The sequence below is a fragment of the Columba livia genome, chromosome 3, assembly GCF_036013475.1.
Source record: "Columba livia isolate bColLiv1 breed racing homer chromosome 3, bColLiv1.pat.W.v2, whole genome shotgun sequence".
Taxonomy (NCBI): Eukaryota; Metazoa; Chordata; class Aves; order Columbiformes; family Columbidae; genus Columba; species Columba livia.
In genome coordinates, this window is record NC_088604.1 from 13,442,737 (window position 1) to 13,514,825 (window position 72,089).

General features: G+C 38.4%; 1 long non-coding RNA gene across 1 annotated transcript; it reads left to right on the forward strand.

Annotated features, from left to right (window-relative positions):
- The first annotated feature begins 6,764 nt into the window (after nucleotides 1-6,764).
- LOC110361919 (uncharacterized) lies at nucleotides 6,765-45,895 on the forward strand. Its single transcript, XR_010471106.1, has 3 exons — nucleotides 6,765-6,896; nucleotides 27,734-27,919; nucleotides 39,263-45,895. It is a non-coding gene; the product is annotated as an uncharacterized LOC110361919 (long non-coding RNA).
- The last annotated feature ends 26,194 nt before the right edge of the window (nucleotides 45,896-72,089 follow it).

The following is a 72,089-nucleotide window of genomic DNA, read 5'->3' on the forward strand; positions in this document are numbered from 1 at the left end:
CTCCTAGGCAGGTATGATACATACACCAACACTTGTTTCCTGGTAAGTTTTTTCAACATTATATTAAATAGGATGTGTAAACAACATTTGTGCAACATGTAGTCTCAGTAACAGCTGACATGAAACATTCCCAGTTTCAAGGCAAAGCATATATTTTCTACCATGCCTTAATATTTCAGCTGTAGTAGTCATACAGAACAGACATAAACCAACATAAAATATTTACTAGCATTATTATTTTTTAATATTTTGTGTAAATCCTAGTTCTACTTGAAACAGCTTCATCAGGATCCGAAAAGCAAACTCACAGCACCCACTATGAAGTGCCTCTCTGTATATCTCCAAGAATAAAATATATTTTTATTTTCATTGCACCACTTCCATAAAGAATTGTCAGTTGACAATGCTTCATTGTAGGGGTGCTGCTCTGACTTGTGTTTCTTTGGTAATTACCACCTGCATACTGATCACTTTACAGAAAAGTCCCTCCAAAGTAGCCAGTTAGACACTGCAGAAATGCCCTTATCCCTATGTATGTAATTTTACTTCCAGGACAGTCTTCGATGTAAAACATTGCCTTTTTTCCAATAACAGAAAAAAAAAAAATAGTTATTTAGAAGGAAGTAGATGAAGTTTGCATAAACTAGCCTGTTCAAAAATAAAATGTGAAACCCAGTTATGAACAAATGGTGAGACCATTGGCAGCACAAGTAAATACAAATGAATACGTTTTTAATTAGCTAACACTTTGTCCTGTAGTAAAGACCAATACATCCTAAGAAAGGAGGAAAAAAAAATAACAAAACACAAAAACCAGCAAATTTGACAAGCTTTCTTCCTTCTTATCTGTGATGTTTAAAGAATCACACTCACCCTTGGAGTGGCAAACCAGTACGAATGACCTCCACAGAAATGTAATTGTTATTTAAATTCTTACATTTACAAGACAATAAAATGCCGAATCAGCAGTGGCCGTTTCCTTTTTTGATCATTACCTGTCAGCTTTTTGTTGCTTTATCACGTGGTCTCCAGTTTCATTAAAAACAAAACAAAACAAAACAAAGAAAACCAACAACAAAAAACCCAAAACAATACACACACAACAACAAGCCTACACATCAACAGCTAAAGGGAAGTCATTCATCCCATAATTGCCCTGGCCTCAAACAAGCCATGAAGTAGTCCACACAATAAAGGCAATCTGTCCTCTTTAAAGGGAAGTTCAAACAGCTGCCTTGAGTTTTCTATTGCATATTCAAAGTGATAATGTATGAAATTATTAACTTCTGCACTGGGGTTTATGGCATTAAGAACCCCCCATCAAGCAAACAAACTAACGATATGGCTTGTTTTAAGGATTGCTTTGTTAGAGACTTCTGGGTCAATTGGGCTTTCAAAAAGAGCCTGGATACTTGAAACATTTCGGAAGCTAACTTAATTGAAGACGGATGGTGTCTGACACCAGAAATGCCCATTTTCTTTTCTTTGCATGTCATTCCCTGTGTTGATTTGTAAGGATACCTAAGGGTTGTATGCCAAGCTACCCGGGGGAGAGACTTTTTGGTTGTTTGACAGCTAGTGTAGCTCAGCTATAAGCTAGTGAGCAGCACAATTCATTGGGGGTTTGATCCAAAGCTTGTTAGAGTTAATGGGGACATTTTCTTTGATTGTATTGCTTTGGATCAGAACCACTGCAAGGACCACTGCAACCATATCTTGAACTTGCCCAAAGGAGCACGTATTAGGCTTACTAAGACTGCTCAGTTTCTGTTTTATTTAATAAACCAGTTTCTGCAATTCTTGTTTCCTTTTTAAAATAAATATCACTGTTTACCATGTTTTTCCTCCTCCTCTTGCCCCCTGAGAGCCCCCATACAAATGTTATCTTATCGCTCAAAGGTGTTGACCTCTTCTTTGCTCCTCCTCCACCCTCACAGTTCTTCCCCCAAAGGATTTGAAATCATTAAAGGGAAAATAAAAGGTTTTCCTCTCCCAAATCATGGTTCACTGGATTTTGCTGCCATCATTTTCTCCCTGTGTGACACAGAACAGAGCTTTCTACTGTGATTTCTGACTTCCTAGCATCTGTGCAAATTTTCATGTAGGAAATGTGGTTTATTCCATTCTTAATAAACAAAGTTTTATAATTTATCATTGTCATTTTTCACCTTTGGAAAAACATTATTTATGCAAAGGCACCAAGCTGATAAAATATCAAATGTTTGTCAGCTGAGTTGCCCTAGTAAGGGCCTTGCTGTCCCAGGAACCAAAATGTGAGTGAACTGCCCAGCTCCAGCCCCACAATGGGACATAAATGCCCAGCACAATCTACAGCCCGAAACTGTGTGGTTGTGGGGGACACTTAAATAACCTACAGGGAGACTGCAGCAACTCAGACCGGGGTTCACTAAGAACTGTGCAGAGAGGTGTCTAAGCTAGCCAGTACGAAATCATGAGGATAAAAGCTGTATGTCTTAAATCCCACTGCTGTGCCCCAAATTTCCACTTTTAGTTTAATCTCACCTGTGTCTGAAAGTCTCACATGTTCTATCTTCTACCTGAGAGGAATCCTCACTTCTAACTTTGATATGGAATAATTTGAGACCTTTAATTCCATATAGTGACTGAAACCCTACACTTCGCTGACCCATGAACAATATCCAGTGGCAATTAAATTATTCTTGCCTGTAGTTCTCTGAATACTTCACAATGCATCACTTTGCATTAGGGTAGGTTTCACTCACATATCTGCAAAAATTCTTAAAGTATTGCTTGAAGGAAAATAGACTATCTATTTTATTCAAGTATTATTATCAATGACATTCTGAGAATACTCAAATTATTTGCCACATTCGGGTAGCCTGTGTGTTTAAACAAACACACAGTAAGACTGTAACCTCTGGGGCAGAATGTCTCCTTGATACTAATGCTCACTTATTCTAGCGTAGCAGCTGGAGAAGTCTCTAGGCACTAGCCTAATATAAGCATTACTTAAAGTATATTTGATAGAGAAATAATCCACTTAAATTGGTTAATAAGGATTTTATTGATGAATAAACTTTTACATTCCCCTTTGCTGGTCCTTACTTCTCCTCGGTGAACAGCTGAAAACAATGCATTATTCTAGTTGAAATAATATACAATGTGAAATCTACTCCTGGGAGATTTAAATTATAGAAATTTAAAAGCAACTCAATAATTTTAAACCATATTGCTTCAAACAGTCACACTTGCAGCAATATAATGCTCAATGTATAAGAAGCAGCTACAGAAGTAATACCGTCATATAGGTACTGTTGTGTCCTTGTTCCAAGGATTGTACCACTTTAGCCTGACAAGTGAAAACTCGCGCCACTCTGGACATAGAGCCATCTGAGCGAGCACTGTCACAGAATGAGCCTGATTGTCTGTGTGAAATAGGCAGGGGCATTTGCAGATGTAAATTGAACCGTACTGAAGGTAGTAGTAGAGTTGTAACGTTCTATAAATTACTTTCATTGGACTGGCTAACCACCACTCACAAAGCTTTCAACTTGATTCAACAGGGCTCTAAGCAACCAGGGAAGAAAATGTCTTTTAAAGAAATTTAATGCAGCAGAACTGATTAAATGGGGAACAGCCTACAAACAGGCAGCTAAGAGAATGTTCTCAGCAAGCCAAACAGCCCTGTTATGTTGGTTTTATTAATTAACATCTGGCTTCCTGCTTCTAAATTGGGTCCCCTTCTTTACTGCTTTAATGCCATGTTTTCAACACTTTTACTCTGAAATGTACTCTGAGAATGTGAGATTAAATCCTTTGGCTGTTCAGCTTCTGAAACACAAGTCAATCCACTTTAAATAGTGTAGAGCAACACAGCTCTAGTGGTCTCAGCAAACCTCATTTTCTTGCAGGGACGTGGGGAAGAATGGCAAAAGGGAAGAGATTAAGTCCTGCACCAAGGAGAGAAAAAATAATTAGTGGAGTATGCAGGGTGTATAGGAGACAGCTTTTAACTGAAGAGACATTTTCTATCCTTAGGAGAGCTCAAGCAGGCACACGAGGGCAACATTATCTCTGTGGGTTGGGCTGGTCCTAAGCTGGAAAAATGACATGTGTTTTATGGCTGTGTTTTTGAATAAAAGATTTTACAAATGTTGCAAAGCAATGCTGGCCACTGCAAGCTGCTCCATCAAGTTCTAAGTGTTATAGTTCAGCCTGCAAAAGTCCGGGCTTTGGTCTACTGAAAATAAAGTGTACGTCTTTAAAGTGCTAGACTATGTAATACAGACCCTTTTTAGCTGGTGGTTTTCAGAACACATAGCAGAAACCATACATGTAATTAATCTGAACAGGTTAGAAGGTTTTGTATTTTACCAGCTTCACAATTGCTGGTGTCTTTTACTCTCTGTTCCCTACGCACTGCTATCTTATAGTACTCAGCTCATGACCATTTTATTTGCTAGTTACATTACCAGTCTTACAAGACAGGGCTTATTTTTAAATTTTAAATCACAGAATCACAGAATGTTAGGGATTGGAAGGGACCACAAAAGATCATCTAGTCCAATCCCCCCACCGGAGCAGGAACACCTAGATGAGGTTACACAGGAAGGCTTCCAGGCGGATTTTGAACGTCTCCAGAGTAGGAGACTCCACAACCCAACTGGGCAGCCTGTTCCAGTGTTCTGTTACACTTACTGAGAAGAAGTTTCTTCTCAAATTTAAGTGGAACCTCTTGTGTTCCGGTTTGCACCCATTACCCCTTGTTCTGCCATTGGTTGTCACCGAGAAGAGGCTGGCTCCATCCTCGTGACACTCACCCTTTATATATTTGCAAACATGAATGAGGTCACCCCTCAGTCTCCTCTTCTCCAGGCTAAAGAGACCCAGCTCCCTCAGCCTTTCCTCATAAGGGAGGTGCTCCACTTGCTTTATCGTCTTCGTTGCCCTGCACTGGAATTTCTCCAGCAGTTCCCTGTCCTTCTTGAACTGAGGGGCCCAGAACTGGACACAATATTCCAGGTGTGGTCTCACCAGGGCAGAGTAGAGGGGGAGGAAAACCTCTCTCTACTTACTAACCACACCCCTTCTAATACAACGCCGGATGCCATTGGCCTTCCTGGCCACAAGGGCACAGTGCTGGCTCATGATCATCCTGCTGTCCACCAGGACCCCCAGGTCCCTTTCCCCTACACTTCTCTCTAATAAGTCATTCCCCAATTTATACTGGAACCTGGGGTTGTTCCTACCCAGATGCCAAACTCTACACTTTCCCTTGTTATACTTCATTAAATTTTTCCCCACCCAACTCTCCAGCCTGTCCAGGTCTCGCTGGATGGCAGCACAGCCTTCTGGCAAGTCAGCCACTCCTCCCAGCTTGGTGTCATCGGCAAACTTGCTAATAGTACACTCTATTCCCTTGTCCAAATCACTGTTGAATATATTGAATAATAGAGGCCCCAGTACTGACCCCTGAGGCACTCCACTAGATACAGGCCTTCAAATAGACTCTTCCCCACTGACCACGACTCTCTGGCTTCTTTCCTTCAGCCAGTTCCCAGTCCAGCTCACTACTTGGTTGTCCAGACCACACTCCCTCAGTTTAGCTGTAAGGGTGCTGTGGGAGACTGTCAAATACCTTACTGAAGTCAAAGTAATGAGCAGCACAATGATCATCTTATATTTCCTTGTTTGCTTCTCTGTCATTTATTTTGTCAGGGATGTTTCTGTTAGTTGGGTACTGAAGAAGAATTTCTTTGGAAGTGACTCATATTGTGTTTATTGTTCTTCCTGATACGTGGCTTCTTTGGGAATTTCTGTTAACTCTTAGGCTGTCTTTAATTTCACAAATTGCTTTGATGTTTTGCTCTTCTTATTGTTTGTGGTCTCTTACCACTTACAATACATCTTCTGTCACCCAACAGACTGTAAAATTAATGGTCAGCTTGACAATAAATGGCAACCTTATATTAAAACAGCTTTCCTTAATATGCGCAACTGCGTCAAGTGATAGAACATGATTGTCAATAGGTTCACATAGCTTGTCCCCAAGTGACGTGTTTGTTTGCTTGCTGCTGAGCCACCAGTTCATTTGCTGTAAGATTAGTGGAGATTTACAGAAAGAAAAATATAACCTGTTGGTGCTTCATAAGATTTTTAGTTCAGTGTTACTAAATCAACTGTTTTTACAGTGTTAATGTACAAGTTGAAACAGCTTATTGAGTGCTGGGGGACTATTTTTATTCAGTGTGTAACAGTATACTGTGGTGATTTCTTCACATACAAGAGTTTAAAACTGTGCATTGGTAAGACCTTAGCTGATCCCACTTTTTAAAGAAGTGTATGTATACATCACGGTTTTAGTCTGCTTACTGCATTGCCTAAAGAAGCAAGTGATGTCATCTTATGAAGTGTCCCTGGGTCATGTTTTGAAGGCTGAACTTCACCGTGATCAGAGCTATAACAGTGACAATCTCCTGCTCTAACAGATAAGAAATCTATTGCTAGCAACTTTACGTGGATGCAGAAATCAAGGGCCAGAATAGGCGCACACTGCAACTGGCAGATGTTTTTCTGGTGATTTTTGTGAGCATCAGATCTAATTAGGAAGAAAATAGCTAAATATTCTCACCAATGCAGCTCTAGCATTTTCAGTTAGCAGAAGCCAAAGGGGAAGGTTTAATCTTATCTATCTTTGACCATCTCAGTCTAAGTTAGTTTTGTTTGTTCCACCTACAGTCAGCAAGAAGTGAGTCATGTAGAGGCAGCCCACTTCCTGTATGGTTTGACAAGAGGAGGAACCTAGAGCACTTGCTGATACTGTCTGCAAAACATTTGGACTGCTGAAGTTGAGAGGAATTTCATACAATATTATTGATTTTCCAGGAGAATGAATGAGACAATGAAGTCCAGTTGTGAGTCTTGCTTCTCTGTTGTGTGTCTTGCTTTTCTGTTTTGTTCTTTCCTGCTGACTTCTTTCATGGGATTAAAGTCTACAGATTTTCAGATGGCCCTACTCTTTGGTAATGGACCTCTATGTGGAAGGTCTATATCAGACAGTATCTCATGTAGCCACTGAAATTACTCTTCTCCTAATTGATTCATGCTGAAACAAAACCTGTGCTTCCTGAAGTCTTCTGTGTGTGACAATTAATAACATTTTATAGCCATACAGAGGTTTAATTTGCACAGCAAGCATGCTGGGGGAGCGATATACATTAGTCTATAAAGACAATGAACCTTCCTCAGTTGTCTAAAAAAGAGTTTCACATTTATCAAACAAGTATTCGCACTACATCTGCTGCATAATGTGAGCTACAAGCTTTCGTTTAATTTTCAGTAAATAAAACATTTTAGACTATATAATTGAAACTAATGGTAAAACCCATGTTGACCTCTGTGGTGGTCAGGCAAAGTTTTAAAAGTACCTTGCAAGTTTTAAGGTGAAAGGAAGTTATTCTATGGTTTTGGTCAATACCCTCTTTCAAAAGCTCTTCATGGATGTTATTGCTGCTGAATCTGGATGTGTATTCAGATTCCACTGAGTTTCTAAGAGGTTCTGATACATTTTATCTTTAAATACATATCTATTATCAAAAATGAACTATTACCAAATTCTGTTCTAGTCAATGGAACTATCAAAAAAGTGTGCTTATTTACTAGTTGATGAAAGCCATTTTGATTCTTCAAAAGATACTACAATGATACTCAATATTTTTCAGCAAGTTAAAAATGATACTCTACTACTTTAATCAGAGAGATTTAAAGCATTCAGCATTGCTGCCTGCAGCAAGATGATCATACAGCACAGGTATCTTGAAGGGTCAGTTGTAGATAAGGCAAATAATGTTGGGTTTTTTTCTATTTGTTCATGTAAGCTAAGTAAGCTAACATGGTGTGAATTATTATTTGGTCCTTTGTGTATACAGAACCTCCTTAACGTGGTGTTAGCTGGAGGTTTTGTAACTAAGGTTTTGATCACGTTAGATGTAAAAGGGTATTATAAATGAGTGAACTGAGTTTAGTTCATTCCATGTGCTCAGAGGAAAAGCTCAGAGACTCAACACTTTGTAGAATTAGATCCAGAACTGGGAAAATAAATGTTCTTGCAGATTTAATTGCTTGCTTAGATTTATCCAACTTTTTCACAGCTGTGGATGGGATGCCAGTTTTGGGGCTCTTCTGAAGACTTCCATGCCCTCTGAAGTCACACAATAGCAAGCCCTTAAATACCCAGATATGAGCAGCTGCACAAAGAGGAATCCAACAGCTGTTCAGCTTCTCTGTCCTGCCAACTGCAAGCCAACACCAAAGGTGCTGGACTGGAGGGTCTCATCCCTGGGAGCATAGTTGCTCCGTGATTATCAGCCCGCGTATGGATAAACTGGGTACAGTCATTCAGGGGACCAAGCACTGAACGTGACCACGAGGGCATCTGCACTTGTTGGATACCAGTGATTAAGCCACTTTGATTTTTTTCTCTCACTCTTTATCTGTCATGCAGCTAAGATCACAAGGTTTTCAGGGTAATGTTTTCCTCTTATTCTGTACCCATTGTAGTGGAATATCCTCATCTCTGCAGCACAGTTCAACCTGAAATTAGTACATCTCTTTGAGAAGGTGAAAGGTCTAACTTCTTCCTCTTACAGAAATTCCTCCTGGGGTCATTCAGTGTGTTCTTAAGGACTGATGCACATCAATTCATAAATTTTTGATGTACCACTCAGCTCTCTTCCTTTTCCTGGTGGAAAATGCCCCATGTTCATCAAAACAGCACTGTACATTTTTAGAATATAAGAGTAGTGTTGTCTGGGGTTTTGTTCGTTTGATTAGTTTGTTTGGTTGGTTTTGGTTTTGGTTTGGCCTGTTTTTTACTAAAAGCCGTGTTCCATCTGGGGGGCAGGGCAACAGAGGATTTGCTTCTTTTTCACTATTTATATGTCCATGTTTTGAGATTATAAAAATATTACCTAGTTTAATCATTTAAAGTTTGTTCCTTTGTTACTACACACAGAAAACATACACAGATTGTTGGTTTCCTCAGTGACAGTTTCAGGCTTTCAACAAACACCATCAGACATCAATGAGCGTAGGTCCCCTTCTGAAAAGGATTCCCAAACATAAGCAGCAAATGGCTAAAGATATTAGCAGAACCAGGAACTCTAGAAATATAAATAGTGAAAAAGAAGCAAAAAGATGTCCTTCACTGTCCCTGTGATGGGACCCATGACCCACAGTTGGAAAATATTATCTCTATGCAATAAATAAATAAATAAATATCCTAGCATTCCTTCTCACATTTTTCTAAGTTTATAGTTTCTTAACATGTTAGCATTATCTTTTCATTTAAAGGAAGAAAATGGAACACTTTAATATGATAAAGTGGAATATTCACCAAAGAAACCCTGAAAACAAATGGTCAAGGAAAAAAAAATCCACCTTTTTCTTTCTAAGGAAATGGCAAAATTGTTTGTGCAGAGTGGGGTTTCTTTTGAGAGCTGGAAAAGAGAAGAGCGTTGTGGTTTTTTGACCCAGCTTGACCTGATCCTCAAGAAAACAAACAAAAACCTTACAAATATCCCTTTCCCACTACTCTTTGATAACTCTTATCTAAGGGACAGGGTGAATGGTAACAGAGTTGTTGTTCAAAGTCTCATTGTTACCCATTGTGTTCAAACCTGAAAGAGAGAAACTGCGGTAAGCAAAAACTGTACTGTTAAGCAATGCATCTTTCTTTTATCCCATAATGAAAACATTGAAATTTTTTGAACTGAAGATCATCTACATAAGTGATTTGTTGTGTATTTAAATATGGAAACATTACAAGTCTTTGGTGTAACTGGTAATTGCATGTCAGCACAGCCCAGGCCATCTACCGCACACCCACAGAGAGCCCACTTCAGTTGTGGCATAAAACAAAAGTAAATTAAAACCTGGTTCTTGAAAAATAAAGAGAACATGAAGTTATCAAGCAATCAGTAGGCTTTCTGGTAGTTCATTAAATCATCATAACTCCCTTTAACTATCAACCAATTCACAACTTTGATCCTGTAGATCACTGCCAGCAACAACCTAAAGTCTTGCATCTCTTCTACACGGCTAGCTGTTGGAACAGGACTGAAAAGCGTGACCTAGATTTGATAACCTGAGATCTCTTTCAAAATGTAGTGGTTCAGGACTCATATGCAGTATTATAAATCACATATCAAACCAGTTAATGAGCTGAGTACCCTTTTAACTGCCAGATAAGACAAATATTTCTTTCTAGCACCCCCACTCTTGGCACTAACTTAGATCACTGACACCACAGAAAGCTCATCGCTGCTTCAAACAGTAAAGAATCTGCCCCTGAATTATTAAAATATTTCATCTCTCACCTTGTTAATATAATAAATATGGTTCAAAGAAAGTTATTCTTTCTATAAGAAAAGCATGTTTATCTTTTAAAGCAGTATATTCCATCAAAACTGCAAAGATCAAAATGTAGCAGTGAGTTAGAGGAAGAATGAAAAGGACACTTATGGCTGTGCCCTGCAGAAAAACAGGAGCCTTTTGTGCTTAGAAAGAGGAATTTAAAAATTCATTACACTGGAAGTGATACAGTGGGTTAATTCACTGCCCTTTGGAGACCTGAAATGTATTTGTGCAGAGAATGTGTTTTTCCAAATCCCCAAACCACCACCACACGACTTGGCACAGAGAGGAACAGCTGCAGTGCTGCAGGTCGGGGGACGTGCATTGGCAGAGGCTGAGCTGGGGAAGCCTGTTCAGCACCTGCCCGCGTCGTGCCTGGCTCTAGCTGGTGCTATCAGTTTCTGACTTTGTTAAAATCTTTCAAAACCAGCACATTCACAAATCTGTCCACAAGACAACTATTGCCAAGGAGCCAGAAGATTGCATTTGCGTTCTTCCCTAGAATTTCTTTCCTACAATTTCTTCCCTCGGTTTTATAAGAGCAAAGGAGGGAACAGAAATATGTATGTTGTTGTGTGATTTAAGCAGTAGAAAATGCTTTAAAACATTAAATTGTAATAAGTATTAAAGAACTGAATTAACATGCACTACGTTAATAAACTAGACCATGCAAATAGTCTCAACAAAGACAAAATCCATTTAATTCTGCTTCTTTTAAGGAATTTATCTTATTTACACGAGATCTGAATGATCAGCCCACCTTAGTTAGTGTGGTTAAAACAGATAAGACTCCAAGACTGTACTTTGGAAGAAGTGAAGTGATTGACTCTTACCATCCAAAACTCTTTGACCTGCATAGCGTTTGTGTCTTTACAAGAGAACTGAGCTGCCCACCTCCACTTCTGTGTAACAAAGAGACTGGGCATGCGATAAACTTTAAAGATTCCAGTGGATTTGTTTCTTAACTTTCTATAAGATCATCTAATTGCATGTTTTTTTTAAACAGGAGCCAAAGTCAGTGCAAGATTTCTTCTCTAGACATAGCAAAGTGATCCATGCCCTCCATTAAACTCACCTCCTCACTGGTCTGTCTTCTGTAACTAGTCTGGCTCTACTAGCTCACTAGGCGTGTGGGAGATGTATGAACTTCATGGTATAAGAAGTGCAAAATTGATAGAAAAATGTAGCTCAGTATTTTTATTATCATTATCCTGTTGAACAAAGGTATGCGACTTGCCACCAGAAAGGTAACATTATCAACCAGTGAACACAATATTCTTATTCACAAGTTCCTTTAATCCAAGACTTTATTTTTATATGAAGCATTTATTTAACAAACAAAAGACATAGGATTGGCAACAAGATCTCGGAGGAGATGATAAAATACTTAGCTGCTACTAGTTCTGTGTACAATTTCACAGTCGTAGTCCTTAGCCATGGGTTATAAGGGCAGTGTTCAGGAAGTAGCTGATTTAAATCTTCAAGTCAAGATGATGCTGAATATAAGGGTTTTGGTTTCTGTGTAAGTATGTTAGAAAGTCAGCTATTGCACAGAAGAAGGTAGGGAAACTACTAACCTTGTGTTTTCCAGCAAAAGTTCTTCCACAATGGCAATAGGTATTTAGTTACATTTATATTTAGGTGTGGTGTCTTCTGTGCAATAAGTGTGTTCTGAGCATACGTGGTGGACCGGACCTATCTGGAAATTTGGACAAAGCTTAGGTTGACTCTTAAACACTGAAAAGCTAACACGGGCAACTAATGGGGCAAAAAGAGTAATGTGGTGCTCAAAAATATTGAGGCTGAGTAAATAACAGACACCCAGAAGTCCAGGTAATGCTCCATCTTATATATAGAAACCTACATTCTGCATTAGTCTTGACTTGTGTGGGAAGCAATGTAGCAGACAGTGGGACTCTCCTCCGGGGCAATTCAGCTGACCAGAAAACTCAGTTGACATCATTTATCTGTGGCTCAAGTCCCTTTTTGCAATGTAAGCATAATTTCATTTCACCAGAATATTTTGAAAGATTGTATACAGAATCTGGTAAGAATAAAATGTATATTTTTTTCACTTTTTAAGGTACCTGTTGGCTAATCCTCAGCTCAGAGCAGGTATTGGTCTATATACTGTAGAAAGTGAGAAAATTGCAGGAGAATATGGAAAGATATTGAAGGGCTAACTGAAGGTCAGTTAAACCAGTAGTTTTCCACATATAAAGCATCATTAGTTGAGCACTAGAACCAGTGTAGTATTTCATAGTCTGCGACAAGACTGTGGGGTATATCTACTAAATTAATTAATTTCAATGCAGCTAAAAGAGACTTCATAGGTTAATAAATAAATAAATAAATCATTATATTGAACAGGACAATGTTTTCATAGATTTAACATGCGTAATGGAAATTTTATATGAACTTTACATACAAGAAACTTACCTATATGAAACTTACATAATGCAACAACAAGCAGTAAAAGTGGTCAAATGACTGTGTTCATGCCATAATATTTTTACAAGCCATAACTCACAACTGTTGTAGTTGTACATGCCCCTTTCCGCAGCTGCACTAAAAAGAGTAATCATTAGGTATTTTGTATGTTGATTTGGTTCATTGTTTCTGGGTAAAACCAGAACTTAAAAGTGGCAAAAGTTAATTTCAAACTTGTGCCACTCATTTTTCTTTGAAATGCTACATATATTTAATGGGCAGAAAGTTATTGTCATTTGGCGGGTGTAGTCAGTACTTCTGTACACTTTAAAAGATAAATATTGCTTTCTTTTCCCTCTTCGGAGCATATTCTAATAAACTTACTCATACCCACCAGTATATTGCCATATAACTAATTCCAACGAACTCTATATAGTTTTTTTTAAAGTGTTATTCACTTAAAATGGATAAACATTTTATCCTTTGTTTATATCTTACAAATCATTAAAATTTCAGCCTGCAATACTTATATAATTTAGCACCACTATAAATTTAGTGACATAACCACCAAGTTTCACTGAAATAAATGAAAGAGGGTTTTATCAGCATCAAAGGGAATGAAGCTGGATCCTATGCCAACTCAGTCATAGTCTGGAATCTTACAAAAAAACCTCAGCTTTCTTCCTAACCCTGCTCCAAATTATGTCAAAGTAAAAAACCCTGTAATTTCAGAAGAAACACATAGAACTAATGTACATACAGTTAGTACTTCAAATTTAACACCTGAACTACATCTCACCAGAAATACTCACGGGAAATATATATTGAGATCAGAGCTGCTTCTGTCAATGATATTTCAGATGCTCTTTAATACAAATGCTAATAAAAAAGAGGAGGAAGAACAGTAGAATAGCGTTGCTGTTATTGTTAGAAAAAATGCATAAAATAAGAGAAGTTGTAGTCTACTCTTATTTAAATCAATTGCATAATTTCTGTTTACTTCAGTAACTCTAGGATTTTTTCCTAAATATATTTCAAGTTACTTGAGAGCCTCAGAACAGCTTAAAAATAATAAAATCACATTTAGATATTGATAGATCAAGAACTGCTGCACAAATATCATATGCAACATAAGTGTAGCAAAAATGTACACTTGCTTGAAAGCACATTTTCCTGAAAACATGTTGGAAATGTGTTTCTGACAGCTAATCAAAGCTATTTTATTCTATCAGTCATGTTTGTGTGAGATATAATGAAATCTGAAATGAATTGCGTTATGAAGTCTGTGCTTTAACAGTCAAATTCATGTTTCCTGATATATCCAGAAGTTAAAATCTTGATATCATTGACTCCAATGGAAATATTTTTAAAGATATGAGATTTTGCCAGGCTACAGACATTATTCAAGTTTTCTTATTTCTAAAGCCATAGAGTTACACACAGAATATTCTGAGAAAATTCTAGATGTCCTTAGGTGAACGGATTTTGACCATATAACCATTTAGTCTGAGCTGAATCTCTTATAAAACCAAAATATTATCCCAATTCCCAACCAGAGCAATTTCTTCCCTGCACAAAGCAGATTATTTCTGAGAAGGCAGTTTGTTGTTGCACAAATGCCCCAATGCTCTTACTTTCAAGTGTATGCCTGAGTTTTCTGTCCCAGGACAGTTCCATTCATGTAGTGATAGCCCCAAGCCCATATCCCATGTAGAATAAAAGAAAGAAACCATCCTCCTGTGAAACCGTAGGCACAATCTGTTTGCCAGAACATGGAATTAAGTTTATCAATATCTGAGTCTGTTCCCTGATAGCAACAATTGTTGCACTATAGCAGTGTGGTTTATATCTGTAATTAATTCTCTGCAGTTCACCTGTATTTTTTCATAGCATCTCCACTTTCCAAGACACACTGTGTTTCATTGTCTTTTGGTAGAGCTGCATGGTCTAACCTTTCAGGTGTTGGCATTTGTTTCCTTTCACAAATAGTTATAAAATAAGGTCTGTATAAATATCTGGGGAGAGTGTATCCTGCAAATACAATGTGGTTGCTTGAGTGAGAAGCAGAAAAGCAAGGAAAAGTATTCCAGTAAAGAAGTTAATAGAAATCAAGAGCAGGTGGATTTATGCATAAGACTGTAGGACCAACAAAAAAATGTAAAGATTGTTTTGAAATGCAATAAACTGGCCAAGTACATTAACTTCAGTTTGAAAACTGTGAAATCAATTGCACTTAACAAAATGGACAGTTAGCAACCTATTACTGTATAAACAAGCCATAAACTTCCAAAATATTGAAGTATATGTATGAAGTATGAGAAGGTAAAGAAGAAGTAATTCAAACATTGCATTAAATTATTTTATAATGTGAAATAATATTAACGCAGGTATCAAAAGAACTGCTTCATCAACATAATGGGATTACATTGCCATTTATGTTTTGTGAAGGGATTATATACCAAAGCACATTTACCTTACCTTGCCAATGACTGTATTCGCACACACCTGCGGTGCTGTAAGAGATCATCCTAAATTCTGACCCATGCACTGGACTTGATCCTGATGGGTGCAGATTATCACTGACTCAGTGAAACAAAGCATAAACTGTTCTCATGAGTCTTCGTAGGTGGTGTGCAATTATTTGAGAATGCATAGAATAATTCATAAAGTTATAAAAAATGGAAGCAAAGAATACCTTTATCAATTGCATAAGAACAACACAACATTAAATACAGTTAATCTATTTTGTGCTTCAGCTAGAATATGGTAGTTTTGATACAGCAAGTTAAAGAAGAAGATCAATAAGCCATTTTTTCCTTCACAAAAAGTATGTTGAATTCAACAGAATTTTTATTTGTATAGCGGAAATCAGATATGTTAAAATTCTAGTTTAACCACTAGATTTAATTTCTGTATATTTATTTCTATATAAATCATATAACTCAAAGTTTCAAGTGTCAAATATTATGTATCATGTGCTATACTATGAGGCATTTTGACAACAGTAAAGACTTGGATCATTTAACTGTTTCTTAAAACTGAATGCTAGCCAGTGACACCAGAGATGGCTTCCCTTTTTATGAATTGACATACAGACTTCGTCTGAGAACAGAGGTTCTCTGTGGCTGGAAGGAAAAAAGGGAAACAGTAGCGGTACAGAGTCTTCTCTTGATCACTGTCTAAATCAATGGAAACTCTTGCATGACTGCTAATTCTTCTCACATCAACTGACAGTGCATGTTTGCTAAATCCATACATGTGATAAGATTCTTTCAGAGCATATGAAAGGATACCCCTATTAGCCTTTTCTTTCTGACAGTTCCCTGACAGATGTACCATTTGGATTAAAATATTTGTTTTAATTGCAGGAATAAAGAAAAGGTAGCATCACCGGAGCTAGTTGTGTCATAGGACCACCATAAAATGTCTGCTAGTTGTTAATGTTATTTACAAACTGCTAAAGTGATGTTAGTAAGTGGAAGCACTTGATGCTAAGGGATTTAAACATACAGTAAAGAAACTTTATGGACAGATCATTAATCTCTGGCTGCAAAGAGTTAGACTTGATTTTATGCCAGACGTTTGACTCTAAAGAGTTTGCCAAATGGCAAAAGTTAAATTATAGAAGAAATACATATTAAAATAAGACCATTTAAATTTTACATATACTGTGAGAATAGGCAAACACCATCACATTTTTCACATAATCTCAAAATGCAATTTCTAATCCAATAAAAACATCCAATAAAAATTGGCATAAATTTGTAGTAAAATTAATTAATGAGTTGTGTACCACATTATGTTTTCATTTCCAACTTGTTAAAACAGCAAGTTTCACCACTCATTCTTATGTTACGTTTCTCTCACTTTACTCAGAATTTATGTATGGTCACATAAACATGTTTCCACCAAGAAAGTACCAGCATGTAGTTGAAAAATATACATGTTCTGCTAATAGCAACACCTTAAAATCAGAAAATATTTAATCGAAGAGCTTCAAGGAGGAGGAAGAGTAATGTTATTGCACTCTGTATATGGAGTGAGAGAGGCAGACCATCTACGGTAGTTGTTTAAATGGCATCAATACTCCTATGACATTAAAAGTTTGAAAGAAGACCGAACAACTCCTAGTCTCTGTCTGGCCCCAGCTCCCTGCACGGTTAAAATGAGGAAAAATGGTTGCGTTTCTCAAGAGCCGCTGTGTGCAGTGTTGACCCATGGACTCTGGCGTCCCTTGGATGAGAGCTATGATGTGCAGAGGGTCCATGAGCAGCCCGGGCTCCTGCCAGCACAGAAACAGGGCGCATCGAGAGCTCCAGGCCAGGGTCGAAAGCTGCCTCATTGGGCAATATGACTAAATTGTCTGTATCTAAACCCATGAGTTAGAAAAGCTGGGAGCCATCTCTGATCCTGTGAGGATCGGATGCACAGCTGCATGCATACAACTAAAGAGCTTCATCACCTTCAGCTGAGGCAGCATCCAAGATATTTTTGAGACTGCTCTTTGGGCTTTTCTATGCCCCAAACCATTCCTGGCAATTATTTGAGAGAGTACTATTGGGCACGGGCCAACATCATGAGAAAAGCCATGCCACAGATTAGCAGTGCCTGAACTCGTGCTTTCACACTGGTTAATGAAGTGTAGCAGATGTAACCTGTAAGTCCTCAGCTCGCTGAGGATGGGAAGGGATTACAATCAGGGATCCAGCAAGAGCTATTCCTATTCACCTGTCCAAGGATGCCAAACAACCAATGGTATTAGCACATTGAACCTCGTCCGAGGATATATGCATACAGCAGTGTTTCAAAAAATAGAGAATGGTAAAGAAAGTTAATCGAAGAACATGAAGAGCACACTGGTCTTAAAGCAGATGCAAGGATTACAGCAGAAAGAGGAAATCTCTAGTTTCTAGTTCTCCTTCTTGCAAATTGCTTTGGCCAGTGTTAAAAATGTTACAGAGAACAATTCTTTAACACCAGTAAATTGAGATTAGTAGGTGGCGAGTATGGAAATCAGAATTATTTGCATTTACAACACAGTGAATTCAAAAGAAGAAATTCACCTCAATGTAATTAGATTGTTTACAGGTGGTTGCTTTCATTTTATTTCAAATAATGTATAATATCTACTTATAGGAAATGCTGTGTTAAAACAGCTACATATTTCTGATGAGGAACAAGAAAAAAGGTAAATTTCCACAAAATTTACATTATGAAAAGGTCTTACAATGAGTGCTCTTTACCTCAGAAACTCAATAGGGAACCTACATTAAAAATAATTTTACTTTATAATTTTTTTTTAATGTCAGTTTCTCAAAGCACTTTATAAAATTCTTATAGGAAACATATTTACTTGGCTTTTTCTGATAAGAAAAACACACCTTAGCTGTGTTCTTAGATTTGTGATATCTATGTTAAACTGTATAATTTTTTTATCCAAACCTATTTTCTACTTATAGCAAGAAGTCCCTGTTCTATATGCTGTCCCAACACAGTAAAGGACACAGCAGCTTCCCTGGGAAGCTTCTCCTTTGAGAGAGGCTTGATCCTGGGACACAGAATAGATCCGACAGAAGTTGTAACTGAAATCCATTGGATCCGTTCTTGCTTCAAGAAAAATTCCTTCTAGACTCCAATGACTTAGCTATGCTGGATATTGTAACTGCTTTGGGCTTTTCTTGGATTTTGACCATGTTAATCAAGGTATTATACTATGGGAAATTTATTTGTATTAAAGCTAACCTATTTAGGTACCTGGGGATATAATCAGCTGGCAACACATGGCCACACAGTGCCATTGAAACACTCAGGGCATCTGAGAGTCCCATAGACCTGGCAGATGCCACGCAGGGACCATTGCTGCATTCCTGTGGCAGCACTGGCAATGCAGGGGAGATCCCATAGGCTGTACTGGGAGCTACTCATCAGCCGTGTGTGAGCCCTTGGGTGACAGGTGTCAGTCTCAAACTGAGTTCCAGACTGGCTGCTTTGCTGTTTTTTTAAAAAAAAATCTGGCCAACACTGTGCCAGTTTGAGACCCTGTATCAAAACTCAAGATGGGGTGGGCAACTTGGTTCCAGACTGGATGCAGAATGTACAGGAGACCTGTAAAAGCAGCAATGTGGTACTGGGAGTTCCTTGTTCATTTCACGCCTTTTGCCTTTAAGGATCCTAAAGGTTTTAGAAATTATGAGCACGATTTTAAATGTACAGACTCTACACTGGTGCACAGAAATTTTGAGTTGAATGCCTCCTCCAGAAGCCATAAAGCAATGCCTCTTAGTAGAAGGTCTGCTGTCAGGATAACTCTTTATTGGGTGGAAGTCATCTACAGTAAGGACGTCAGTATAAAGAAATGGACTGGCATCTCTTCATAAACAGTTGGGTTATAAAATATAATTTTCAGTAAAGCTTTCTATGAGGAAACAGTGGAAGAAGGTGTGCTTGTGCCCCAGAGAGACTTGGGAAGCAATGTTAGGATAAAACAAATGTCGAATTCAAAAATAGCAAATGGCACCTGCCAAAGTCACAACCAGAGGATAGAAATCAGGATTTTTAAACTATTGGGTTTGAAGCTTAGAATTATATAATCATTTTGGTTGGAATAGACCCTCAAGATCACCAAGTCCAACCATAACCCAACTCTGGTACTAAACTATGTCCCTAAGAGCCTCATCTATATGTCTTTTAAACACCTCCAGGGATGGTGACTCTACCACTTCCCTAGGCAGCCTGTTCCAATGCTTCAGAACCCTTTCTGTGAAGAAATGTTTCCTAACACCCAATCTGAACTTTGTCTGGAGCAACTTGAGACCATTTCCTCTCGTCTTTTCACTTGCTTCTTGGGAGAAGAGACCAACACCCTCCATGATACAATCTCCTTTCAGGTAGATTCCCTGGGATCACATTATCAAGTTTTCCCTGACACTACAAAAGTGAAAAACATACTTTTTTAACAGACAGAGAGAGAAAGCAAGCTGATTCTTCCATGGAAATTATTGTCTCTTAGGGCTAGAGCCCTGAGAATTGAACGTAGTACAGCACTATAAAATGGAAATGAGGGAGGGAATGAAGGCAGGATGGGAGTGTAAAACTGGAAAAACAACTGAAAGCTTTAGGGAGAAGGATAAGAGACAAAAATAAAACTAAGTAGGATTAGGTATAAAATAGAAGGGAAAGCCCTCAGGATTAATCCAGAACCACAAGGTAGCCTCGCTATATTATTAAATACTGTGTTTTGTATAAGCATCGCTTTAACCATCTCTTTAACAGGATACTGCAGCTGCATGCCAGGGCACAGTGGCACTTAAGCAGCTGAGGAAAGGAAGCATATAGTACTTTCTACAGGATGAATTTTATGAGTTTGTGATGTAATGAGCTGAGTCAGGATCTGGCTAGGATACTGCAGTTAAGCCTTTTAATCTTGCAAAAAAATACTATTAGCTATTTAACAACCCCAGTATTAATTTTACATCTCACCTGGTAAAAATCCTTTGCCCTCTGCCACCTACTTGCTCTCTAGCACCAACTTAGGCCTAGGTTCAGCAACATCTCCAAAAGGAAGAAAAAAAAAAGCCACCAATATCATTTGCTCCAGTTGCTTTTTTGTTGGTATTCTTCCAAGTAGAACTGATCTCCGGGAGTGCTGCCAACTCTGCAAGGTGTAAGTATGACAGGGTTGCATGCAAGGTGATGCATCTACCAGAGAAATCTGCATAAGAGTGAATATAACAAAGCCTTCTCTCAGATCTTCAAACTTGTACAAGTCAAAGTGGTCCAGGTGCTTAAATTGTTAACTCTAATCTGATTTAAGATGAAAGTTCACATTATTTCCCTCAGGAATACACACTAAATAGCAGTATTTGCCCTCAGTTATATTTCTCACAATATAACCAGTTTGTCTTAACTGTATTTATGTGGAAACTGGGAGGAGATATTGAAAAAAATAGACATTTTATTTTAATAACTACTGGTGACTACTGTGACTGTAAATACAGTAGTGACTACTGATATACGGTCGAAGCATCCTAATTTCAGCTTCTAAGTTTAGTTAAAATTTCTCTTTAAGAACTTATCTAGAGAAAAATATTACCATAATTCAACTCAATTTGTTTGATTAAATGATCCAGACTTCACATGTAGACTTTTATCAGTTTAAAACACATAGAGCAGCACTGGCTTGCATCCATTCTGATGTCATTCCTTTCATCCCAGCCATGAAATTTTGGTAGGACTCAGAGATGGTGTTGCACCAGTACTGCTAAATATTTTCTCAAGTGTTCCACTTGGCACAAACACATGATGTTACACCCCACAGAGCTATTCCACTGCATTCCTGACATATTTTTGGTCAAAGGCATGGATGAAGAGCGAGTTGAGAGTCTGTGGGTGAGAATTAAGGGGCAGGCTGACAGGGGTGATACTGTTGTGGGTGTCTATTACAGGCCACCAGATCAGGATGAGGAAGTTGATGAGGCCTTCTACAGACAGCTGAGAGCAGCCTCACAGTCACAGGCCCTGGTTGTAGTGGGGGATTTTAACTTCCCTGATGTTTGCTGGAAGGACTACTCGGCCAGGCAGCCACAGTCCAGGAGGTTCCTCCAGTGCATTGATGATAACTTTCTGTTGCAAATAGTGGAGGAGCCGACTAGGACAGGCGCACTACTGGACCTCATCCTCATTAACAAGGAGGATCTGGTTGAAGCAGTAAAGTTTGAGGGCTGCCTTGGTTACAGCAATCATGAAAACATCAGAGCATCCCGACACATAGGAAGTCAAGGAAGGGAACCAGGAGGCCTGCATGGTTAAACAGGGAACTGCTGGGTAAGCTCAAGTGGAAGAGGAAAGTTTATAGATCATGGAAGGAGAGGCTGGCCACTTGGGAAGAATGTAAGGCTGTTGTCAGAGGATGTAGGGAGTCAACTAGGAAAGCTAAGGCCTCCTTAGAATTAAACCTGGCGAGAGGGGTCAAGGACAACAGAAAGAGCTTTTTCAAACACATGGCAGATAAAACTAACACCAGAGGCAATGTAGGCCCACTGATGAATGGGGTGGGAGTTACTGAATGCCTTCTTTGTCTCTATCTACTCTGCCGGAGGCTGTCCTGAGGAGCCCCGTACCACTGAGACCCCAGAGGAGGGCACGACAATGGAGGAGTCTGCCTTAGTTGATGAGGACTGGGTTAGGGAGCAATTAAGCAATGTGGACATCCATAAATCCATGGGTCCAGATGGGATGCACCTGCAGGTGCTAAGGGAGCTGGCTGAGGTCATTGCTAGACCAACGTCTTTGACAAGTCGTGGGAAACAGGAGAGGTGCCTGAGGACCAGAGGAAAGCAAATCTCACTTGAGTCTTCAAAAAGGGCAAGAAGGAGGAGCCGGGTAACTATAGACCGGTCAGCCTCGCCTCCATCTCTGGAAAGGTGATAGAACAACTTATCCTTGGTATCATCTCGAGGCACATCAAGGATAAGAGGGTCATTAGAGGCAGTCAACATGGCTTCACCAAGGGGAAGTTACACTTGACCAACCTCATAGCCTTTAATGGAGACATAACGAGGTGCATAGATGATGGCAGAGCGATGGATGTGGTCTACCTTGACTTCAGTAAAGCATTTGACACAGTCTCCCACAGCATCCTTACAGCTAAACTGAAGGAGTGTGGGCTGGATGATCGGGTAGTGAGGTGGACTGGGAACTGACTGAAGGAAAGAAGCCAGAGAGTTGTGGTCAATGGGGCAGAGTCTAGTTGAAGGCCTGTATCTAGTGGAGTGCCTCAAGGGTCGGTACTGGGACCAGTATTATTCAATATATTCATCAATGGCTTGGATGAGGGAATAGAATGTACGTTAGAGCAAGTTTGCCGATGACACCAAGCTGGGAGGAGTGGCTGACTTGCCAGAAGGCTGTGCTGCCATCCAGCGAGACCTGGACAGGCTGGAGAGTTGGATGGGGAAAAATTTAATGAAGTATAACACGGGCAAGTGTAGAGTCTTGCATCTGGGTAGGAACAACCCCAGGTTCCAGTATAAATTGGGGAATGACCTATCAGAGAGCAATGTAGGGGAAAGAGACCTGGGACTCCTGGTGGACAGCAGGATGACCATGAGCCAGCACTGTGCCCTTGTGGCCAAGAAGGCCAATGGCATCCTGGGGTGTATTAGAAGAGGTGTGGTAAGTAGGTCAAGAGAGGTTCTCCTCCCCCTCTACTCTGCCCTGGTGAGACCACACCTGGAATATTGTGTTCAGTTCTGGGCCCCTCAGTTCAAGAAGGACAGAGAACTGCTGGAGAGAGTCCAGCACAAGTCAACAAAGATGATTAAGGGAGTGGAGCATTTCCCTTATGAGGAAAGGCTGAGGGAGCTGGGTCTCTTTAGCTTGGATAAGAGGAGACTGAGGGGTGACCTCATTCATGTTTATAAATATATAAAGGGTGAGTGTCACGAGGATGGAGCCAGGCTCTTCTCAGTGACAACCTGTGGTAGGGCAAGGGGTAATGGGTGCAAACCGGAACACAAGAGGTTCCACTTGAATTTGAGAAGAAACTTCTTCTCAGTGAGGGTGACAGACACTGGAACAGGCTGCCCAGGGGGCTTGTGGAGTCTCCTTCTCTGGAGACATTCAAAACCTACCTGGACACATTCCTGTGTAGCCTCATCTAGGTGTTCCTGCTCTGGTGGGGGGATTGGACTAGATGATCTTTTGAGGTCACTTCCAATCCCTGACATTCTGTGATTCTGTGATTATGTAAATGATTTAGTTTATTTTAGGGATCAGAAGTGAAACCAGGGTTCAATTTTTAACAACTTGCAATTTCCAATAGGAAAAATCTCCATTCCCTGGCCAGACCTTGCTGGACCACTTACACAAATAATAAATTTTGTGCAATATTAACCCATTGCAACCACTATAGATAAAGTATTTCTATGCAATGAAGTAAATTTCTGTGAATAAATCTGAAATGCTTTTCTTTTCAGAGGATTGTAAAACTACAGGTACTTAAATTAAATCACTTTCATACCAAGCCCAGGTATGGTGTTCTTGAGCAAAACATAAAGGCCCAAAGGGCAACCAGTTTTGATATGAAAACACATAAGTTTATCACCCAAATATACAAATTTAGTTATTCCATGTTCAGTTCCCATCCCTAATTTCTTATGCCTTTAGTACCACTGTTTTCTCTGAAGAAATAGTTTATGCATTGTCCTCTTACTGGTATACAAAAAAGGTTGAGCTCCACAAGACTTGTTAACGGTATTACTCAAACCTTTCAAATGGGGAGGGATGGCTCTCCCTATATCTGTCACCAACACAGAGCTCACTGTGCACGTCGCTAAAACCTGCACTGGTGTTAAGGATCCCAGCCATGCTGTGACTTCATGGTGCTTTCATGACTACACTATTATCAATGGTAAATGCTAGCTAAAAGCCCGGCTATCTATACAGGATTCAATCCTGTATAGATTACCAAGAAAGCACATATTAATCTTCTCTCTCTCTGAAAATTATTTTTTTCTGTCCATAATTTGAAATTTTCTGTCTTTTTTTTTTTATAATTAAAAAAAAAAATTAGCTGTACACCAAAATTATATTTTATTCATTTGTAAAACATTTATTTGTATCTCCCTGATCTACTGTTTACCCTGGAGCAACCTTCTTAATTAGTATGTTTTCTACCTAGACTTTAGTAAAGCCCTCCTAATACTTGAATTAAATATTTTAGTTAAATGTTGAGATGATTCTCAACTACTACTGAAACCTTTTTTCCTTATTATTATTTAACATCCAGAAGATGAGAAGACATAGACAGATGAGGAAGGGTCAACATGGACATAGCCTGAATCCATCTTCAGCTTTTGTAGCCTGCCTGGTTGAATGATAACAATTTGGACATTGTGAGAATTTAAACCTGCCTCAAAGATTTTAAGGCACGAGATCACTCATGGATAAAAGTACTTTTTAAACCAAACTTGTTTTTCTTAACAAATGTTTTTTTGAGACGATTAGTGGCCCTTCCCTTTACAATTCCCTTAGAAAATGAGCAAATACTGATTCACTTCCAAGATGCTAATGAAAAAATAAGGGCTCAGAGGAAAACAAAGCAGACAGGGAAAATACTGTTGATATAAATGAATGAATACATTCCATTGACAATTCACTTTGTCAGTGAGACTCTAAATAACAAAGCTCAGATTTGTAGGGAAAGTAAGTTTCCTGATGAATTCTTGCCTGTGGTAGAGAATCTAGATTAACATCTCAAAATATTTTTCAGAAGCCAAAATTACTAAAATGTTTTGGTTTATAAATGGTGTAGGGACTTTATTAAATGTTCCTTTATTGATAATGTTGAAATGAACTATTTTGAAGTTGCTAAAGTATTGAAGTATAGTACTGTATTTTAGAAGTGTATTTTGAAATTATTGAAGTACTGAAGTATAATATTGTATTTCAGAAGTACAAACCAAAATGTGATAAAATATAAAATATTACATATGATTTAAAGTGACTAAATAACCTTCCTTAAATCAAAATGAAATTGTAACATAATTATTAGCTTTAATTAAAAAGAAAATGCCCACAAAATCCTGTATGCTGATCTGTAAGTTAATATGACAGCAGTTTGAAGTTGTTCCATTAGAAGTAGGTACTGACACATTCCCTAGAAACATTCTAATTTTGACAGAATAGCATCTCACCTCGAAGAGTTTTGACTAACTCTCTAAAATATTTTTCATCTCTTATGCTAAGAAAATGGCCTGATGCTGGGTTATGCATCACCATAACTCATAAATTTATAGGAAATCTCATTTTACACACATTGCAGACAGCTTTGGACTCTGTTGTGCCTTTGAAAGTGACTCACTGTGACACACACAGACACATCTGGTATTTATAGTCTCTTTTGTCCCAGCTTTGGATGCATTTGCTCTCATGTCAAGTCACAAAGATCCTAAGGCAATATAGAATTTCCTGAAAATGGTTTAATTGCTCATTGACATTTTCTTGAGTGAAATCTAATTTAAAATGAAGACATTGCAGGTCTTGCCAACTTGTGAAACATGCAACACTACATTTATTAGTGAGTAAGAGAGTATCTGTCATGGCATTTAATCCACTCAACGTGAAACGAAAGGGTGATGTTCTTCATTTCCAGCTTTAACCATATAAAAGTTAGATGTCTCAGTCTAAGCTATTGACCTTAAGCTGCCTCTGTGGTCAGTAGAGAGAAATAGCTATTTCACATGCCAATTCATTTGACCTTTCTAGGTACATATTTTAAGATGAGATGAACAGTCCTCTAGGGGTTTAAAATGAGATAAACTGCCATCTAGAAATTTGATATCTATATCCAGTCTAATCACCTGAGGCTTCCTCTGCAGTCAATGGAGAGAAATAGGTTTCCTCGCATGACCTTCATTGTCCCCAAGGAATCCAACCTCCCGCTGTATGCCTCAGCCAGGCTGCAGTGCTGGGAAGTCCGGTAGCAGGCTAAAATCACTCAATCCCGGCATGTGGCATCACTCCGAAACCCATCTGTCAAAGAGTGGAGCCCCACATCAGTCATTTCAAACATGCTTGCTCTTCAGGCCTGACATCTTACTTTCTAATTTCACCAGGGCATCACAGTACCTGCCCATGTTATTCCAAATGCTCACACACATGCTGCAGCAATGATACAACAAAGCATCATTTGAAAAAAAAAACCTCAGTAAATAAGGAGCCAGGAAACATCCCATCTGTATTTTGTACTGGATTAAAACTTAATGTTACAGTGGTGTAATTCTGAATTAATCACATCAACTTCAGTGCAGTTATTGTGGCCTGAAGCCAGTAGGAGAGCACAAAAGCAGTGTTTGTGAGTCTTTCTTCAGCTTATGGCAGCTGTTTAGCTCATCTTTGATCATACTTATTTTTTTGCAGTTAAGCTTTTTGGTCACACTATCTTTGCAGAGATAGCTGTTCCAAACAATACCCATGTTCACATGCCAGCAAAGGTATTTGTGCATGTGGATTAGCTGGTTTTTGCTTGTCATGCGCTTATTCGCTTTTGTGGGGTTTTTTGTTTTGTTTACAAAAAAGATATTCAGCTACTCAAGGAACATAAGCCACGGCATATGACAGAGCTGGACAGCTGTACATGAGAGTTAACATTGGTGCAAAGTTCCCAGTTGTAGCGGATAGGAAGAGCTATGACATCTTAGGTCAAGAGAAGAGGCTGGTAGTTAATTTAATACAACAATGAACAGCAGATGCTCTTAGGAAATCGTATCAGGACAGGGATTGCCTGTGGCAATGCATCCCCAGAATACACTTCCAGTTTTCAGTACTTTGTGGCTCAAAGACTTCCTGAGCTGGTGTGAGTGTCTTTGCGTTTAACGCCAAAAGGATTTTCTTCTGTGTAAATTTATCACTTTTTAAATCCATATAAACTTTCAGCATTGCAAACATCCAACAGCACAAAGTTGCACAGCTTAATTACACACTGCTTTAAGAATCTCCTCCCTGCTTTCAGTCACCAGTTGTTAGTTTTATTTGATACTGCCTGGGTTTTATGGTCAAAGAGATACAGAATGATTGTTCCTTATTAACCTTCTCCAGCTCCTACATGATTTTGTAGACCTGCACCATATGCCTTCTCATTCATCTGTTCACAAGGCTGAGTGCTGGTCGACCGAGTCATTTCTCATTTCAAAAGGTTCCATATAATTGATCATTTTTGTTGTTCTTTTTATACCTTTCTCTGTTCTACTAAAATGTTTGTAAGCAAAAAGGAGCTAAGAGAAACAGAGGTTTATCAAGGTGAAGGATGAACACAAAAGTACGTATTTTTAAGAAAAAGTGCATATTTTGGGGATATACATTGAGAGTAAATAGAAGCCTAACTATGATTTTTTTCTTCTCTTTCTAGGTGAAGTTGGTGGCAGCAGTTTTAAAAGAAAAACTCAAAAAACTCCATCATTTTCCTCAAATATCTGCACCTATTTGGATAAAATCTAGACAAATGACATCGCAATAATATACACAAGAGATTCAAATGTGCTACCTAAGGCTACCTTGGGTCATTTCTGATGCCTTTTTATAGAAGCTGCAGAAGGTAAGAAAGACAAAATGCTATGCAAATATTTGAAAAGGATAGAAAGAAGACTATTGTAATGATAAGCTGTGAGGTTGACATTGAACTCATGGAATGCAAGCATTGAGTCCCAGCTGATACAAGACTCAGCAAAGAGCTAGAGGAAGAAAATACAATTGATACCAACCTAGCAAACTATTCAGAAAACAAATTCTCTCAAGCTAGCAATATATTTTTATGGGATTATGGGTCAATTGATGAAGAAAATTGTATTAACCCTGTCTTCCCCCTTAGATTTTCAACTTTAAACGACATTAAATTAGATGGCGTTAAATTAATGTGACACATTAAAATTTATCAAGGCATAACACCTATAGATTTAAAATTGAAAACAAGCATCCCTCAAAATATTGTTATAAAATAGACTATTTCTACAGAATTGCTCTTGACTTGTTTTACTTAACATTTTATTAATATTACAAATCTGGAACAAACGACAACACAGTCACAGTTAGAGTTTGTAAGTGATCATTGCAATAGTAATAAATCACAAGGAGTTCAGGTCGGTAGTACACAGCTTGGAAGCCTGCATGCAAATTCTATTTTGATGTAGTCAAGTGTGAATAGTCAAGTTGACCCAAGTTCCCTTGTGTCATTGTTTCCAGGAGGGCTAATACAATCCTTCCATGTAGAAAGCATCTTGAATAGGTGCTCAAAGTTCATGTTATCTCAGCATTTGACCTTTATGCAACTGCTCCTGTAATATTTTGTTTAGTTCTTGTGTGTCACTGTTTGAAAGGTTTTTGAAGGATTGAAAAGATTCAGAGGTGAACCACTAAAAACCTTCCCTTGTACCAAAAGATTCCAGAAATTCGGTCTGTCATAGGGGAGGCTAGGGGACAGAAAAGTTTACAAACACGCAAAATAAAACTTTGATGATGATATCTTTGGTCTAAGACATAACAAAATATAGTGGCTGAAAGTGAAGCTAAGAAATCTAAGGCTAGAAATCAAGAGCAAATTTTTAACAGCGAGGGTAATTGGCCAATGGAACAACCAACAAATGCTTTCAATCAAGACCAAATGTTTTTCAAAACATTTCATACCCAAGTTTAAACTGAAAATATATAGGTCAGGCTACATGATTACAACCATCCCTTGTGACTTCATAATCTATGGCTCTAAGGATCTAAGCACACCCTGAAGACCCAGTCTGAAAACAAACAAACAAGAAATAAACAATTTATGAATCCTTTCTAAAGTACGCTGTTTTCACAGAAATTAGAATTACTTCAGAAATTATTCAGAAACAGAAAAAGGAATAATAATTCTTTAATAATTCATTTCACGGTATTAAATCATTTTGGTCTGCTCTGAATTTGTCACTGAAAGCTGAATAATGCCCACTGAATGCCCACTAAGGGTTGAGTAAAATAAGAAAACAAGAAAATGTCCCAGTGACTTTTTGAAGTTATTTACATTATTTTTGTTTGAGTGTCACGTGCTTTTCCTAATCATTGTCAAAGCAAAACTAATATCATCTTGAAAAGTTTTGTATTTGAAACTATCTGTTGATGGCTTACTAGAAGGATAGTGTAGATGAGTTAGGGTTTTTCTAACATCGATTTTTTTTTTTCTCTATTTTTCTATTCAGACCATTTTGCACTAACACTATGTCTTGGTTGAAATAAGACCCATCCTTTTTATGGACACAAAGGAACAAATGATGTTTTTTCAAACTTTTGATAAACGCCAATCCTTACATAATGGTGGGCATTTCCTCTTTAGAGATCACCACTGAATCAGGACATTCAAACAAACTCACCGCTAAGCTGTTCCCTGGGGCTATGCTCAGTTTGTCCAAAGCTCTGCCTATTACATGTGCTTTGGTCAGCAGATATGCAATCTTGGACAATAGCTTCTTTCTGCAAACAATAGCCAGTATTAAGAATGTCATCAGATATAATAGCTATGAGTGGGACAGTTCTGCTTTCTTATGAAAGCTTTCATAATGGAGCAAAGTGTGCGTGTGTGTGTCTGTCTGTGTGTCTGTGTGTCTGTGTGTCTGTGTGTCTGTGTGTCTGTGTGTCTGTGTGTCTGTGTGTCTGTGTGTCTGTCTGTGTGTCTGTGTGTGTTTTAAGAAAGATCCACCAACACGCTGCAGAAGCAGCCTGCTAGTCTCAGAAGAGCTGGTTCATGAAAGGTGCCATTTATAGTGCTTTCACAGTACCATAGAATGGAAACATTAGGTAATAGTAAAATCCCAGAGCTAGACTTACTAAATTCTGAAAACTTACTCACATTACCATGCTTTATAGGGCTTTAGGGACTTCATAACAACAATCTGTGCAACTGCAGACTTTGTTTAATGAAAAAATAAATAGAAATAGTTACCCCAAAATTAGCCTAAAGACTGGTATTCCCTTGTTAGTGCCCTTTAATAATTTTAACTATGCCTCCATTTGCACTCTGTCTAGAAAATAAAAGGCTTATTCATGCACAAAAACACAGTTCTGCCTTCTCAGTGAGAAATTTTGTAACATTTCTATAGTAGAATCAACTGTAGCAGCTCAAGGTCTTTTTCTGAAAGAGGAAAAACGGTTAGCTGGATATTGCATTACTTTCAGGAGATTTCTTCACTGTTGTGTAATTTGTCTGACAGTTGCCACAGGGCTTACATGCCACTTTAGTTACCCTACTGGTTTTTAAGGGATGGATATGCATGTGGAAATTGGGGGAGCGTTCATTTTTCCCCCTAATTTCATCAAATTACATGCACTGTGATTTTAGATAAATCACACTATTACACTGTTTCCCCTTCCACATTTACAGAGACTTGTGGGTTCACTTTGGTTTGCCTTGAAGCAGTCACTATTTGCATCAACATCCCAACCGACTGGGTTAGTCTGATGTGTCCTCTAAACGGTGTCCTCTCAACAGCTTTCCTCAACGCTCTGCCATGAATTTGTTTGGGTTTTTCTTATCGGGAGGTATCAGAGCCAAAGCTCCAGAATTTCCCACTTTCCTCACAAGGCTTCCTGTGTATTTTAAATGAAACAGTTATAACAAAGAAAGCAATGTGAATTTATGCAGCTCTAGTGTGGGAGAAACTAAGAAGTTGGTTGAAAAGACAGACAGAAATATATCAGCTTTGAAATCTCAAGCGACCCTCAGGCAGGTACAGCACATACGCCTTCTGGCTTTACTGCAGACAGTATTCAAAAGATCAACCTTTTTCTGACCCCAGATATGAGCATCTGGCAAAGACCAGCATCCTTCACAATTTTGGCAGTTTGCAAAGACACAGACTGGCCTGGATTAGAAATCGGAAACACTCATCACAGCTGAAAGTGTATTTTTTTGCCATTGGGATAGTGGAAATCTGAGAGAGACAGGCACGCAGTTGGGGGAGGAGGAGGCAAAGTAAGACTGCTTTTTCTCTACTCTTGAAACCTATGATGCAAATATTTATGCATGAGGCTGAGAGGAATTCTTGGGTCATCCTTCTGCCCTGTCTAAAAACATACCCACATCTAAAAGAAGAGCTCACAACAGTCCTTAAGTTTGCAAACGTGCTGATGTCAGAATTTTGCTCTACTTACGTGCCTTCGTGAAGAGCAGCCAACTACCTGCTTACCATAAATCTCTCTGCTCCTCTCGCTTCCTTCATCCTCTCCACTGAAACCCGTACAATTTTCAGTACAGAACACCAATGCACAAGTAGGTTATTCTATGTATGAAAGCAGTGCTTGTGAAAGATATTGAATGCACAGACCCAGAGACCCACATCCTCTGCAGCAGAGAAAAAGGAAACGAAAAAGATACATCACAGATAGCAGCGCTGTCAGCTCCGTGCTCTGACTTACTGGCTGCACGGAGCTTGAAGAAACACCCATGGGGGTGAAAGGATCATTCAACCTTTATAGCCAAGTTGTTGTCCTGACTGCTAAAATTGCCATATAGGCTGTTAATTCAAGCCAGCTATGGTTATGGCTGTTGCAAAGCTGACAGATGTGAACTGTTCACCCCAAACTTACTCTGAAGGTTATGCCACTTGTAAAAGCTATCAGATGTAACGATCTGCTAAACTGTGGTAGAGGTATACCTGACTAGAGGTGAAATCAGACAGAATAGAGCTGGAAGAAACAACAACAACAAGCAAAACCAAAAAACAAAAACAAAACAAAAACAAACAAACCAAACCAAACCAAAACAAAACAGAGATTGCTTGATCCAATTCCCTACACCAGAAGATCATGTCTACTTCATTTTTGAGAGCTTTTTGTCTGATCTACTTTTATAGGCCTCATCTAACGGGGACTCCTGACTCCCTACATGCCACTCATTCCAGGGCTTTGGAAGAACTTCCAAGAGAAGAGTTTTGTAATAGCTAACCTAAACTATTCCTGTAATTCCTATCTGCCATGTTCCTCTCCTCTTTGTGGAGTCCTGCCATACACCAAGTAAAGGTGCCTCTCCAGTATTTTCTTATAGTTCCTTCTATCTTTCTCCAAGCATGGCACTTGCTGGATCATTCTCTAATAGTTTTATTGTTCTCTCTGGACTCTATCCAGCTACATTATACCTTTCCTGTGACACGTGGTCTAAACCAGGTTGGACATTATTATGGTTGAAATTTTGCAAACCTGAAAAATGCAGGTGGGTAATTGCAATGCCTTAAAGGTGATGTTCCTGCCTATACATCCCAGATTATGTTTATGGGAATGAAAAAATGAGATATATGTCACCCATGTGTATCACATGAGTCAAATGACTCTTTGCTGTCATCCCATTTCTTCTTCTCCTTTGTCTGACTCCTCCTCACCCACAAAAAGAGGATACTCTGGCCACACTCCAAAATCTTTGCAGGAGTACTGAGAAGCTTGAGATGTCATTCAATTATGATATTAAGGACAGATAGAATATTTTTTTTTAAATAAAAGGCAAGAAGAAACCTTCATAAGACTGCTACTTCTCACCAGTACCGCTGGGCGCGAGGTGGGTAAGTCTCCCTTTAGCAATGTATTTACCAGCACAGGAGTAATCCTGAGTGCTTTCTTTCACCATCTAATTCTTGCCTTGGTCCTATGATAGAAAATCTACATGACATCCAGAAAAGGATTGTGTTATTTAAAACAGTATGTAACAGTAAAAATATCCAGGTTTTAGGCCTGATTGTTTTTCTTAAAACTGATCTCTGAATATAGACAACACTCAAACTGCATTAAAACTGTTATTTTCATGACAGCAAATTTCTCTGAGCTTCTGTATTTATCTGGAACTTTCGTGTATCACAATGCCCCAAACGCACAGCTGTCAAACAGATTATTTCTGTGATTGATATAAGATGTATGGATATGACATTGAGAAAAAGCTGCATTGTGGGACAAGTGTCCCTGAGCTTTTGGTGCTATAATTCCCAGAGAACTGGTGTACACATTTGAATTGCTTTATCTTGGCATAATGCAGAATTTAAGTAGAAGCCATATTATCTTACTAGAAAGCCACAAAAATCTCTCAATGTAACATTTACAAATCATATAATTTAGATTTTTTTTTTATTACCTGTGTAAATAAACATACACACAAACACAAATGCTTATGGAGAGAGGCATAAAATTACATCTTAGCCATAATATAGCAGTTAATGATATCCCATGCTTTCTACTAAGAGTAAAGCATTTCTATAAAAATTAAAATGCATGGACAAATATGCACATTGGGAACTTCCCTGTTTAAATATTTGTGTTTAGTGAGAAAATGTTGAAGAATTCTAAAACAGGAAAATTTTACGAGGTTTCACAACAAAATCTATCACACATATCAAAAACCTTCCCATGTAAAAAGTAGACTATAATAACCTAGATTCTCCTTTAGAATAAGTACACTTATAACATTGTCAAATTATATTAGCTTTATATCATATTCGTGTCAGATTCCTGATGAAATAAAGGCCCCTATTTTGCCCTGAGTGCTGTGCAGCATACTTCCTCACAATTTGTTCCACTGTGATGAATAGTTATTTTGCTAGAAAGTGGTTTATGGTAACATAATCTGGATCTATGTTGTCTATGGATCATGATGTTATCATTAAACTTATACGATATTAAGTATATATAATTAAGTGCATAAAATTTTAGATTGGGAAGATACTTGCCACTTTTCACAACATTCATCTATAATTTCACTTTTTTATGGCATTAGAGCTTAAAATAGTACAAAGATACATGGCATTTATGGCTTAGAAAGACCTTTGGCCTTTGGCCTTTGCCCTTAAGAGATCTTTATGTGGAGGCCCATGGTGGATTGATTTTTGACAGTACAGTGACAGAGCCATACAAAAAAGGTATTCACACTGACCAAGTCAGTGGATATTTCGGGTCAAAATGTCAGCAGTTGTCTTTTTCAGCTGACATCCTGGTCTGAGAAAGTGGGATTTAAAGTTTTCTTGACTCTCATATTTTGATCTCTTGCCATATACGGCTGTGTCATTAGCTCCCTGGAATGCCTTTCAGTTTCTTCCTTGAAAAATGCTAAATAAGTTCTCACTTTACCTACTGACTGAATAAGAATACAAAAACAACGGACAGCTGTGAGGCATCTGCGTGTCATACAAACACTGTTGGCACAGTTCCTGCATTCAAGAGATCAGCAAGAGTCTAGTAAATAAGCTTTCTTCACTAAAGACCACTTTTGTCCATGATCATTGGAGCTGTGCTTTACTCATACACCCTCTGAATTCCTCTTTTCTTCAGTAATCACACATGCCTAGCATGATGGCTGATTCTATTCTACAGTCCTGGGCCATGTAATTATGTGAGTAATTGGCAGACAAGATGTTGTGAATACCTGAATCCCAGGTTAATTGAAACTAACACCTGCCTGAACTGTGCTGTTGTAATAGATGCAATAATACAACAAGATCATGTCCTATTGAGTTGCATAATCTTTTCAAGACAGGGTTTTTGATCTCCCTTCTTTGATTTGAGGGCGGTGGTAAACTAAAGTATTATGCCTTTGTTGAAGCTTATAAAAGATTAATCTGAGGCTGAAAATTAAGATCTTGCCAGTTAATCTGTATTGAGAAAAATCAGTGAGCACACATCTTTCGCATCTTTCAGTTAGAAAAGAAACAACAGATACATCTGTCAACACAACTATAGTCAGTGACAACATTACAGTTCAACCTAGAGTAACCCAAGTCATTATCCAGGTAGTGCAAACTGCAAACTTCAGATTTGTGAGGCTCAGAGTGGCCAAAATCCCCACTAGCGTCATCAAACATCCCAAACTGGGCAAGAGTTATGACATATAGGAGATGTTCTTCTAGCATTCTTGGGAAGAGGTTGACTTTCTGCTGCCTTTTCCTTCCTACTGTCATAGTACACGGAAATTTGTTTTGGTGTTTCCTGTGTTACTTTCTCATTGATAAAATGGTGATGATGCTACATGCCTGTAGCACAGACAGGCAGACAAGCAGACCTTCTGTCAGAAGAGTAAAGGAGGTATTAAGACAAAGACTTCTAAGCCTTGAGAACAAGTATGCTTTATTTGATAAAATCTCTCAAGCAAACATAGCTTTTCTTGTTCTTTTGCTGGAACAATGGCAATCTGACTTCTTTTCAATCAAATCATATAGACTATTTTAAACACAGCTTTTATCTGACATAACTAGACTCTTGGAAGTGTTTCAGTTCAAACAGACCCCCAGTGCAAGAGAATACTGGATCAGAGCAGGAAACCTAGTTTGGCAATAGAACCTGATATATTTAGGAACAAAATAATATTGTACAGTTGGTAGAAAAAGCAGAAGACAGGACTCAGCGACCCAAAAGGTCCTATTTTTCTAAGTTACACAAGACGTGGTATTTCTATTTTAGAATAGATGTTGGTTTTACTTATAATGGTGCAAAATGTATAAAGCTACTATACTCTTCGTAAGGGGAAAGGGAGTAGAAGAAATATTAAAAAGCCAAAATACAGCCAGAAGACTTGGGATTTTCAAAAGCCCATGGTCCACACATTGCTTACGCAAGTAATCTTATTACAGACTTCTCTGGGAACTGCTTGACCACCCCAGTTGCTTCTGAAAATCACAATCAATTTATTTGTCTCAGGACTAATAGGGGGAAAAAAGATTTCAGGAATGAAAAGATTTTACCGTAATGACCTGATGCAAATGGGAGAACAAAACGCCTGCTTTAGAAGTCATGAGAGGCACTATCACAACAATTAAGGGCGAGAAAGAGAAGTGAAGAGACACTTGCGAAAGTGGAGTTCCCAAATTTCAGCAGTTAGGTAGACCCAGGTTTAAATGTAATATGGCTGCAAAACAAAGGCCGTGTACTTTGGCTGACACCTTTTCAGAGACATTTTGACACGATAAAAATGGTAGTCTTTTAAAGAGAGATAGGTAGCTCAATGAAGGATATTGTATCTCTCACTGGGAATCATATAACTATAGAAGGGCTGTTAATGAAAGTAACACGGATATTTCATGATGGAGGATCAGTGCAGTGTTATTTTAGCAGCTGAACGACAAGCTTGAACACGTCTCTCAGTCCAGTGTTTTCAAAATCACTTCCAATAAAAGGCTCTGTTCTCTGTACAGCTTTCTGTATAATTTTTTTTCACCTAACAGGGACTGATATTTTTTTCCAGCTGAGCACTGTCTGAATACCTTCTCTAATATCTTTGTGTAGATCTGCTCTCCACCTTACTCCCACTGAAACTCCCTCAGCAGACATCCTGTGGGATGATGATACCTAATTCTGTCTTTGTTTCCAGCATCTCACAGTGTTACATGCATCCCATCAAAAGTTGTGCATAATTCTTCTATCTCATACTATATTCTTATTTGTGAGCATAAGATCTAGTAAAGACATCCTCAGTACCTTTTTAAAGATGTTTCTCTACCAATATACTGCTGAATCAGAACATCTACATCAGTGTTAAACTTATGGATATGAACCAAGGCAAGCAAATAAAAAATTAGATGAAAGCTGTCTATAAGCATAGGGTTAGTCTGACTCAACTGCCTCACAGTAAAAATGGCAAGTACCCTGTCCAGATAGGATTTTGTTGAGAAATATCTATGGTGCATAAATGCTGTCTTATCAAGTGTGCCATCATCTCACACCATCACCTTTCCTGTAGTAAACACAGAAGTATGGTCATCCTTTCCCTGACACATCCTCTGACAAAAAACACAGGGAGCACTAGAAATTAAGTATTGTAGTATATATTTGTCTAAGATACTAAAAAACCCCTAAGGTAATTCCCTGAAGGACTGCAAAGGCTGATGTGGCAGGTGGGGGGGCTGAGGCAGAGAAGTGGGGAGAAAGGCTCTGCACTGCTGGGAGAGAGCCGTAGCTATGTTTCAGTCAAATCTGACCTACTTTAATGAAATCAGGTCATCTGTGAGCTCTTCATTACCCCCAGACTAAACAGTACAAAACACAGCAGCCAATGTCTCTGTCTTTTCAGTGTACCACTAATTCTCATTACAACATTGTTATGTATTCCTTAATATATATTGACTTAGTCATCTCACCACACCAAAGCTGGTAAACAGTGCTGGGGAAGGAAGTAAAGTAAACATGATTACTGACTTTAAAAAAAAAAAAAAAGAAAAAATTGCAGGGTAAACACAGCCATGACTCCAGAATGTGTCCTCAAGGGAACACGGATACAAAAGGAGACACAACTGTCTCACAACATTAGCCATGACAGACGGAACTCACCTATCACTCCAGCAAGCTCTCAACTGTTACCAGCCACGTCAGCGGACTAAGCGGAGGCTGAGTCAAGCAGAAGCTGGTACTGTAGGCTTGAGTTCAAGTTCTGCTCAGCTTTCAGGAAGGTGACAGGTCCATAACAAATAAAATACACTGGTGAAGTTTTAGCATAATGTACACATCGGCATTTTTGTTCATACAGAAACAGACTGTATATATGTGTGTGCAGGTATGGATGTGTCTCTATGCATGTATTTTGTTACGTACATGTGTATATTCACTTGTTTGTACATCACGATGTCTGTATTTGATGACAATAATGTACATTGAGATGTAAACACTGCTTTTAGACCAAGAAATATATATACATGTATATATCTAGCTGTATATGCATATATACCTAAATATGCACATACGTATACATATGTATAAAAGCATATTCAGCAACAGACATGTTCTTGTGACCATCACATTAAACCTACCCTATTCACAGTATGTGCATGTGTCTATAGCGAATAAGGTGTATATATATATATGAAAGTCTACTGTGTACCAAAGAGAAACATTAATAGCTTCTTAAAATAATTAATGTCTTGCTCCTATTGTTTATCACAGAAATGTAATCTTTACAATTTCTGTTCAACATTAGCTAGAAGAGTATTTATGTTCATTTTGTTTTGGAGATGAAAGGCTCCACTCATTTGTCTACATATGGCCATCTGGTGCTATATGAGATCTGGCATCTGGTGCCATAAGGGATGACACCCCGCCTCCTGCTGCTACTACAATAAGCCACAGGTCACCATAAGTCCCATGCCATACCTGCAGCCTTGTGTGAACATCTCTGACACCTTAGCTCATTTCAAAAGGCACTATACATTAATGTATAAGCAACTGCATTGGGCCCTTGCATTCCTTTACCTGTAGAAATTTTCGCTGCATCTTGCTGATTTTCTGCTTTTTTTCTAAATCATGTTTAGTTGGGAAAACTATTTGGTACTTACTGCAGAACTATCTTTCTTCCCCTGCTATCACATTGTCCAAATTACTTCTCAGTCTGTCTCTGTGGTGTGGGTGGCTCAGTGTACTCTACCTGGCTCAGTGTCGTGGTCTAGAGAGTAGGAGTCCACATGTGCCAGTGCTTTGGACAAAAGTACTTAGGTGAAATAAAAGCTTACAGAGATGACAACCTAGACCCCTGAGGCCATGCCAAACTTTCTTTGGCAACGCCAAGCTAAGATAATTTAGATGGTTCTTGCCGCTTTCACCTTTATCCATTTGTTCCTGTTCCTATTCCATCCCCTGACTTGTGTTGGAAGAAATGACTGCACAGCTACGTGGGGAACCAGTGGTCCAGATCTTGGCTAAGTAAGTGTCTCATTCCAATTTAAACCAGTATTATATATATCAACACCCTTCAAGTTCTGAACCTTCATGGTATATGGAGTCATTATATTTTAAAATTATTACTTAGTTGTCTGAAAACTAGAAGGAGGGGCAGCTCTCAGAGGTCTAGCTGGCTGTGACAGACTCAGTGTTCACTGACTATGGTAAAAGAGAGTAGCCATATTTTCATTTCTTGCAACATCTGGAGAGTTATCCCCTTCTTTCGTCTATTTACTTACAGACTCTGCTGCTACCCAAACTGCTCGTTTCTTTCCATTCTAGTCAGCTGAAAGTTCTACATCATCCATATGGTGTCTTGAAATTGCCAGAGAAGCAGGACTGAGAGAAGCAGGGAAAGAATGAAACACACAGGAACAGGTAATGGGCTTTTAACAGGAACAGGTAATGGGCTTTTAACAGAGGACGTAGGACAGTGGCTAAAATACTGCAAAAATATACACCATTTAGGAAATCTGAAAATACTTGAATAAGCATAACTAACAACCATGTCCAAACAAAGGTATTTCGTCTCCTTTCTAAAAGAGCTGGCAATAGAAACTGCTGAGTCTCCTTTATAGGCTTCAGTGATCCCTTTCCTGAAGGAGGCAGGGGGAAGGGACGAGAAGGTAGGGTAGGACAGTAATCAGTATCTGTAAAACCCAGCTTTAAGAAGCATACTTAATGGTGGGGTTCTGGCAGACAAATATTGACAGTGCACTAATGTCACTAAGCCAGTAGTGCTCTGCTGAAGGCTGGAATGTGCGAGCCCCACAAAAGCCTGTCCATGGGACACAGAGCACCACCACACTCACAGCACCTCTCAGCGCTACCACATCCATCAAAGGAGGGGGATTTCTTACAAAATTTGCTGCTTCCTTGGTTTTGGTTGTGGTTACTGTTGTTTTTCCTGTGGAAGGAGCCAAAGAACAGGACCGGGATAATGTTTTTTCTCTTGGAGGAAGCAAAGTCTGAGCAGTGTTTTTCTTTGACACGGGGAAATGCCCAACACGCTGTTAATCCCCGCAGGAGCAGATCACATGCTGGCACTTGCATGTGCTGCACCTCCAACAGAGACTGCGTCTGGACCCACATTGCACCCAGACTCATATCCCACCTCGGTGTCACCTCATTTACAGGGGAATTTTACTCTGCAGGCTGAGATTCCAAATGTATATTGATGAGAACATTAGCAGAGTTTTTTCTTGTTACCATTTAAAAGCTGTGAGAAAAAAACTGGTGCAAGTTAACTGTTGGTGCCTGAATATCACATCTGAAATTCCACCTGATAACTCAGTATATGCACTGATCTGCTTTGATTCACTAGAGCTGGAAGCTGAGATACGTTTTATGTGCACTGTGACTGACATAAAACCTAGCTCAAGGTTAGACTACTTGTATCTATACTTTTCATTTTTAGAGGTTTTAGCCTTTAGATGTTCTCTCAAAAGAAATACTTTTATTTCAGTTTGTATATTATTTTGAAGTAAATAACTAATTGATAGAATGGGGATTCTAGCACTGAGCAAACCATTATTGCTTTTTCTGAAAAGCTGTTTGTTTCCTATTCCAGTATTATATTTACATCCAACTACAGTCTCCTTTGGACCACAGAAAGGTTAATCCAACACTGAACAGCGCATAGAAAGGCTCCCATCAATTTCCAGTTGTTTGGCCTATGGTCATAGTGATGGTCAGAATTGGTAGCTAGGTCTGATCTTCTTAAAAACTTCTAAGAGAATGTTGTGGTGATGTTTCTCATCCTCAGTCACAGTTCACTAGTTCATCCAGCATGGTGTAAGGTGTCTCCACAAAATGCAATTTAGGCCATTTAACGCTACTTGGAATTGCAGAAAAGAAAATACAATGGTCTTCAGACGTATCCTCTGTCAAATTAATCGTGGACTATTGATTCAGAGATAGCAAATGTCAGACACCCTTTTTTTTCATTCTACCATAAGCCAGGTATGTGCATGCATTTCTGTAAAAGCTAGTGGTGTTTTTTCTACTCTAGTATATCACTAAGGAGAATAGACGATGCTGTGTGTACAACTCTATTCACAGCAAAAGCCAAATAAACCAAAAGAACTGCTTATAGCTAGGCAGATGTTCATAATCTTAATTTTATTATCTCCAAACAACAGTGTTTGATTCAATACATGAAAAGCAATAAATCAGGAAATGTCCTGGCACATGAAACGGGAAAAAAGAAACATGGTAATAATCTGGGAAAACCCCTTCTGATTTAGATTATCTGTGGCTTTTGCTTCAGAGATGTTCAGACTGTGGTATGGCATAGGCCATAACAGCTATATTATGTTATTGAGCACATGAGTGTATTAGCTGGCTGGGAAGAAGAGAGAATAGTCAGAATTGGACAGTCTGGCAGTTTTCTGAAGATAACAAGCAGTGGATACCATTTAATTTCAGAATGACCACACCAGATGGAAAATCTAATATATAAAAACATCCAACCATACATAAAGGTGCTTGATACAGTCTGTTTTCATTTTTTCCTAAGTTATTTTACTGTTTTGACTAAACGTGGAAAAATTATATGTTTTCTGAACTGAGCTAAGGCCAAAGAAAGCCACATCACTGTTTCCTTCATTTGTTGTTCAAATCCCCTCTAGGTCTTATCTGACATATTTATAGCTTTATATCCACGTTAATTAAAAACTTTAATGGGATTTTGGTTCAACTGATTATATACGCTAACAACAACGTTAAGCATATGCATGGGATTCATGTATACTCACAGCATTTACAGCATGTATAATTCTCAGCAGTAATTTGTGGACTGTGGACTAGGTTTGCAATCCATCCAACAGTTTCCATGAAATGACTTGTATGTATCTTCTGTAGCCAACCAGAGAGAAAGACCATAACATGTCATGGTATGATGCGCCAGCTGATGTGATTTCTTCCAGGAGAATGGAGGCAAAGGAGGCTGGGAGGGAAGAAATACCAAACGTTGTGCAGATAAGGCAGATGTTATTTACAGTGATAACTTTTGCCCAAGAAGACGAGTCTGCCAGAGCTCTAGAAACAATGGAGAAAGCCTTGAGAGCTCCAGATGTAGCTCAGAGCATGAACCATTGATGCTATTAATTGCTTCCAAAGCGTATTCTCTATATTGACCCTATGCTACAGTTAGTTTCTGCCAATATGTTTCACAGTTTATGCAGAAGTACCTTGAAATGAAACACTTCGATCTTGTTCAACAAACTAAAATAACTTGACCTGGATAGATCTGACCCTAAACCAAATATTTAATTGTGATTTTGCTGACGTAAATATTTGATTTTCAGATGAAAGTTTTTGCTTTTCTGGTTAAAAATGTTAATAAATAAAAATGCAACATAGGTGTTTCTTCAATGAAAACATATGTTTTTCTTCTAAAAATTTTATAGAATTTTTTTCTATCAGAATGTTTCTTATAAATACACCACAACAAAGTGTACATATATTCACATAAACACAAGAATATATCCACTAGATGCCTGAACATAATCTCATATTTATTCATTCTGTGGAAAGATATCAACAATTATCTAGCTGATAGGTCAGGATTGTCTATTTCAGCTAGATGAAAAAGAAGTTAAAATATGGGAAATTTTAAAAAAATCCATAGAAACAAGCACAAAAGAGACCTTTTGCTTTCTTGGTATGTAAAGAAAATGCTAAATAAACAATTTGTGAACCCAGTAACGAAAGTCAACACTTAAATCTGTGTGAGTTCTCCCTATGTCTATTTATTTTTCTGACTCCAAATATTAAATGCAAACTTCAATACAAAGCCAAGAATTAGGTTCCATACATGGAAATGTCTTGGTGATTGTAAAAATTAATGCTGTGGTGTCTCTAGTTGGGAGGTTTGGAAGAAAGGGAACTAAAAAAAAAAAGAGAAACTGTTCCACTTCATCTAGCAGTGCTGCAATACATCACTCCAATTAAATCCCAGCCAATAAGCAAAGGGACGTGTTAAGTAAAATTCATGAGCTTTGAATGCATGTGAATGAATATGCCAATCAGAATCAATGCCACCCATTCATCTGGTGTAACACCATGGTGATGACAATGAGCTTGAAACCAGCCTTTGTTGTCATCAGCTGTGCAGTAGTTGCCACAGCCCCAGCCTGGATCAAATGTGTGGGACATTTAAATCTTCAGCGTGGCACCAACACACAGAACATCTTATTCATGCCAAAAAAGGAGCTATAATCAGCCTCCAAGTAAATAATTCAGGATCAGTTCCTTGAGGGGCACAAATTGCCTTCTTTTAAAATGACCAAAAGGCTTTTCCTCTCTTTCCTTGACTTTACTATGTGGACACAAGCACAGCTTTTTGTAACTGTGTAGTATATTTGACACTTTGGAAAATCTGTTGCTGTATTAATGTCTGTAGCTCAGACTCCTGTGGGCCTGAACTGATAGTGCCCTAGGAGGATCTTTGCGGAGACCCTGCATCTCAGCCCTTTTGAGTGCTGCAGTGGCAGATGGCTAGCTCTCACTGCTTTTACAATAACCATTTCATTTGTGATGCTTGACCTGAATTCCATTCCTTGTTTAAAAGTGTGTCTCAGTTCTCAAACGGTATTTCACAGAATTGCCATTTCCATAGTGTTTCCACATGCTGTTCTCCAAATAACACATTTGTCCATAAAACAGGGTAGAAGAAAAGAATATGGAACTAAGTGCCACAATTGAAATTGTTTAATCTAAGAATACGTATCCAAATACTGATGACAGCTTCATTTTTATTGGATTTAAATTATACCACTGGTATTTTCTTATATGTCAGTTTATATCAGTTACAGACCACATTGTATTTTTAATGCTTTGTGCTATGAGTTACAGTTCTCTTTCTTCCATTGTGTTCTCAGTAGTTATAACATTGTAACTGTGAAATGCTATGGCAGAGAAACAGGCCTGCAAATGGTGACCCACACGCAACGTCTTTGAATAAATTAAGCATGCATGCTTTCAGTAATAGATCCACCCATTAATCAGCGTGTTTAAAAAGATGTGACAACTACTCTGTAGAACTGATATTCTTTCAATTTGTCAGTGGGTATTACTTGGTACTGAATACTTTCTCTGCACATTTCTCATGTTATTTCTCGGTTTGTGGGTAGGAAATTAATCTTACGAGGAAAAACAAGTGATTCTAAGGAACTTTATTTGGAAAGGGGTTCTTTCTGAGTTTTCTTCTGCAGCCACTTAAAATCTCAAAGAGAGGGAGCTGAAGACATCATTCAAGTACACATTTGATTAAGAAATATTAAACATGATACCTAGACTGGCCAAGAAAGACATGTATCTTTTGGCCATTGCCTCTCATTCTCTGAGACTGAGTCCACAAGGAGTAAGATAAACTTACTAGAGGACGACAAAGAGCTATTGTAAATGATACTGCAGAAACGATGTTGTCTGCCCATTAAGATTATCTACAACCCTGTATTGTGATCCTTCTGTCAGTGATCTAGTCTTTTCCTACCGGAATTCTGCAATGCATTTCTTAAGAAAAATAAAAGGGATCCACAGCATTTTGATGCAAGTTCATGTGACAGGCCCAAGTATGAGAGAACTATGAAACACACAGCAAAGATACATTCCACCTTACAGCAAAAGACATATTTCTTTAGACTCAAGTGAATGGCAGATTATTTCCAGCTGTAACTAAACCCATACTTTATGGCATTGTGCAGTTAATAATAACTGAAATTTAAACAAGCGACATATCTCTGAACATATATCCATTTAGTTCTTTTTAAAAAGAGTGATAAATGGTTGTTTTCATAATTTCAGACAGAAACATTGTACTTGATCTGTGATAACACAAAAGCATGAGAGTATCCTCTGTTGATACTTCATTCCTTCCATTTTTTTCTACGTGTTGACTTTCAAAGACCCAGAAAGCACGTCCAGCAAGTATAAAATAAAAGGAATCCCAAAACCATGAGTCTTTTCTCAGGTTTATCTCCAGGCAGCCACTAAGTAAAATGAAAAGCTGACAAAAATTCAAGTGTTAGCAAGAAGGAACAGACATATTCCTCTGGCTGTTCTTCATAATATACAACCATGCCATTACCACCATGGCAAAACCAGTTAATTAATGTTTTAAGCGGATTGAAGAAAATGAAGGTACTTTTCCTCACAGTGAGGAGGTTTCTGAAGTTCATTGCCATGTGGAACTTATGGTTAAGAGTACATATCCACAGTTCATAAACTTGGAAAATTCTTGGAAAGGCTCCTGGTCTCCTTATCTGCAACAAGTTATCACATGGCACACATGAAAAATGCTTCCTCCCACTAGTTTCTTAGGGGACGGAACCTCAGCCCAAAGCTGCCCACACCATTCTCACACAGCTGGATGACAGCAGCACAACTGGCATGAAGCTATCAACTCAGAAGAAACTTCTGCATTGGACTCCTGCATTGCTCTCTGCTCTGTATCGCAAGTTGTCACAAGCTTCATAGACCTGCCGTCTATTTTATTCTACTAAATAAATCTCAAGATTTTGCTTCTTACTGTCAAGATAGCATTGGGCCCACACTAACTAACCAGAGGAGGTTTAGATTGGATACTAGGAAAAAAATCTTCTAAATGATTGTATGAAGCCTTTGGTCTACAGCTCATCTATGGTGAAATGGTATAGGACATGTTTTTTGTAATCTGGAAAGCTTTGTGGAAACTAATGTTTTATTATATTCTGTTTGGGTTTTGCAATAACAGTCTGGCCTGACAGGTAATTACTTTCTGTTTTACTTAAGTGGACCTATTGGGAAATAACTCACAAAATTTGTTGCTTCTTGTTTGCTGCTGTGGTTTAAATGTACACCAAATAAACTAAACACCTTCTTGTATTTAAAATTATATGGCTGATAGCTAATTAGATGGATTCTCTTTTTCTGTAAACACATACAAAAAATGCACACATTCATATAGGGACTCTAACAGTTTTAGACGCCACTATTTTCACACTTAATCTTACTTCCCGGGAAGTGGTCAAAGAAATTTCACTGCATTTAATAAAACAGGTTTCACACAAAACAATCAAAAGTTGCTTAATATGCATGCAGAGGAAAATTCAAAACAAAACAAAATAAAGCAAAAAAACAAACCAAAACAAACAAAAACACATAAAAAACCAAACTAAAACAAAACCCACCACCACTCTGACAGCCCTCAACAGAGACTCTAACTTGTCATAATTATGTAACTTTCTTCAGCAACTCCAAAACCAAAGGTGAAGTTGTAGTTCCAGCCTTTGACCCATTCAGCCTTGGACTGACTTATAAAAAAATTTTGTAGAAAACAGTTAACGTTGCCCATGGTGATATCTTCTGTATGTTATGGGGATATGTGTTTGCCTATATTAATGAGAAAGCCCAAATTCATCTCTCTTCACCAGCTAATTAGTTATAATTTTGATGATTAATAACTAAAGCTGATATTTTCAAAAAGTTTCTAAAGGAAATCTATAGATTTATACCAAGTTTCAAAAACTGAGCTCCTCTTGCTGTTTTGGGGGTTTTGAAACAGGACTGAATCTGAAGCTGCAACTGAGAGGTGCTGCATTTATGTGATATATCTTATAAATGAAGAGCTACTATTGGAATATTTCTTTTACAAGTAGTTCAATCACAAAATGTATTCACATCTCATTTGCAGGGTGTTCCTTAAGATCAAAATATACTTTATTAGATTAGAAGATTTAGAATCAGTATTCCTTACATCCACAATAGCATGCATATACAAAGAATTAGAAAATAAAATGTCATTATTTTAAAAAATATAACAAGTCACCAATTATTTCTGATTTAGGGGGCTGCTTATGGGATAACTTGAGATTTAAGCAAATAAGTGCCAATTAATTAGAATCTGTGACAGTGTTCAGTACCATCTCTTTGATCTTTCACTGGTAGTTGACAACAAAGCACACATACTCACAATGCTTTAGTTTCAGTCAACTGATCAGCAAAACACGTTCAGCTCATTTAAATAACAGAAGCTGGTAAAATACAGCTATCTTTTACAGCATTAAGCGAAGACTTGAGTTCAGATGACAGCATCTGGCATTTATAGAACAGATAACTTGGAGCCATTTGCATGAGATGGATAATTTGAGTTGAACTTAAAAATGGATGAAGCCACAAGCCAGAGGCTAGAATGAACTCCACAGCAACTCCCCTGCTCAACCATTGGTATTCTGGCTATTTAGCCACAGATATAAAATTGCTCTGTGAACAGTGTCACACAAACATCTGGGCAGAAAAACACATTGTGGATAGTTCACAAACAGAAGATGCATTTGTGTCAACTTTATTAACACTCAGAGGAAGCACAGAGCAACACAGAGCAGAAATATATGACGTGTACAGGTCAGAATCTAGATTTCTCTATATATAGCTATCACACCTATTTGAGCTGGAGTGTTGGGATTTTTCTGTACATGTGTATACATTTTTGAGACTTATTAAAAGGAATAGTTATTTGTCTGTGAAAATGGAAGATGTTTGAATTATAATCAACCATATATACAGTGACACAAACAGTGTTCTAGTTTTTTAATACAATTTTAGAATGTCATCATTATATAAACACATTAAAAAAGTTTTCCGAACATTTTCATACTTCAGCCTACAAAGATAAGGACCTGTCTTGCTGCTTCTTTATTGCTCTAAGTATTTTGCCCTAGTAGGATATGTGGTTCTCTTCTAGGAGGCAAACCTTTGAGAGGAAGCAGAAATTTAACTATACTGATGCTCTAATCCAATGGAGTGTTTGCCTCAATACAGAGTTAAATCCCACTTCTAATTAACAATTTCAGTTGAAGCCATGTCTAAGCGGTCTGTGGAGTCAAGACTCAGAGAAGACAGATGCAGACAGATGCTTTGATTTTCTTGGGTGACGTGGATCAGGTGATGGGGAGGACCATGCTAGCACTGCTCCCTGCAGCCGGTGCTCCCCAAGCTCTGCTGACTCCCAGACTGTCCTCTGGGTTGACAGCAGAGATTAGCAAGACCCAGTGCTTGGACCTAAGCACTGGCAGTGCTCTATTTGCTAGTACAGACTTAGCTCATATGCATCCATGTGCTTTATGTGAAAAGGTCTTGAAACTGGCAGATATTTTTTGGCGTCCAAAAGTTTAAAGAACTTTAGGTCTAAGTAATATTTAATTACTTGTGGTTCTCCCACTTTCAGGAAATAAGCATGAATAAAAAAAAGAATAAAAAAGCTTCAGGAACCTCTAAGATTTGGCTGTCTAGAGATACAGAATGGTGTTTTGTTTTTCTGCTTATTTTTATGTGTCTTCTTTATTTTTTTCCTTTTTTGTGTGTGATTCATGGTGTCAACCTAATATCTGGGAAACAACAACATTCCTCTTCATAGGCAGTGGCCTATAAGTTATTGACCCTGAGCTCTCTCCACAACCAGTTTGTGAACTGGTTAATATTCTGTATTAACACGTTTCATCATATCCTGCCTCACTCTGACCGTGAGAGAGAGCTCCAAGGAGACAGTTGCTCCTGGGGACAACCACTGACTTCCTCCCATGTTATGTGGGAGACAGCATCACTCCTGTGTGGTGCCTCCTCCCATCATGGCTGTAGTCAGCCCCAAAAGCCCTCCTGTGATCGTCTGCAGCCCACACGTCATGCAGGAGAAATGCTGGGTGTACAAGGGCTGCCAGCACACTAAGCTGAGCTCATGCATTGCTCAGAAATAAGTGCAACCCCCACAGCATGGGGTGAGTGTTCTGAGCACCAGCACTCAGCTGGCCACTCGAGAGCAGGCATTGAGAGGTGAGAGCTTCTGGAGAAGTGATGGCAGCTCTGGAGCTCTCCAAGGAAAAGCTGGAAGAAGCCTGGGAGAAGACTGCTCCAGGCAGCCCTGCCAAGGAGCCTACGGGCCTTCCCCTTTCCCTCAGGAACGGCTTTCAGAGCCATTGGTGGGCCTTGCCTGAGCTACCCTGGTTTATCCCAGCCAGGCTTGGCCAGTGCCCACCGCCCTGCCTGGGGCCATCTAATCCCTGTTCTCCCCACCAGGCCTCATCCTGACCCCCACCCACGGGCTGATGGCCCCTCCCCTGCCCCAGGGAGATTCCCAGCACCTATGTGCCCCACAAGTGATTAGCAGTGCTTTAATAGGTGCTCCAGAGCACATTCAGCTTGAAACTGCTTCCACCTCCTTTCAGGAACCATGTTCCTCCATGTGCTTTTCTGATTTACGTTTGATCAAGGTTAGACAATTTTTGCAAAGAGATGGTTAATTTCAAGAAAAATAATCTTCCTGTTTGTTCTCCTGTGGCCTGGGAAGTGAAGCCCAAAGGTCAGCCTTCCTGTGTAGAGCATGAGTGGCCACATCTTATCAAATCAAAAGTTCATCTTTCCCACCATCTCATTCCCATCAGTGGCCCACAGCGATGCCACGGAAAGACATGACGTGCAAAATATATCTTATTTCCTAGAGTAAAAGCCACCAACTCTCAGTGGTTCAGTGGCTCTTTGAGACCTGGAATATCTGAAATGGTGAAGTTGTAGCTTGCAGAGAGGTCAGAAAATCACTTAATGTGTTTAATTCAGATGTAGCTCAGGGCGTTATCACTTCCCTATTGACCCAAGAGAATGGGAGAAAAGAGGGGTGCAGGTGACATGAATCTGTGGCACATTTTTTGTGCAAACACAGGCACCAATTTTATCAAGCTTGTCTGGTTAAAAATCATATATTTTGTATCTTGTTTCAAGAATATTTTATTTTGGCTTACTTTAGCCTTGTTCCAAAGTGATTTAGATTGGAAATATTGTAAGCTTAGCCTAAGCAAAAAGAATTTAAACAGAGTCTTTTCACATTAGATTAACCAAACTAGTTGAAAATGATAATTTAACTTAGACTGTTGTAGCATTGCAGATGTAGATAAAGCAAATGTGTAATTGAGAGAACATGGCCTTAGGCACACACTAAAATATCCAGTTAATCATGGTAGCAAAATGGCTAGCCCAGCTCTCAGCCATAACAGGAGTCTATCAGCTCTCATACCTAATCAAATCAAACATCACATGATTTTTTTAGCCACAGAATGTAACATGCAGCCTCGAACCAGCAATAGACCAAGGAAACAAATACCCTTCTTAGCTTGTTCTGAAAACATTGGGACCACCCGCTGGAAGAAATACGTGGAGGTTATACGCAGCCTACTAGTCAGGTAAATTTTCCCTTTCCCTAAAATAATGTGTTTATCAGAGTAAAGAAAAAAACAGTATCTGCCAATAGGACGACGGAAGCTCATTGCAGCAGTCCTGTACCACTTCAGTCCTCCCCAGGAAAACTATTGTTTACTCTTAACACATGTAACGGTTCACATGAATACACCAACACAGATGAAGCAGCACAGGCTAATTCCCACTTCAGAGACCCGCCACATCTATTAAGAGATGGCTTATGCTTTCATTCTGAAACTTGAAATGCCACACTGAAAAACTAAGCATTCTCATCATCACATTAACATTCAATTCAGTCTTCTCTGGCCCTTTTGCTATGCCTTAAGGTCATTTACAGCAGTAATAATAACAACGCTAGACACTCAGTCAAGACAATGTTCAGCTAAATCTACACTATGGAACTCACCATTCTGTGGGACCACAAGAAAGATGGTTTTGCCTCCCTGGAAAAAGTGAAATAATATTAATAAATTGGTTTGATACTCAGGAATCAGCATTAAAATTGTGCTACTGTGCTCCCAGAGAAGCACTTAAATGAATTATTTTAATTTTTCATTCATGATAAAATCACTCTCACTCTCACTGCTAGTTACTAAATTTAAGTATGTAGGTGTTAAGCTATTTAAATTTCTTAATCTCAAGGACTTTAGTTCAAAGCAAATATTACAAATATTGCTTTTCAAATTCATTTGAAGTTTAAAGACAATTATTTTCAATGAGTTCATGCATTTCGTCTTTCATTTCTGTGAATATTCCAATTAATGGTTTGACAGGCAATAATATCAAGAATTTAAAGAAATTACATTTTTAAATGCAAGAATTTGTTGCTTTAGAAGTAATGTTCACTTTATAAGGAAAAGCATCACAGATTCACTTTCATTCATATATAAAAGAAATACAATTCCAAATGCCAAACACTGAAAATTTATAACAAGCTTCCAGAAATTGACCTTCTAAATTACTTTTTTTCTTAGAATTTTCAGTGTTAATTCTACCAAGACCTTTTGAGAACACTGCAAGCTTCTTCTTAAAATTCATTAATAGAAAAGGCTTTGAGTAGATTTTTTAAATGATGGGGTTTTTTGTTTGGTTTTGGTTTGGTTTTGTGTTTGGTTTTGGTTTTGTGTTTGGTTTTGGCTTTGGTTGGTTGGCTGGGTTTTTTGGGATCTGTTTTGGGTCTTTGATGGTTTGGTTTGGTTTGGTTTGTTTTTTTTCCTGATATATTCATAATGCTTCTAATAAGATTATTGCCTTTTTACGTTGCCTAAATGCTTATATAGCATAGCATAGCATAGCATAGCATAGCATAGCATAGCATAGCATAGCATAGCATAGCATAGCATAGCATAGCATAGCATTTGGATGATCTTTAATTACTTTAATCCAGACTATAGCTCACCTGTTAATTAAGGAAGCACTTCTTTAAAAATAACTGATCTTATAGAAAATAATTTGGACCTTATAGAACAAGTCTTTGCTGCAATAGAAACAGTTTGTCACCCAGTAAAAATAAGAAAAAAAAAAAAAAAAAAAAGGAAAAACTGAAAAAGTGGAAGATAAAGGAACACCATCTATACATTCAGCATCCTCCTCCATTACTTCCTTTTTGAACAATGTTCCCTCTGCTGGTGTCCTGCATCCTGGTCCAAAACCAAGATGCAAAACCATCTTTCCACTCAGAACTGGACACAGGAAATGATCAGCCCCTGTTTCACAGGACTTACACACTGTAAAACAAGTTGGATAGAGGAAAGGAGGATGGGAAAGACCAAGGGAAGAAAATGGCATGCCCCCAGTGTCACTTACTGAGGAATTAGAAAAAGGTAGAATTGAACTGATACTTCAAAAAGTCTAATGTTTCTCACTGAAGATGGTTATGATGTGCGATACACAGCTGAGCTTTTCTCTCCAGGTTCCCTTTATAGTCAGTGAAGGGCTGATGATTACAGACCATGTAGCAGAAAGTTTAATTCAGTCCATCTTAAGGTAGATGCATACATTGTGGGTTGTACATACTCAATCTCCACGGATAGTAAGAAAATCCCAAGGTGATTAGCTGAGGAGTGTACACAACTCTTCCTGAGACTGCAAATTAACTGAGATTAATCTCACACAGTGTGGTGTTCAGTCTATCCTTTAATCCACATTGTCTTTCAAATACAGAAATCTGTAGCAGACGCACTACAAGAGCAACATGCCAACACAGCTGGAGATTTCTTTTGTCAGCTGGGAAATACGGGCACTTCTGCCGCACAACATGTGGGCAATGAATCTGTTATCTATATGCAACAAGACGCATGTCCCGGGTACACCAGGCTTAATACCAATAGATAATAAAATAGGCACAGCAGACAGTTAGCTAGGACTTCTGGAGATTTTCATGGAACTGGCAAGACAAATATTTTCTATACAGAAAAAAACAATATGACCACAAGAATCCTGATAAATGATAGCCACAAATGCGGCCAGTGAGGCTGTGTTTCTAAGTAGGATTTAAGAAGACAGCTGTTTCTCCATAATATACCTTCTGGCAAGGCTTGTCTCAGTGCTTCTGCCTCCATCTAGTCTCTTCCCAAAAACTGTAGTGAGAAAAATGAGACATACTCACGCCTTGTGAATGGTTTGCTAAAGATTGTCCAAGTTAGATTTTAAAGTAAGGAACATTAAAGCTGCCTTACAAAAGGAATCCCTGGCAATGGTGGGTGTACTTCCCACTTGTTCTTGCATGTTGTGCTTCTTGCAAAGCTAGCAGTCCAGCAGCTGGGGCTGAAGGTAAGCTAAGCAGCTGCTAACAGCTTTGCTGTACTCATGAAAAATCAACAGCTTATCACATCAGTAATTGTGAGTCATACTCTTAATGCTCCATTTGAATTTGCTGTTACTGATATAGTATGAACACTAATATCACATTAATGCATTAATACAGCACTGGCCACATATAGGTGTTCACACTGATACAACTATCTGTTCTATATAATACTATGAAGCATCACCTAAAACATTATAAGATCCTACTTTGGCCTAAATGATACCCTTTTCATGAGGCAGAAAATGAAAAAGAAAAAACACTGTACATAGCAAGGAAGAGAAACAGGGTTGTTTAGTAGATGAATTGGGTACATAAAAGAATGATGAAATGGTCTAGAGACCTTCCACATGAAAAAGAGAGAACAGGCAACATGATGGAGGACTGAAAGCCCAGAGTAGTTGCAGAAGGTCAGAGTTTTTCTGCTGTGTCCTTTCCAAAAGAAGAACTAGGTGTCCCAACAACCAAAACAAAAAATTTCTTAAAGTGCTTAATAAATAAGTTTTTATCTCTTTGATCAGGGTGTAACACGTGTTAAATGAATCACATGATGTTTTAATGTAAAACTGAAAGGAAAAACATCAGGGACAATCACTATACACACACATACAGAATCTCCATGATTTTGCCTTCAGAAGCTCCTGACTATCAAAATGGTGAAAGATGGAAGAAATCCCTGAGGAAATACCACTATCTGCTTATTCTGTTTCTTAAACTTTTTCCAAGACAACCATTTTTGGTCTCTGTAGAAGAAAAGAGGGCTTTAGACTGACCTAGAATGACCAATTTTTATGAAAGTACACTATAGTAGGATACAACAGCTGTAAGTCCCAATTTCTGGCTCTCTTACACACCTTCTGTGTGATCTGGCAAATCTTTTAGCAGATCCATTCACTGGAACAAATGGTGTCTTTTTCATATTGAAGTCTCTGGGAATGAAATGTCTGATTGTTATTTGTAAACCTGAAAATTAGTTAGCATTGCCTTAGTTGCAAGTTCTGAAAAAAAATTCTTCTTTACCTCCCTGACGCACTGCTGAACTACAATTTGCAGCTCTCACAGACACACTCAGAGTTCAGACCTTGGACAGAAAAACACAGTTCTAACAAAACAGGCATATTGTGTTCTGCTTTATCCCATCCTGTGCTCCATGTGCCTAACCCACAACGGGGTAAGTTCTGAGTGCTGTGAGTGACACTTGGGTCACTTGGCATTTGTGTAAGGAGAAGAGTAGAAGCCCGTGTTCAGACAGCAGTATCCTGGGGTAGGAAATCCTGTTTTCACTCCTGACAGTATTCACATGATACGACTAGCAGAAGATAAAATGACTAATTTCAGCAAGTTAACCTCATTCTGTGAGGAATTTGCCATATCACATGTTGAGCATTTTGGTCCTGCTCAGGGGAAGTTTTGAAGGATATGTTTTAAACATTAAGGATATTCAATCATAGAAGTTGTAAGTGGCAAACTGTAAGGAGAGAAGCATCTGGTAAACAGTCCTTAGTTTTAAATGATTGGGAGTCTGGCTTCCACCACAAGGGTAATTACTTATCCACCTCTTTGGCTACAAAAGCTCTTAGGCAACTCTTGATCATTCTGTGTGCTCTTAGTCCACAGAAGATCTTAGTTCTCTTGCTTCCCAGCAGCTTCCTTGAATTATCTGTAATGAATGAATTAGTTTTGTATTTCTAAGGCAGGAAAGACCAGCTCTTCTTCAAAGGTTACAGTCACAGTGACTATTTCCATTTCCCCCAGGCTCTGACTAGATGAAGAATGTTTTACACCTTTTAGCTCTATCAAACATCAGTGCTATTAGATCTTGCATTGACCACAACCAGTAAGAAAACAACAGATGTGCTAAAGACTTTGTAAATTGCTGAGTTAAGTGCATTTGAAACCTAACAGAGACACTATGCAGTATGCAATCATATGGCTTTGGAATTAGAATAGTTTATTTTAAAGCACAAATGCAATACATGATGCCTGCATCCTGGTCACAAAACCACATGGGTAAATATACACATTTGGTCATCTTAGCATATTGCGTACCCTATAGAAATGGCCATTCTTACTGCCACAGCTGCAGTAAACAGTGTTTTGCCTGTAAGTACCAAAGAAATAAGAACCTATGATGCTAATTATGCCCAGGGTTACTAAGACATTAAACTATTTCGGGTAGACCCAGCCTATACTATTCAGTGCAATTATGTAAAGTAGTGAAATGGTAATTAGTGACAAAGCTTGGTACATGTGAGCTTTACAACATGACTCACATATCTGGCAATAAGATTTCATTAGTCTGTAATTGACCATTAAGGCATGAAATTTTTGCAACACTTTAACCTTACCAAGATTATTATTGTCATTTCAATATCAACAGTCAATTCCTGAAGCTATGATGCTATAATGCTAATGTCGGAATAGCTGCTGTGAGAGTTTTCATAGCAGTCAACTGTACCAAGCTTAAGGTTACAACAATACATAGTGATAGATGTCTCCCTTGAAAAAGACATTTTTATGCAGCTGTACGGAATCAGTGTGGATAGGATGTTCACTTTAAACAAAAAAAGTAAAACCAACAAACAATTGAAAACCAAACAGTTTAAGAAGAGAAACAGATAAATGAAAAAAGAATAGAGAAAGGGAGAGGAAAAAGGAGGAAAGGAAGCAGGAGGGAGAAAAAAACAGGGAAGGTAGGGAGGAGGGAAGGCAGGGAGGGGGGAAGGCAGGAAGGCAGGGAGGAAGGAAGGAAGGAGGGAAGGAAGGAAGGGCTTCCTTCATTTCTATATCTGCATGGCAGATCAGAAGACCAAATTCCAGAACTATTTCAGTGTTCTTAAGCAATGAATACAAAAATAGTATGTCATTAACAAAACCAATCAATTTTGTTTCACAAATGTGCAAAGGGGGGGAAAAATCAATGCACTGCTTGTATACAATATTTTAGTACAGTGTATATGTTATAAATGTATTTTAAATAAAAACAGAAATAATTTAACAAATATTCGTAGAAGTTTTGATCATGACCATGTGCAAAGGATGCCTACCTGCCTGTTTGTATGCATTTAGCTGGGAAGTCAAGAAGTTGTCACTAATGTATTTTAGAACTGTTCTTCTTACAGCTTTTAGACAGAAATCTTAGTCTGATAATAAAGCTGAATTTTACCACACATCTTCACACTGAGTAGTGCCTTGTCCTCTGCAAATTAAAAGTGGTAGATCAATGGTAATATTCAAATGACTTTGAATGGTCTTTGAGCTTGGCCTTCTACAAAAGTCTCACTAACATCAATGTGATTTTTTTACATAGAAAGGTTTTTTTTCAGCACCAAAACCACTGAAAATCGTTGTTATTGGACATTATTATCAGACTATTTTAAGTACACTGTTAGCCTGAAAAGACTAAGGTTACATGAGTATGTGCTATTCTTAATGTGACTTCCTTCCTCCACCTCTGCGTCTTGTCTGTATCCTTCCTACATAGTATGAGGTCTGGCTTAAATGAGCTGTGTGAGTTGTACTTCACACTGACTTAGAATTCTGTACCTGTGTAATACATGCCACAATGAGTGGCACACAAAAAGCTCTAGATCTGAGGCCTGTGGCTTGAAGCTACCACCCATACTAGAAAGGGTGAGTGAGGCTAGAAAGAGTCTCAGGAAGGAAGAGGCACTTTCCTTGGATGCAGAGGGAATTCCTGAGAAGGGACATTCTGTGATACTTACCTTGTTCCGACTCTGGCCAATGAATAGCCTAGCGTAATGTCAAAATCCTTCCAACACACATCTTTGGTAGATGAAAATGCAAATAAGAAATGCTCTTATGGGACAGTTTCACAATTTTTTCCAAAAGGCTTGCACAGTATTGCATATATCAAGATTTTGTTCCAAAACACATGGATCCCACCACACAGAGATGGAGGTTCACTTCCTTGATCCCTTATAAGTCTGTTCTGTACAGCTCAGCCAGTATCATTTAGATTTTAATGAGTTGACTTCCATGAGCCAAGTAGAATTTTGTTTCCTACCTGACTTCAGAGACGTAAGTCAGATCCAGGTTTAGATTCAGTTCAACCTACGTGGAAGAAGCAGAATCTGGTTCAGTTTTGTGCTTTACTGAGAGCATCGATGCTGACAAGCAGACAAGCTACATCACAGTAGGGTCAGTGATTTGGTTTGCTTGTGTTCTTGCCTAGAGTGGCATTTTGTTGAAAGACAAAGATCTATGAAAAAATAATTGACAATTTACTTGAATGTACAGGAGAGACAAAGGTATTATAAAGAATCAAGATATATTTATTAATAAAAGGTGCTATAAATATTTTTATAATTAATATATGTTTTTTCCCACTATGATTAATTTAGTTTTCAGGATAGATGGAATAGTTTTTCAGTGATGCTCTTTCAAAGAACAGATTATATAAATCTGCACTTGCTACAGGAGAAAGAAGTATACATATATGTAGAAATAAAAAAAAAAAAAAACCCACACCACCACCAACAACAAAAACAACAAAAAACAGATTTCCTTGGTGCTTTTGAAACAAAAATGTGAAATATATAAGCTGATTCATGTGTGTAACTAAAAATAAAATTATAAATGACAGCAAATTGGAGGAAGCTTGTTAGTCACACCTGGCAAAGATTGGTCTTAGCTACCATGTCATTAAAAATTTTCGTTAATGCTCTTAAACAAGAAGAAAACAGCATGTAGATAAATTTATGATTGAGTTCCCATTAGGAGGTACATGTTAGCACAGAGAAATGATGCATAAGACCTACAGAGACTAACAAAAATGAGTGACTTTGATAAATACATGTTAGCACTTATCAGGAAAAAGAATCAGAAATACGAAATATTCAGTGGAACAGAAATCTGGAAAATAATGTTGTCAACAAGCTAGTGAACAGCAATTATATGTGAAATTTCACTACAAAAAGCCATGAAAATTGTGCAGTTTGGCAAGGCTTGCACAAACATCCAATCACACAACACAGCTCTTCCACGTAGCTCTGCTGCAACCACATGTACAGTTCTGTTACCTCCTCAGCCCACCATAACTAATGAAAAGTCAAGTTCTGTTGGGTTTTTCACTAACAAAAGGAACCTGGGGATATCATGAAGTGTTTATTTAATGCAGTCCTGTTTTTTAGCACCAACAGGCAGAGCCTTCTTTCCTTGAGCAATAGGGAATCAAACTACAAACCATTTAGGTCAAGAGAGGTTCTCCTGCCCCTCTACTCTGCCCTGATGAGACCACACCTGGAATATTGTGTCCAGTTCTGGGCCCCTCAGTTCCAGAAGGACAGGGAACTGCTGGAGAGAGTCCAGCGCAGAGCCACAAAGATGATGAAGGGAGTGGAGCATCTCCTTTATGAGGAAAGGCTGAGGGAGCTGGGGTTCTTTAGTTTGGAGGAGACTGAGGGGTGACCTCATTCATGTTTATAAATATATAAAGGGTGAGTGTCACGAGGATGGAGCCAGGTTTTACTCAGTGACAACCAATGACAGGACAAGGTACAATGGCTATAAACTGGAACACAGGAAGTTCCATTTAAATTTGAGAAGAAACTCCTTCACGACGAGGGTGGCAGAGCACGGGAACAGGCTGCCCAGGGCGGTTGTGGAGTCTCCTTCTCTGGAGCCATGCAAAACCCACCTGGAAACATTCCTGTGTAACCTCATCTAGGGGTTCCTGCTCTGGCAGGATGATCTTTTGAGGTCCCTTCCAATTCCTAATGTTCTGTGATTCTGTGAATTACTAAATTTCAAAGCCCAGTTTGTGGCCAGCATGTGACGCCTACCTGAAATTTTCTATAGGCCATTGACTGTGCTCACCAGCTGTGTCTACACTGGTACGTTTAACACAACCAGGGTGCAGCTCTGCAGTCGTCCATTTCACACCCGCATCACATTGTCTCCCTGGTTTAGGTTGTGACAACGACCACTCTCCCAGCCAACACTGAAGCATAGTACAGGAGTCAGCATGGCCCAGGGACCATTCCCAATAGAGAATTTTGATACAGTCAACATTTTTTAGGAAGGTATGAGAGTTTAGGTGCATGCAGAAGAACTTTGCCATGCCCAGATCAGCCTCAAGGACACATCAGTTCACCGACTGTTTTATTCTATATTATACATTATATCTAATATCTAATATCTAATATCTAATATCTAATATCTAATATCTAATATCTAATATCTAATATCTAATATCTAATATCTAATATCTAATATCTAATATCTAATATCTAATATATATCTAGGCATGTGCTCAAAGGTATTCTGCTTCAGATTGCTGCCATTTTCCTCTGCTTCTTGCTTCTTACAAACAAATTTATTTAACTATACACTTAATCTCTCTATCCCTTTCCGGTTTTCTACTCAGGCCTGCCATGCAGGTTTTGCTTAGGACACAACCGTTATATCAGATCTTGTAAACAATCATCTATTTTCTTGTTCCTTCACTTACACAGAATTTATGCCCACAATTTCCTAGGATCCCCACCTCCCTTGACACAACTCCACCATTTTCATAACCAATGAAATTCCAAATAATGATCTCTTGAAGTCCCTTTCAGACACAATGAAAGGTTAATTATTCATGTGTACAGAAAATTCCTTTTTATTGGTTATTTCCAGTCACCAAATCAAAACAAATCCTATCCCAACCTCTTTACAGTTATATCCCATCCATGCTTTTTTCTAACTATTGAGAGGGGTGGGGATGGGGGGCTGTTTCCTACAGGCCCCTAGAGAATCCCTGCTGTTTTCTGCAGAATTTATTTGCTCTGATAAACAAGTCCAGAACATTAGGCTTCCCTGTGCAATGTCTTGCAGAGTCTCTTTGCCTGGGAAACTATATTTAACTTAGCACCATGGCAAACAGATTATCTTTTTGCAAAAATTTAATTGTATTCATAATGCAAATCTTAAAAACAGTTTCACTGGCAAGGTGCTGTTGTTGTGGACAATACCTTTTAAATTTAAAGAAGCTCTGAGCAACTAGCTTACCCTGTGCAAGACAGCCATAGCAAACAAAACATTCTATTTTAAAATTTTCTAGTCTCAGATCACAGAGACATTTTCATTTCAGAGGAGATTATGCCCATTTTCTTTAATAAAACATGACTTTTTTCCAGTCCAAGTTAAAATAATCAAATGAGTCAGATTCTTCTGCTCCCTTTTCTCCCTTTTAGCTACACCACAGGTGAGGTAGCTGCAAGTTTTTAGCTTTTTCCCAAGTATGACTAATACTGAGTACTGTTTTATACCCTTTTTAACTGACATTCTAAATCCACCAAAAGAAACAGGTTTTTTTTGGATTTTTCTGAGACACGAAGTGACTGTCAGTATTATCGGTGCTTGTCCCAGAGCTGTTCCACAGAGACAAAACTTCAAAACCCAATCAAATCTTCCAACCACGCTGCCAGCCAGGGGTCATGCTGGCCTTCCCAGTCTGGACAAAGCAACTTTGCTCATAATATTTTGTGAGCTATTGCTGAGGATCTCACCTCATGCATCCATTTAAATGCAAATGGCACTTTAAGTTCTGTCACTTCATTGGTATATGAATTTATTGTTGTGTTTGAAAATGGTATGGTGTCAAACAGTACTAAGATGTAATGAAAAAAACAAATCACAGTCACTCTGGGAAAGAAGTTGTGTTTATCTACACGTTTCCAGGGTATCTAGCAGATGTAGGTCTTGTGTTTGCACCTGAGGACCCAGGCATACCACCACACTGCAAATATTAAATTATGATAGCAATTTAATAGTGATAGTAGCAAACAGCACCAAAAGAGCCTTTGAATAATAAGCTTCAATACTTTTCTGCATCTAAGAGCTGTTGAATGCCATTGAGAAGATTTCAGAAACTCATTTGAAGCTGATGGTTCCAAATGGAGGCAAATGTTGTAATGGAACCATGGTTTTAGTGAACAGCAGTTGTGTGATTTTCTTACCAAAACAGACTTACAAACTTGTTCTTCCATGTTCTCTAGCATGGTTCATATATTATTTGGTTCCTCTGCATCTCAGACTGATATTCTTTGCTGAGGTATTTAGCATAGGATGCAGAATATGCAGTGGCTTTTATTTCAGTCCATCTGATTTACTACTAGCAGTCACAGCTAAAGGTTAAGATTCTGCACCGCAGTCTGTTGTTATTAATTCAAGACTTATAGTCACCGTTAAAATAGGTAAAATATTTGCCATACTTTTACCAGAAAGGTATGAGGTAAATGGTTGTACAGGGTTATTGGCCAACTAATGTTAAAAATTAAAAAATTGATCTTTTTTAAAACTATGTTTTAAAAAGAACAGTGAGCTCCCACAAGTCATAAATACTCTGGTCCCTCCTGTGTGGCCCTCCAGAGTAAATTAATAACTTCTTATAAAAGCACTTATGAATTACAGTAATTTTAAGCATAAAACGTAAGTTTGATTACCAGTCCCTGATATCTTACTCGCATGAGCAATGTATGTTAGATTGACACTGCTGGTAATTTTTTCTTGGACTAATTAAAACCATGAATTATTTAACTGTCTAACAAACAAACAGATCACATTAGCTTTCTGATATTATTACAACTTGTATCTACTATAAAACCTTTCCTCTGAAGTGTAATAACTGAGCTAAGCTCTTTCCTGTGGAAGTTCATGTATGTGAATATAACTTTTGATCAGAAATCAGGAAAAAAATACCTTACAAGATCTTGAAACATACAGGTGGGTCTTATATTGCTGATTTCTGGAGCTTTCTTCTCAAAAAAAAGCCAAACACCTGCATTATAATTTGCAAAAGATGGCTCATTATTTCAGGCTCTCCTTTCTTCAGTGGCATTAGTTATTATCTGGAAATATATATATTTTTTTAATTGAGTCGACATTATTTTATGGATTTTAACGAGCTACCCAGGACCTTCATAGGAATTGTAATTCCTGCTCCTTTATGTCACTACACTACTTTCTGAATCATGCACCTTAGACAGAATATTTACCCAGGCAAGACATTCCAGTGTCTCATGCACATGAAGCTTAGAAATTGAATCTTTTTTTGGACAAAAATAAGGATTACTTTTTACTTATTTTTTTAATTATTATTATTATTTTTTAATTATTATTATTTTTTTTAACATCATCCTGTCCTATTAAAAAAAAATAAGATTGAGACTAGAATCATACATCTGTTTCTTTACTGAAATAAAAGTGCTTTCCTTGTGGTCAACAGCTTCTGCTGTGCTGACAGCCAAAGGCATTTGTTAATTCTCCAATACACTGGTTAGTTCTTACGTTGTTGCTTTTTAAAGGTATGTTTCTGCTTCAGGAAGAAAAGATCCATCAGAAAAATGGCACATCTGCAGGATGACCTTCCCAGTCCAATCTGCAGTGGGATTTTTTCTGAACACAAAATTGTGCTATAGGGAGAAAAAAGAAAAATATGTTTGGTTTGAGGAGAGGCACCTTCTCTTCTACCAGGAATTCATTTATTCTTCCTCAGACTACCATACTTTGGTCTGGGTTCATGCCTTTGGAAAAAAGATCTGTGTACAAAATGCTGAGGTATGACAACCTCTTTACAGATCTAGGAAGAATCAAAAATCTAGTTTGGGAAAAGCAAACTGTAAAGGGGGGGCGGAAATTTGCACAGTATTACTGGTTTTAAACAATAACATTTGGAAAATCATTTCCTTCTCCATCCTAAATAGTAAAATACATCATATTACATTCATTTGCAAATGTTCATAATTGTGATTGTGCTAATTAAGGGTCAACCTATAAGCACATTGTGGCACAGATTTTTATTGTTCTTTATCACATTTTTCCTAGTTTATATGTTTAAGAGCTACAAGCCACAGGTCCTTGTTCTCTTGCTTTAATCCAGTACCACCAGAAAAATCTCCTCTGAGCAATCACACTTTTTCCAGTTAACCCGTGGAGGCTGCAGACAGCAGAGGGGAGGGGATCAGAGCTGCCCGATTGTACTGCAAATCCTCTAGTTTCTGAAGGCTACTGGGGATGCTGCCTTTGGCTCATCTCATCTTTCATCCCTCTGGAAAAACCTGCTTAAACGTCATTAACCCTCGTGAGCGGTTTTATAAAATTCGGGTGCTGTTTCTGAAAGTACTGAGGCATTTGGTTCGGTTCTGCTCCCACTGAAGTGAAAGCTAAAACTCCTGTTGACATTGAGGGGAAGCAACAACCTCTTCGGCAGGGGCTAACATGCTGCATGTTTCAAAAATCCAGTTCCCCACAAGTTGTACACGTTACTGCAAAACTAAATATTTGAGGCACTTATTTCAACACATTCATATTCTTCCATTCACACATACGTCTTGCAAATAGGAATACAGTCACTTTTGCTTGTAGCTAAAACAGCGCCTATTTTGTCAGCTCAGCAGCTGAAGAGTGGGGCAATAACAGGTAAGATCAAAGGGCTTAAATAGCCTCTGCGGTCAGAATGACAAAATGCTTACAGCCTCGAATAGGATGTAGTCATTAGACTGGGGAAATGAACGATTTTGCTGAATGGGCACAATGGTAACTGATTTGGAGTGAAACAATGGGCCTTCACCTCATTGTAAGATCAGGAAGATTTGCTGGGTACACAGGAACGCTGCAGCTTGGTTTTGAAGTTAATATGGGATGAATAAAACAATGGGAGAAATGATCCAAGCAGGGCAACATTAGAGCAAGAACATTGATGGGGTCAGGGTATTTTGACCTTTAGGGTTAACCAGATCAAAGGGTTTGCTGATTAGCAGAGTTGCTTTTTTTCTTTTTTTTAATTACCGTGAAATTGGCGTCTCCATGGTTATTCTTTTAGTTACCTTTGCAGGTAGACATTGTCTATATGAAGCAGAAAAAATAATTCATGACAAGCTCTTTGTAATTTGAGAAGACAAGGTGCATCCACGACAGGAAAATAAATCCGTGGAATGTGTTTTCTTAAGGATGATACTAATTCCTCCTATAACATAAATGCCTGATCAAGTGCCCACTGCAGGCATTGGAAAAGCTGCTTAATGGCTTCAGAAAAGTTTCCTTCTGCTTTTAAAAGACATTACCCAGCTTATAATATCAAGTAATTTGGCCTCTTTTGCTGTTTTCACTCCATAATTTTAAATGTATGAGAAAGTAAAGTCATTGTTTTTGTTGCAGATATGGTGCCATAATAATACGAGAGAGGAGGGCTAAGAGGGTGCATTTTTACAAAAGATTGCAGTGTCCAGCCATATCAATAAGTCATACTTCTATGGTCCTTTTTACGTCTGAAATTTGAGAGCTGGACCCACATTCTGGTCTACTGGTTTTGCAAGACAATAAGAAGGTAGAATTAAAAACTTCACTGACTAGAACTGGGCATCTCAATGCATATTTAGGCAAATGGATTTAAAAGTGTGGCCCTAAATGATATGCCTATGACCACCAAAATTTTCCATGTTACTCTTTAGAGTTGTTTTAATTATCTCACATGAAGAAATTGCCGTAGTATAAACTTCAGTTTTCCTTCTCATTCTTACAGCTGAGGAAAATTAGTGCAACCAAGGCATTTAAAAAAACTAGTTCATTACCTTCAAGTATTGCATTGCCTCCTTGGTTATTTGGAAGCTGTTTCAAGTTAGAACTAGTTGTCCAGGAAAAGTGGGAGCAGATTTAAATGTAAAAACCCAGATACCATTTAGGAAAAGACTGGGAGCTCTGCAGTCCTTCCTCCATTGTCTTTTGTTTTCTGGCAACTTGTGATCCTCAAACCTCATATGATTTCCTAACCTTTCTGTGAATGACCTAGAACCTCATCCTCTCTACCTCTCCAAGTGACCTGTTCTTGGTAAAATCCTGTCTATCAGTTAAAGATCTAGGTCCAAGAGACCTGTTTCTGGATCCTTCACTTTCCAATTAAAAAACCAGCCTTTTGCCATGGAAATATCAAAAATCTAAACAAATTTAACATGATTTTATCATCATTTGGTTGATAAACTCATTTTTATATTTTTAAGACAGCTGAAAAAAAAGTACTCCAAGTTCAGATGAGGACTGTATCTTCATATCTCTCAGATGTTATTCAGCAAATGTTCTGTGCACTTTTTGTCGACAGCTGTGTCTGTGCTTGCCTGCTGCAAGAGAGAAAGCTGTATTCCAACTCATATTTATAAAGGAAAAGTAGCAGAGCACAAATTCTTCATATGGGAAAAGGAACATGACTTATCAGAGGGTAATAATGCATTCAGATAACTCTTAAACCAGTACTGTTAGAACCCAAACATAGCTTTGCATTTTATCTACAAGTGATTGCTATTTAGAAGCTGTCTAGATATTTAGTTCAAAAAACTGATTCATCCTACAAACTCATTCCTTTTCATTGCCCTACATGCTCACATACAAGCAGAGACCATTAGTTGTCATGCACCCATGAGATTTTTTTAGATTCCTTATTATATATATTTCCCAAACAAATAACTTTATAGTTGGATATGCTGACTTATTTTAAGTGTGTATTTCAAACTGCCATTTCTCAAGCAATTTCTCTCTGAGAAATACAGGTTTTCGGATCAAAATGGAACTTCAGAAGAAAGTTATAGAACAGAGAAGAAGGGAAAATGTAATAAATCTTGCTTCATTCAGTTGCTTTTTTGATATGCCCTTTGTTATCTGTAACATAGTTTCCTGAGGATGTAAGAAAAGTGAGAGAAACAAAGCCTTCTCCTATATTTTTTAAATATTTCCTGCTAACTCCATTTGAAGAAGCAGGTATGTATGCTTTAAATATCTCTCTTTATGAATTCCAGAATATTGTGTGAACTCAGCACAAGTAATCTCCAAGGAAATTAGGTTTTACAATATGCTTCCATTGGGAGGATTAGGCCAAATTCAACACCAACAGATGCCCTGAACTGGCAAGTGTATATACACACTAAGAATTACTGCAGCCTTTCTATATTAAACCAAAAAAAAGAAAGCAGGTATTTTCCCAAAGATGTTAGGAGAGCAAGCACTGAGCTGTCTGTGCGTATCTCAAAGATGTTAACACAACTATCCTGAAGTAAAGCAGTGATGTTATTTTTGTTTTAAAGAAAGGGAACAGAAGTAGAAATTCTAATGTTGTAGCTGTCGGCGACCACCCTACTGCTTTGCATGAGGTCAAGGTTTCCCTTAGAGACACTGAACAGAACCTTTCATTTAATTTCATTTCAGTTTCAGTAATTTAATTTATAATCTTGGAACCTCCAACTTTAGCTACTGATTCTGGGTTTTACCAGGGACATGAAACCTTTTGAGGAGCTGAGTCTTAAAATTTTTAAGGCATTTAATCACTTGTGATAAACATTTGCTTTAAAATTATTTCCACATAGGCTGTGTGATATTTGCTGAAGACATTGCAGTGGACCAAAGCAACTCAGATGACACCTTTTGTGGGGGGGTGCCCAGGAGGACGCGGCTCCTGGACACTCCTCCACACCACTGTCCTCCTCCTGCTCAGGAGGACAGTGGTTAAGACATTCCTGGAGATCCTGTGATTGCTTTGAAAGATTTTGGAAAGCAGCCTTTATGGAAAATATCTGGAACTCCTTCAGACTGGCAGTATTTCAGACCTCACAGACCAAGAAGGCATTCAAAGCAAAACCCAGCTCCTGAAGGGATAATTTATATGGAAATTTTGCAGTGTTTGGTATTTAGGAACCTGGATGCTATCCATTGCTAACTTATTATTTTTTTCCTAATTTGCCCAGAAAGCTTTTGAAGTGCATTATAAATCCTACATTTAAGAAAAGAGATGCTATTGTGTTCTCCTATAGTCATGCTGTGACTTAAGTATATGTCTCCCCAAAAGATCTCTGCAGTTGTACCTTGTTCTAGCTAGGATTTACAAGGTAGCCCTATACAAAAAGAACAACATGTTCAAAGAAAACACCAAGTTAAATGCATAACTGAGGCTCCAGCTTGGCACCCACTGTGTTAGATCCTAAATCAGCTGCTAGAACATACCTGGTGAGCAGCTGCAGCGGCCTCTGAGTTATCAGAGACCTCCCACTTGGTTACTTTCTGTCTGCTGGATCTACCTCTACACCCTAAATGTACATGAAGTGTCATGAAAGGGGAATTCCAGGGCTGAGAGAGGAGAGGTGGAAGTTTGCTTTGGGAAAGGATGATATGACTTGCTGTGCCTGCACAACGGCTTAAGAAAGCACCATGTTGTGACTGCTGGTCAAATGAAAATCCCTTACACCAGGCAAATAAGAAAATTAAAGTATTGGTATTTTTAGTGCATGTAAATAGTTCAGGTTTGTTTTGCCTTTTGAAGTTACAATTTTATGTAAGTGACAGCTGATTTATTGATTTCAAAGGATGAACATGCTAACACAGTAACCAAGTGTAGTCTCGGGGAATCCTTGGCATGAGGTACAAAATCTGAGACGAAGTGTTTGAGACAGAAAAATCTCTCTCTTCTCCCTGCAGACCCACATATGATCGCAGTTCCTGCTACTGCTAGCTTTTGGAAGCCTAAAAGGAAGCCATGCTTGTGACAAAACCAGCATTAGGGGCAGCAATGAAAATCTGAGGCCTCTGTCTACTGAGAGCACAGTGGGGGGAATGATCACTCTGGCTCCAGGAGAAGCTGGTGCGGTTTAAAGGCTGAAGAAACACAAGGTGAGCACAAGAGGAGGCAGGGAGGGAGCACCCACCCCTGCAGTAATCAAAACTCTGCAAAAGCCTCTCTGGAAAAGCCTCTCTGCTGCTGCCCTTTTCATCCTGCCCCAGCCCTCAGCCCCACATTCTGCAGGAGACAAACAGCCCTGAAAATCAGGCGCCTTTAAAGAGCTCATGCTAAGCAGTCAAAATCAATTAGCACTCTCAAAGTAGGATGAATGATAATGGATACAGAATTGCCTTGGTACTCAGGGGACTGGGATTCAGTTCTTACCTCTCAGACTTCCTCTGTGACCTTGGGCAAACTTATCTGTTGCTCTTTTCCTCTAAATCATGTTTTATATATTTTTACCTCACAGAGCTTTCGCAAGGTTTTTGAATCCATTGATTACAGAGTACTCAAATTCATGTATCCATACAGTTTTGAAAATGTAAGTTTGTGTGATTTTCTCCTGTAGATACACAGACCTACTTGCAGGATGTTTTGGAGATATATTCCTATTTTCTAAAATGTTCTATGAAAAATATTTAAAGAAGCAATGAACTAAGGTGGGTACAGTAATAATATTTTCCTCAAGAATCTCTGATAAGGGACAGGAAGATAATTAATAGATTAATTTTCTAATTTTCTTTTTTTTTTTTTTTTGGATTGAGACAGGTAAACTGCCCAGACAACTAATCCTCTTGTCTTTCAGAATCAGGAACTGATTCACAGGTGTTGATGAAAACTCCAGGGAGCAAAGAGCAAGGAAAAACCAGAACCACACACCTAGGATAGTGAACTGTTTCTAAGGCAAAAAGTCAGCTAGTCACCCTTGAAAATCCGTAAAAAGTGAGCAGCTTTGAAAATCACCCTCTATTCCCATGTGATGTTTGTACAGGTACCTACTATAGTGGTAACTAAATATTGATGCCTACCATGAGTATTCTACACAAGGTAGCATCTTTCTGGATTTTGTGGTCAGGAAGTCACACAAGTTTTCTAGAAAACAAGGTGTTCCATAAATTCATGACAAACTCTTATAGCAATATTTTCAAATTTAAAGTATCAAAATATATTAGAAGGCACCTACATATGCGTATGTATGCACACATATGTACTCTTTTAGATCCACATATACACAAAGGAAATTCACTAAATTCAAGGTTGGTGTCTTCACGCTCTTAGTTAAAGGGAAATTTCTTGCTGCTTAACCTTTGGGTTTGTTTTATTTTAAGACAGTTACACTTTTCTTTATACTTTAAAAATTAGGGTGCTTTTTCTTCCCCCTATCCTTGTTTCATGCAGATGATGAACCCTTTGAAATGTGCTTGCTCTTGTTGCCCACTAGAAGGAGAGGGGTGAATGCCACATATCTAATTGTGTGTCTCCACAGAAACTTTCCTCTAATTCCTGGTTGCTAACCCACATTCTTTAAGTCCTCTGGCCTCTTTCCCAACACTCCTCCTCTGTCTCACAAAGAAAAGAATTTGCTTTTTTTCCCCCCTATCCAAGGTCTTTTCTCATTTCAAAGCAAGCTACTTGAATGACTATTCAGTGTGTGCAGAATGAGGTCTCTCCACAACACTATGCTATAGTAAAAGCCGTGTGTGCTTATAAAGGCTGCTTGAAGGCAGCCCTACCCCACAGTGGCCCAGGCGGCATACACAGCACCCTGACCTAGCCATCTGTATGCAAATCTCCACAGACTAAGTAAACTTTCATAAAAATGTTCTGGCCCCTCTTTCTGTGTGTTTAGCAATTATTAGTGCACATTGGTCCTTTGTGTTATATTATTATGCTTTGTGTGCAGAGGAGACTCCCTGGCACCTGCGCTTGTAGGTGGCAGATGGCAGTTCTTGGCAGCAATACGGAAGTTTTCCTGAATGCAGCTAAGCCACAAACTGGCATCTTTTATTTCTTTATGCGTGTACTGAGGAGAAAGGATTAGTGGTAGATTACCAGTAGCCTATCAAGGTATTTAACAAAAAAATAAAGGGGGGGGGGGGGGGGGAGAATTCTAGTGACTGTTTTGAAAAAGAAAAGGGGAGAAAAAGAGGTGACTACAGCAATATCTTGCATTAAAAATTGCCAACAAATGGCTATGTTTTAATTTAGTCTCTTACATACAGAGGTTACGATTTTGCCTTTCTCACAAGGGTGAAAAATGGATGCCTTGCTGCTAAATTCATGTTTCTAGAATATTTACAATGTTTTGCTCCTGTGTACTTATGTGGAGGTTTAACATGACAGTTATGCTGTCGATAAAGTGTCTGTGACCATAAAGGATCACAGGGTGTCCAACAATCGGGTAACACACAGAGCAATCAAAGTGCATCTGAGGTCTGGAGAGCCATTAAATCAACCACTGCTGCTCAGGGTGCTGCACTGCATGGGTGGAAAAATAGAAATGTTGGCTAATAACATCTACTTGTGAATACCCAAAGGCAGGAATGGTTTCTCCCTGAGATTAGACACCAAAGAAATCAATAAATCAATGAAGTCTATATAAAACTTCTAGATGCTAAAATGCATACAATGTCAATAAAATGAGCATGAGATGGGAATGGTGGACCCAGTAAAACAGACGAGAGAATGATTCCTAAGGAAAGAAATAGCTGGAAGGATGAGGATTTGGGAAGTTGTTCTTGGTCTCTTTCTAACTCTGTCAGCTCCTGAGGTAGAAGGCCAGCTGTGATTTCTAAGAATGGGTGTTTCTATGGCTTATACTAATATCATCTTCCTCAGTAACCGTGTTTCCAGGACTACAAACAGCATCTTAAAAAAGGCTTTTTCTGTATATTTCATTTTTATAGCATGTTTCCGTGGTATATGATTTCTGCCTTTTAAACCATTTTTAATAAATGCTATCATTCTCTTTGACTACATCCAGTGTTAGACTTCTCAGAAGATCACACAGAAGTATAATACTCAAGGGAGAAATAGTCTGCTATGGATAGAGCAGTTCTCACCCCATTAGGTGGGCAAAAGAGTGAGTGTTTGAACCACAGACCTCAGAGCACAGGGAAAATATTGTCTCATTCCAAGGTAAGCCAGGGAGACTGTACCACGGTAGTGCAACCTTAGGTGGCCTTTTTAGCCCAAGGATATAGGAAAAATATATGGAAAGGGAGCAAGGCACATAAACAGGCAAAAGGATGAGGAGAATAAAGAAGGGGCACAGGAGGAGGGGGGGAAATAAAAATAACAGATCAAAATATTAAATGACAAAAGTAGTAAATCAAATAAAACACATAAACATTCAAAAAGGCCCACACAACACGACACAAAACAAACAAACAAGAAATCACCAAAATCCAAGATGGATAAAAATATGCAGGGAGAGAACATGAATTAAGGGAAAAGAGAGAGAGAGTAAAACATAGACTGATAATATTGTACCCGGACATAGAAAAGAATAATGGGGCTCACCTCCAAAACAGAGTAGGAACAATTGCTATTGGAATAGTATAACCACAGACAAAGTCTACCCATGCAAAAACCACTTGAGGTGGACACAGTAACTCTTAACTGGGCTGAACTTTGGAAAGGACATGGAAGTCCAATACCTGTCAATATTAGCCCGTACAAAGCACACTCCTATATGTTATGTGATAAAAGCCCATGTGCAGATGCCTTTACACCCCCCATTCAAGAACACAATTAACCTCATTCCATATATTACTGTATGTGTCTCATTACCTTTCAGAAGACACGTGAAGTCCAGCAAATGCAGGGATGGAGCCACCACAAAGGCACAGCACCCATCTTCCTGTTACTTCCATGCTTCCACAAAGCACATGGCTCTAATATTACGGGTTAAACCTGTTAATTTCTGTCTGACTATGGAAAGTAACATAGCCTTGAAAATACTAGGGCAATATTCCAGCTATGTTAATTATAGTAAAGGCTGAGAAGTGAGAAAAAAGTGAAGGTATTTTGCAATTAGATTAAAAGGAGAGAGACTCATAGATTCATTCTACCTACTACAGTGAGATATATTGTACAATATCTTCAACAATTATTTTGATTTCCTATGTACAGGCAATAAAACTTTTTCTAGAAGCTAAATTAAAGCATTTATTTTAGAATGCAAAACTTATTTTAAGGACATCAGGTGGTAGTGTAAAGGCTATAAAAGGAAGCTATCCATCCTGCAGAAAGAAAGTGTTGATTTTGTTGCAGTTCAGTTCATTCTTAAAGACAGAGAATTCCCTCCAGGGCAGACAGGACAGGACAGTAACTGCTGACACTGGTTTTCTTACTCAGAGAATTACTTATCATTATTTTTTTAATAAAAGTTATTTTGGTTGCATTTTAGAACTAGTAAACAGAAGACTCAGTAAGTATACACATATATATAGAAATATACATACACACAAACACACAAACACACAAACACAC